Source organism: Amblyraja radiata, chromosome 38 (genome assembly GCF_010909765.2).
Source record: "Amblyraja radiata isolate CabotCenter1 chromosome 38, sAmbRad1.1.pri, whole genome shotgun sequence".
Classification (NCBI taxonomy): Eukaryota; Metazoa; Chordata; class Chondrichthyes; order Rajiformes; family Rajidae; genus Amblyraja; species Amblyraja radiata.
The window spans coordinates 17,926,698-17,998,786 of NC_045993.1; the positions used below are offsets into that span (position 1 = coordinate 17,926,698).

The following is a 72,089-nucleotide window of genomic DNA, read 5'->3' on the forward strand; positions in this document are numbered from 1 at the left end:
CAGAGTTGACGTGGAAGAGCTTTTCCCACTGAGAGTAGGGAAGATTCAAACAAGGGGACATGACGAGAATTAAGGGACTGAAGTTTAGGGGTAACATGAGGGGGAACTTCTTTACTCAGAGAGTGGTAGCTGTGTGGAATGAGCTTCCAGTGAAGGTGGTGGAGGCAGGTTCGTTTTTATCATTTAAAAATAAATTGGATAGTTATATGGATGGGAAAGGAATGGAGGGTTATGGTCTGAGCGCAGGTATATGGGACTAGGGGAGATTATGTGTTCGGCACGGACTAGAAGGGTCGAGATGGCCTGTTTCCGTGCTGTAATTGTTATATGGTTATATGGCTATGGTGCGAGGGGTAATGTTTAAAGGAGACGTGTGGGGCAGGTTTTTTTTACATAGGGTGATGGGTGCCTGGAATGTACTGCCGGGGGTGGTGGTGGAGGCAAATTGTATTGCAATTTTACGATGTGGGAGGAAACCAGAGCACCTGGAGAAAATCCATGTGGTCACAGGGAGAACGTGCAAACTCCACACAGACAGCACCCAAGGTCAGGATCGAACCCGGGCCTCTGGCGCTGTGAGGCAGCGGCACTACCCGCTGCACCAATGTACTGCTTCTATACGTTCTATTGCTGTTTCTGGGAACTTGCTGTGCACACGTGGCTACTTCCTACCGTGGCGCAGCGGTAGAGTTGCTGTCTGTCGACCGGGTTCGATCCTGACGACGGGTGCTGTCTGTACGGAGTTTGTACGTTCTTCCCGTGACCTGCGTGGCTTTTCTCCAGGTGCTCCGGTTTCCTCCCGCACTCCAAAGACGTACAGGATTGTCGGCTCCACAGCCTGCATTAAACTTGTAAATTGTCCCTAGTGTGTGTGGGATGGTGCTCGCGTGTAGGGATCGCTGGTCGGCGCAGACTGCAGGGTCTGTTTCCGCGACGTATCTCTAAACTAAACTAAACATTATAGAGTCAGAGTCAAAGAGCACAACTTGTCCATGCAGGGTAGACAAAAGTGCTGGAGAAACTCAGCGGGTGCAGCAACATCAATGGAGTGAAGGAAATAGGCAATGTTTCAGGCTGAAACCCTTCTTCAGACTCGAAACAAAACTTGAAACAGCCCCAAACGTTGCCTATTTCCTTCGCTCCATAGATGCTGCTGCACCCACTGAGTTTCTCCAGCATTTTTGTGTACCTTCAATTTTCCAGCATCTGCAGTTCCTTCTTAAACAGTCCAATCTAGGGTAGCCCATTCGGCCGAGTCTGACCTATCTCCCATTATATAACAACAGACACAATCCAGGTCTCCTGTGGGGACTGCTGGAGATTTGTGGAGGTGTCAGAGACATGCAAAGCTTGCTGCAACTGTGAACAAACGGCAGGGACGAGTCTTACAAAGGTCGCGGTCCGCATGGACAAGTTCATATTCTAGGAGCATTAGGCCATTCGGCCCATCAAGTCTGCTCCGCCATAGCATCGTGATCTATCTTTCCCTCTCAACCCCATTCTCCTGCCTTCTCCCCATCACCTCTGAAACCCGTACCAAGCAAGAATCTGTCAATCTCCGCCTTAAAAATATCCATTGACTCGGCCTCCACAGCCGTCTGTGGTGAAGAATTCCACAGATTCACCACCAATAGTTTAGTTTAGAGATACAGCGCGCAAACAAGCCCTTTGGCCCACCGAGTCCACGCTGACCAGTGATCACCCCGTACACTAGCACTGTCCGACACACACTAGGGACAAATAACAATTTTTACCACAGCTAATTAACCTACAAACCTGCACGTCTTTAGAGTGTGGGAGGAAACCAGAGCTCCCGGAGAAAACCCACGCAGTCACGGGGAGAACATCCAAACTCCATACAGACATGCACCCGTGGTCAGGATCGAACCCAGGTCTCTGGTGCTGTGAGGCAGCAACTCTACCGCTGCGCCACCGTGCTGTATGAATCTGTGGGGTTTCTCCGGGTGCTCCAGTTTCCTCCCACATCCCACAGGTTGCCGTGGTAACTGCCTCCACCACCACCCCTGGCAGCGTGTTCCAGGCACCCATCGCCCTCTGTGTAACACACCTTGCCCTGCACGCCTCCTTTAAAGCCCCAGCCTGTATGGTGTAAGGGGAGGGGGGCTCAGAGCTGGGGAGGGGGAACCATTCTAACTCTAGCAGGGTGACTCTAACATGTACACATTGTGCTAACGTTACATAACATTTTTTCACACAGAGGGTGGTGAGTGTATGGAACCAGCTGCCAGAGGAGGTAGTTGAGGCTGGGACTATCCCAACGTTTAAGAAACTGTTAGACAGGTACAGGGTTAGGACAGGTTTGGAGGGATATGGACCAAGTGAGGCAGGTGGGACTAGTGTAGCTGGGACATGTTGGCCAGTGTGGGCAAGTTGGGTGTGTGTGTGAGTGTATGTGTGAGTGCGTGTGTGTGTGTGTATGTGTGAGTGCGTGTGAGTGTGAGTGTGTGTGTGTGTGTGTTTGTGTGTGTGTGTGTGTTTGTGTGTGTGTGAGTGTGTGTGAGTGTGTGTGTGTGAGTGTAGTGTGGTGTGTGTGTGTGAGTGTGAGGTGGTGTGTGTGTGTGTGTGTGTGAGTATGTGAGTGAGTGTGGTGTGTGTGTGTGTGTGTGTGTTGTGAGTGTGTGCGTGTGTGTGGTGAGTGTAGTGTGGGTGTGTTTGTGTTTTTGATTGTAGTGTCTGTGTTGTGTGAGTGTGTGTGTGGTGTGTGTGTGTGTGTGGTGTGTGGTGGAGTGGAGTTTGTGTGTGTGTGTGTGTGTGGGAGTGGGAGTGTAGTGTGGTGTGTGTGTGTGTGTGGTGTGTGGTGGAGTGGAGTTTGTGTGTGTGTGTGAGTGGTGTGTGTGCGCGCGTGTGCACGCGCGCTCCCTGCCTTCCAACTTGTGCAGCACCGGGTTCGATCCTGACTACAGGTGCTGTTAAACTCCAGCATTTTATATCCATCTCCGGTTTAAACCAGCATCTGCAGTTCCTTCCCACACACGTAATTTAGTTTAGTTTCGGGATCCAGCACGGAAACAGGCCATTCGGGCCAGATGTGGGTCTCGACCCGAAACGTCACCCATTCCTGCTCTCCAGAGACGCTGCCTGTCCCGCTGAGTTACTCCAGCATGTTGTGTCTATCTGAACCTAAACTGCATGTCATTGCTTTCAGTGTGCAGCGACTCGTTTAATTGCGGTGGCCAGTCCCCTGCCTGTGACAGGGATGTTTGCCGGCTGAGCTTGAGCTCGACGCCCGACCAAGCAAGATGATCGCTTCCCTCTCGCTTGGTTAAGTGGTGCCGGCGACGCGCCCTGTCTCTGTCTCTCTCTGTGTCTCTAACACAGACACACACAGGGCACCAGCGAGGCTGCACAGAGGCCGACACACCGCCGATCTCTCCCCCTCCCTCCCTCCCCAGTCTGTAATTCATCGGGCCAGGGACAGGGACAGGGACAAGCAGGGGGGAGAAGGAGAGGGGAGAGGAGACCAGACGCAAAACAACGACAGCGGGAGATTTCACGTTGCACAGGTCTCTCGGGCAGTGTGGGTTCAATTATTTCTCCCCCCGGGGCCGGGGAGGCTGTGACAGCTGTCTCGTCTGCAGGCGGATCTGTTCTGAAGCACGGTGCTGAATTTAATTTGTTTGAGCAGCACAATGCAGTCCCACGAGAACCAGGGCAGGCGAAACGGTGAGCGATTTCTCTGAGCGTCATTGAGCACATTGTTCTCCGGGGCTTACTCCCCGCTCCCTCTCTCCCTCCTCTCCCCCCCCTCACTCCTCCACACACCCCTTCCCCTCTCTCCCTCCTCCCCCCCCCCCTCACTCCTCCACACACCCCTTCCCCTCTCTCCCTCCCACCACCCCCTCCTCCCCCTCCCCACTTTCTCCTCCCCCTCTCACTCCTCCCACCCCCTCTATCTCCCTCACCCCTTCCCCTCTCTCCCTCCACCCCCTCACCCATCTTCCACCTCTCCTCTCTCCCCTCCCTTCTCCACTCTCCCCTCCCTTCTCCTCCCCTCCTCCCCCCCCCTCTCCCCGCCCCTTTCCCCCCCCACCCCCCTCTCTCCCCCCCTACCCCATATCTCCCTCCCCCCTACCCCATATCTCCCTCCCCCCACGTCCCCTCTCTCCCCCCCCCCCCCATCCCTCCCTCTTCCCTCTCTCCCCCTTCCCCTCTCCCCCTCCTCCCCTCTCCCATATCTCCCCCCTCCCACCCCCTCTTCCCCCTCTCCTCTCTCCCCTCCTCCCTCCCCTCTGGACGCTGGGATAGCCCGAGCAAGAGTCTCGACCCAAACGTCACCTGGCCACTCCCTCCAGAGATGCTGCCTGACCCGCTGAGTTACTCCGGCGCTTTGTGTTCACCGCAAGATTGCAGTGTCTGCAGTTCCTTGTTTCTCCATTTTACCGGGTGTTTCAGCGACCACAGCCATGTTAGCGGCAGCAACGACAGTACAGGCAGACAGCCGTTACAACGCTAAGGGAACCAAGGTCCATGCACATAGATCGGGTAGATGCACAGAGTCTCTTTCCCAGAGTCAGTGAATCGAGGACCAGAAGACCAGGTTTAAGGGGAAGGGGGAATTATTTATTGGCAATCTGAGGGGTAACTTGTTCACACAAAGGGTGGTGGGTGTATGGAACGAGCTGCCAGAGGAGGTAGTTGAGGCAGGGACTATCCTAGCATTTAAGAAACAGTTAGACAGGTACATGGATAGGACAGGTTTGGAGGGATATGGACCAAATGCGGTCAGGTTGGACTAGTGTGGCTGGGGCATGTTGGCTGGTATGGGCATGTTCGGCCGAAGGGCCTGTTTCCACACTGTATCACTCTATATCAAAGTGGCTGATGGAATATTGGTCTTCGGATATAAAGGGGCTGAGGCACAAAGGGGAAAAAACTGTCCTGACACACACCAAAACTGGAGATGGTGTAGATAAAGAAGACTGTGGAAGGATACGGAGGGACATAGATAAGATGAAGATGAAATTTAACGCAGACAATGATGAGGCAATGCGCTTTGAGACGCCTGATGGAGACGGAACTTGTCCAGTAAATTGGAGACACATAGAACTGCAGATGCTGGAATAGTGAGCAAAACACAGACGTGCTGGAGGAACTCGGAGGGTCAGGCAGCATCTGTGGAGGGAAATGAATAGGAGACATTTCGAGTCAATCTCAATGAATCTGTCGAATTCATTGCAACAGAAGGCTGTGGAGGCCAAGTCAGTGAATATTTTTAAGACAGAGATAGATAGATTCTTGATTAATATGGGTGTCAGGGGTTATGGGAAGGCAGGAGAATAGGGTTAAAAGGGTAAGACAGATCAGCCATGATTGAATGGCGGCGTAGACTAGATGGGCCGAATGGCCTAATTCCGCTGCTAGAACCTATGAGCTTATGAAACCCTTCTTCAAAGTTATTACAGGAGGGGTGGAAATTAGAGGTGGGGGTGGGACAAAGCCTGGCGAGTGATAGGTGGATACAGGAGAGGGAGGCTTCATAGGCAGATGGGTGGAGTAAGTGACAAAGGCTAGAGATGGAAAGCAGACAATCCGGTGTCACATAAGAAGGGAATTGTAAAGCCGGAGGGAGGGGAGAGGAAATTGAGGGACTCGGGGATGGTAGACGAGTGGACACAGGAGGGGAGGGGTTATGGGGAGAAGGCAGGAGAATGGGGTTAGGAGGGAGAGATAGATCAGCCGTGTTTGAATGGCGGAGTAGACGATGGGCCGAATGGCATAGTTCTGCTCCGATCACTTATGAACTTATGCGAGGAGCAGGGTGATGGGAAATGGGGAAATAGTGGGAGATATACATGCACACGGGGGTGGGGGTGGGGTGGGCATGGGACCTTGAGATGCATGTCCACAGCTCCATGAGAATGGTGGCACAGGTGGAATGGGCATTTGATGTGCTTGCCTTCATAGACTGAGGCATTAAGAGATGGATCGCCATGTTGCAGTTGTATGAAAACATTGGTTAGACCACACTTGGAATATTGTGTACAGTCTAATTTATACAGTATTGAAACAGGCCCTTCGGCCCACCTTGTCCATGCCCATCTTCGATCGCCCATTCACACTAGTTCCATGCTATCCCACTTTCTCATCCACTCCCTAGACACTAGGGGGCAATTTACAGAGGGCCGATTAACCGACAAACCCGCACGTCTTTGGGATGTGGGAGGAAACCGGCGCACCCGGAGGAAACCCACGCAGTCACAGGGAGAACGTGCAAACTCCACACAGACGGTGCCCAAAGTCAGGATGGAACCTGGGTCTTTGGCGCTGTGAGGCAGCGGCTCTACTACTGTGCCGCCCCAGAAGACATTTTGACAGGCACATGGATAGGAAAGTTTCAGTTCAGGAGGTACACAAAAATGCTGGAGAAACTCAGCGGGTGCAGCAGCATCTATGGAGCGAAGGAAATAGGCAACGTTTCGGGCCGAAACCCTTCTTCAGACTGATGGGGGGTGGGGGGCGGGGAGAAGAAAGTAAAAAGGAGGAGGAGGAGCCCGAGGGCTGAGGGAGAGATAGGAAGGGGAGGAGACAGCAAGGGCTAACAAAATTGGGAGAATACAATGTTCATGCCCCCAGGATGCAGACTCCCCAAGTGGAATATGAGGTGCTGTTCCTCCAATTTATGATGGTGCTCGCTCTGGCCACGGAGGATGCCCAGGACACAAAAAGTTTCAGTTCAGTTGAGTTTATTGTCACGTGTACCAACGTACAGTGAAAAGCTATTGTTGCGCGCTAACCTGTCAGTGGAAAGACAATACATGATTACAGTAAAGAAAGCTAAAGTCACTGCACTATAGGGAGGATGGTGTCCGCATTGAAGGGCTCTGCCCACAGCGGCCAATGTCGATTAGCTTTCCTTTGACTGAATGACTGGATGATTTATACTTTATTATCACATGTGACATGTCACAGTGAAATATTTTGTTTTGCACACCATACACAGGATATGCAGAGTCACCACGTCGAGGGCACCTACAGATGGTCCCAGTGTAGGATGGAACTGCAGGTGCAGGTTTAAACCGAAGATAGACACAAAATGACGGAGTGACTCAGCGGGACAGGCAGCATCTCTGGAGAGAAAGAATGGGTGATGTTTTGGGTCGAGGGGTTGAAAACCTGTTTCATTGAAGAAGGGTCTCGACTTGAAACGTCATCCATTCCTTCTCTGGATGCTGCCTGTCCCACTGAGTTACTCCAGCATTTTGTAACTATCCTCAATGGTCCCTCCTTGTTTTCTCGACCCCCCCCCCCACTCCACGCCAGGTTCCTCTTTGTTCTCGAGTTAAAGTTGTGAAGGTGTGACAATAAATGTCGTGGGATTCAGTCTGCCACCATCTTGTTTCTTTGAAGGTTTGGAAGAGGATAGAAAATTGGTGTCGGGGATGTCGGAGGTGGCGCAGGAGTCGAAGGTCAAGCCGGTGGTGCCCATGAAGCCGTCGGCCATGGGCTCCCAGCTACTGGGCTACGTGGGCATCGACACCATCATCGAGCAGATGCGTCGAAAGACCATGAAGACCGGCTTTGACTTCAACATCATGGTCGTGGGTAAGAGTGCTGGCTCGATTACCGCGGCACGCCGCCCTGTGGCCACCGATGGAACCACGGGCAGCTGAGGGAATGATGGTCAAACCGCAGAAGGTGTGGGGCGAGCAGATAACAGGACCTTCATTTAGGAAGGAGATGAGGAATTTATTTAGTCAGATTTATTTGGTGAATCTGTGGAATTCATTGCGGTAGAGTTGCTGCCTTACACCGATAGAGACCCGGGTTCATTCCTGATTATGGGTGCTCTCTGTACGGAGTTTGCACGCTCTCTCCGTGATCTGCGTTGGTTTTCTCCAAGACCTCGGTTTCTTTCCACGCTCCAAAGACGTACAGGTTTGTAGGCTAATTGGCTTGGTAAAATTGTAAATTGTCCCTAGTGTGTGTAGGGTAGGGTTAGCTGGTCGGCGCGGACTTGGTGGGCCGAATGGCCTGTTTCCGTGCTGTATCTCTAAACATGACTAAACTAGACAGCTGCGGAGGCCATGTGAATGGGTGTTTTGAAGGCAGATATTTATAGATTCTTGATTAGTACGGGTGGCGGTGGTTATGGGCACAAGGCAGGAGAATGGGGTTGGAAGGGAGAGATTGATCAGTCATGATTGAATGGTGGAGTAGACTTGATGGGCCGAATGGCCTAATTCTGCTCATAGAACCTATGAACATGAGATGCCGTGGTCACCTTGGAAAGGAGCTGGAGCTGAACATTTCCAGGACCAAGGGCAGAGCAATGGGAATAACTGGGAAATTCTTTTAAAGGTGCTCGGTGGGTTAAATGCTTCATGTATTGCATTGGCTTATTATTGTCACGTGTACCGAGTTACAGTGAAATGCTTTTGTTTTGCATGCTCTCCAGCCAAATTAGATATTACTATACATGAGTACAATCAAGCTCAAAGCAAGTAGAGTCATGGAGTGATACAATATAGAAACATCCCTTTACCCAACCTGCCCACACCGGCCAACATGGCCCATCTACACTAGCTCCACCTGCCTGCGCTTGGCCCATATCCATCCAGTCTGTCCTATCCATGTACCTGTTTAAACACATAGAAACATAGAAAATAGGTGCAGGAGTAGGCCATTCGGCCCTTCAAGCTAGCACCGCCATTTAATATGATTATGGCTGATCATCCAAAATCAGTACCCCGTTCCTGCTTTCTCCCCATATCCCCAGATCTATGTTTCTATGTCTCTATCCCATTAGCCCTAACAGCTATATCTAACTCTCTCTTGAATACTTCCAGTGAATTGGCCTCCACTGCCTGCTGTGGCAGAGAATTCCACAGAATCACAACTCTCTGGGTACTCTGGAGTTTAGAAGGATGAGTGGGATTCTTATTAAAACATATAAGATTATTAAGGGTTTAGACACGCTAGATGCAGGAAACATGTTCCCGATGTTGGGGGAGTCCAGAACCAGGGGCCACAGTTTAAGAATAAGGGGTGAGCCATTTAGAACGGTGACGAGGAAACACTTTTTCACACAGAGAGTTGTGAGTGTGGAATTCTCTGCCTCAGAGGGCGGTGGAGGCAGGTTCTCTGGATGCTTTCAAGAGAGAGCTAGATAGGGCTCTTAAAGATAGCGGAGTCAGGGGATATGGGGAGAAAGCAGGAACGGGGTACTGATTGGGGATGATCATCCATGATCACATTGAATGGTGGTGCTGGCTCGAAGGGCCGAATGGCCTACTCCTACACCTGTTGTCTATTGTCTATTGGGGGTGGGGCGAGGTGGGAATGACCAGGGTCGACGTCCCGACTATGTTGGCTGCTTTTAGAAGTTTGACATCCGAGTGGAAGGAGGTGTTGCCGAGTGTGTGGATCGCTCATCTAGATCCAGGGATGAACTGTGCCTGCTCTGGGGGGGGGGGGGGGGGGGGGGGGGATGGGGGGTAATTTCAGGTTGGTTGGCCTTATTCTGACCTTGCAGGAGATCATCAAAGTGGAGAACCGTCAGGATAATCTAGTGAGGGCTGTAAGTGAGAGGGGCACCTCGTGAGTGGTCCTTCGAGGAGACCTTCATTGGCAGAGTCACGGTGCTGGAGGAGTTCTGATGAGCTTTATCAAGTTCCTTGGCGTCACCTAGGGCGGCAGGGTGGCGCAGCGGTAGAGTTGCGGCCTCACAATGTCGGAGACCCGGTTCCATCCTGACTACGGGTGCTGTCTGTGTGGAGTTTGTACGTTCTTTCCGTGCCAGCGCGGGTTTTCTCCGGCTGCTTGGGATTACTCCCACACTTCAAAGACGTACAGGTTTGTATGTTAATTGGCTTCTGAAAATAGTAAATGTTCCCTGGTGTGGGATAGTGTGGGTGTGCGGGGTGATCGCTGTCACGGAATAACTGCTGGGTATGAGGCAGCTGGGAACCGTAGGTCAAAGACTGTCTGTGCAACCACTTCCTGAAGCAGCCAGCTCCGTAATTGTGTCGGGGAAAGTGGGGGATGGAGTGGATGGGGAAGGAGGACCCACACACATGTGAGGGCAATCTGTGCCCTTGCACACGGCCACAAGGACTGCAGTGTGCCACCCTCGACTATGGCAGTGGGCATGCTGGGGGCTCCATTAGTTGCCCATTCTCCAAACCTGACACAGCCGTCTGAAGAAGGGTCTCGACCCGAAACGTCACCTATTCCTCCTATCCAGAGATGCTAATAATGATCACAACTCCATAAATCTTAAAGACAGACACAAAAAGGTGGAGTAACTCAGCGGGACCGGTAGCATCTCTGTAGAGAAGGAGCGGGTGACGTTTAAGGTCGAGACCCTTCTTCAGACTGAGATCAGGGGAAAGAGAAACGAGAGATGTAAACAGAGATATAAAGAGATATAGAACAAAGAAATGAAAGATATGCAAAAAAAGTAACTATGATCAAGGAGCCTTAAGATTGTTTTGAACTGGGAGAAAGCTGGACCTTGCAGGAAAGTGCTAGATTGGAATGTCAAACTACAATCTTACAAACTAAGTCAAACCTGGCCAGTGAAATTCCTCGCATGTTGCAAAACATACTTGGCGAATAAAATCTGATTCTGATTCTGATTCTGAAACAGAGTAGGTTAATATGATGAGCGTTTGACAGCACTGGGCCTTTATTAGCTGTAGTTTAGAAGAATGAGGGGGGACCTCATTGAAACATACAGAATAGGGAAAAGCTTGGATAGAGTGGATGTGGAGAGGATGTTTCCACTCGTGGGAGAGTCTATGACCAGAGGCCACAGCCTCAGAACTAAAGGATGTTCCTTTAGGAAGGAGGAGAGGAGGAATTTCTTTTGTCAGAGGGTGGTGAATCTGTGGAATTCTTAGCCACAGAAGGCTGTGGAGGCCAAGTCAGTGGATATATTTAAGGCAGAGGTAGATAGATTCTTGATTAGTACATGTGTCAGTGGTTATGGGGAGAAGGCAGGGGAATGGGGTTAAGTAAGTAAGTAAGTACATTTATTGGCCAAGAATTCACATACAAGGAATTTGCCTTGGTGCTCCGCCCACAAGTAACAACATGACATACAGTGACAGTTACAAATCTCAGAAAACACTAAACATTAATAATAATAAAACATTAATGATGAAATACCATTGATCAAGCATCTGAACCAACAAAATACCAGATCAAAGGGATCTGATTAGGAGGGAGAGATAGATCAGCCAGGATTGAATGGTGGAGTCGACTTGATGGGCCGAATGGCCTAATTCTACTCCATTCATTTATGATCTTATGACAATGTTATTAGGCAGGAGCTCGGGAGGGTAGATTGGGAACAAATGTTTTTTGGGTAAGTCCACATCTAAACCGTGGGAGTTGTTTGAAGGCCATTTGATCGATGTTCAGATCCAGCATGTCCCAGTAAGGAGGAGGGAGAAGGATGGCAAAGTAAGGGAACCTTGATACCAAAGAGATTGTAAGTTTGATCAAACAGAAAAGGGAAGTGCGCACAAGGTTTAAGAGGATAGAAACATAGAAACATAGACAATAGGTGCAGGATTAGGCCATTCGGCCCTTCGTGCCTGCACCGCCATTCAATATGATCATGGCTGATCATCCAACTCAGTATCCCGTACCTGCCTTCTCTCCATACCCTCTGATCCCCTTAGCCACAAGGGCCACATCTAACTCCCTCTTAAATATAGCCAATGAACTGGCCTCAACTACCCTCTGTGGCAGAGAGTTCCAGAGATTCACCACTCTCTGTGTGAAAAAAGTTTTTCTCATCTCGGTTTTAAAGGATTTCCCCCTTATCCTTAAGCTGTGACCCCTTGCCCTGGACTTCCCCAACATCGGGAACAATCTTCCTGCATCTAGCCTGTCCTACCCCTAAAGGATTTTGTAAGTTTCTATAAGATCCCCTCTCAATCTCCTAAATTCTAGAGAGTATAAACCAAGTCTATCCAGTCTTTCTTCATAAGACAGTCCTGACATCCCAGTAATCAGTCTGGTGAACCTTCTCTGCACTCCCTCTATGCCAATAATGTCCTTTCTCAGATTTGGAGACCAAAACTGTACGCAATACTCCAGGTGTGATCTCACCAAGACCCTGTACAACTGCAGTAGAACCTCCCTGCTCTTATACTCAAATCCTTTTGCTATGAAAGCTAACATACCATTCGCTTTCTTCACTGCCTGCTGCACCTGCATGCCTACTTTCAATGACTGGTGTACCATGACACCCAGGTCTCGCTGCACCTCCCCTTTTCCTAATCGGCCACCATTTAGATAATAGTCTGCTTTCCTGTTTTTGCCACCAAAATGGATAACCTCATATTTATCCACATTATACTGCATCTGCCAAACATTTGCCCACTCACCCAGCCTATCCAAGTCACCTTGCAGTCTCCTAGCATCCTCCTCACAGCTAACACTGCCCCCCAGCTTAGTGTCATCCACAAACTTGGAGATATTGCCTTCAATTCCCTCATCCAGATCATTAATATATATTGTAAATAGCTGGGGTCCCAGCACTGAGCCTTGCGGTACCCCACTAGTCACTGCCCGCCATTGTGAAAAGGACCCGTTTACTCCTACTCTTTGCTTCCTGTTTGCCAGCCAGTTCTCTATCCACATCAATACTGAGCCCCCAATGCCATGTGCTTTAAGTTTGTATACTAATCTCTTATGTGGGACCTTGTCGAAAGCCTTCTGGAAGTCTAGATACACCACATCCACTGGTTCTCCCCTATCCACGCTACTAGTTACATCCTCGAAAAATTCTATAAGATTCGTCAGACATGATTTACCTTTCATAAATCCATGCTGACTTTGTCCAATGATTTCACCACTTTCCAAATGTGCTGCTATCCCATCTTTAATAACTGACTCTAGCAGTTTCCCCATTACCGATGTTAGACTAACTGGTCTGTAATTCCCCGTTTTCTCTCTCCCCCCCTTCTTAAAAAGTGGGGTTACGTTTGCTACCCGCCAATCCTCAGGAACTACTCCAGAATCTAAAGAGTTTTGAAAGATTATTACTAATGCATCCACTATTTCTGGAGCTACTTCACAGCTTAAGGATAAGGGGGAAATCCTTTAAAACCGAGATGAGAAGAACTTTTTTCACACAGAGAGTGGTGAATCTCTGGAACTCTCTGCCACAGAGGGTAGTCGAGGCCAGTTCATTGGCTATATTTAAGAGTTAGATGTGACCCTTGTGGCTAAGGGGATCAGAGGGTATGGAGAGAAGGCAGGTACGGGATACTGAGTTGGATGATCAGCCATGATCATATTGAATGGCGGTGCAGGCTCGAAGGGCCGAATGGCCTACTCCTGCACCTAATTTCTATGTTTCTATGTTTACTTCCTTAAGTACTCTGGGATGCAGCCTATCTGGCCCTGGAGATTTATCGGCCTTTAATCCATTCAATTTACCCAACACCACTTCCCGACTAACCTGGATTTCACTCAATTCCTCCAACTCCTTTGACCCGCGGTCCCCTGCTATTTCCGGCAGATTATTTATGTCTTCCTTAGTGAAGACGGAACCAAAGTAGTTATTCAATTGTTCCTTTCTTTAAGAAGTGGAGAGAATCCAAGGAATTAAAGGCCGGTGAGTCTCACATCAGTGGTCAGGAAGCTATCGGAGATGATTCCTATAGGATAGGATTTGCTCCCATTTGGAAAAGAATGGGTTAATTAGGGAGAATTAGCATTGCTTTGTGTACAGAAGGTTGTGTCTTCAGGGCCTGTCCCACTTGGGCGTCATTTGCGCGTAATTTACGTGACATCATTTACGCGTCACGACGCACAACGCGCGCATCGTGCCGCGCATGTGATGCGCATTACGCGTGCATGGTGCGTGATGATGTAGGCAGTGACACGCGGTCGCGCGCGGCGCCCCAGGATTTTGTGATGTACAAAATCTTTGCGCGCCATCTGCGTGATGCGCAAATGACGCCAAAGTGGGACAGGCCCTTTACTGCCTTGATCGAGACAAAGGTGATCGATGAGTGTGGGGTGGAGGATGGATACATGGATTTTAGAAAGGCATTTGATAAAGTTCCCCAAGGTAGGCTGATCCAGAAGATTAGGATGCATGGGATTAGCAGTGACTTGGTCGTATATATTCAGAACTGGCTGACTGATAGAAGACGGGGGGGGGGGGGGGGGGGGGTGTGGTGGAAGTACAATATTCAGGGTGGAGATCTGTGACCAGTGGAGTTTTGTAGAGATCTGTGCTGGGACTGCTGCTGTTTGTGATACAGTATATCTAAATAACTTGGACATAAACATGTGCAGGAAGGAACAGCAGATGCTGGTTTTGCCGAAGTTCGACACAAAATACTGGAGTAACTCAGACAGCATCTCTGAAGAAGACTGAAGAAGGGTCTCGACCCGAAAACGTCACCCATTCCTTCTCTCCAGAGATGCTGCCTGTCCCATTGAGTTACTCCAGCATTTTGTGTCTATGGACGTAAGCATGGGTGGGTTGGTTAGTACGTTTGCAGTTTGCTGGTGTCACAAATTGTGAGGTCGTTTCTCGAGGTATACAGCAGGATATACACCAGCTACAGAAATAGGTGAGGAAATGGCAGATGCTGTTTAAGTTGAGCAAGTGTGAAGTCTTTCACTTTGGGAGGTCAAATATAAGGGGAAAATATACAATTAATGGCATGACCCTTAAAACCATTGATGCACAGAGGGATCTTGGGGCTCAAGTCCATAACTCCCCGAAAGTGGGAACACAAGCAGATAGAGTGGTAAAGAAGATGTATAAGGTCCCACATAGGAGATTAGTGGGCAAAATTAGGGCACATGATATTGGGAGTAGAATGCTGACAGACAGAAGTGGTTGGCAGACAGGAAACCAAGAGTAGGGATTAGCGGGTCCCTTTCAGAATGGCAGGCAGTGACTAGTGGGGTACCGCAAGGCTCGGTGTTGGGACCGCAGCTATTTACAATATACATCAATGATTTAGATGAAGGGATTCAAAGTAACATTAGCAAATTTGCAGATGACACAAAGCTGGGTGGCAGTGTGAACTGTGAGGAGGATGCTATGAGAATGCAGGGTGACCTGGACAGGTTGGATGACTGGGCAGATGCATGGCAGATGCAGTTTAATATGGATAAATGTGAGGTTATCCACTTTGGTAGCAAAAACAGGAAGGCAGATTATTATCTAAATGGTGTCAAGTTCGGAAAAGAGGAAGCACAACGGGATCTGGGGGTCCATGTTCATCAGACAATGAAAGTAAGCATGCAGGTACAATAGGCAGTGAAGAAAGCGAATGGCATGTTGGCCATAACAAGAGGAGTTGAGTATAGAAGCAAAGAGGTCATTCTGCAGTTGTATAGGGCCCTAGTGAGACCACACCTGGAGTATTGTATGCAGTTTTGGTTTGAGGTAGGACATTATTGCTATTGAGGGAGTGCAGCGTAGGTTTACAAGGTTAATTCCCGGGATGGCTAGACTGTCATATGCTGAGAGAATGGAGCGGCTGGGCTTGTATACTCTGGAGTTTAGAAGGATGAGAGGGAATCTTATTGAAACATATGATTATTAAGGGTTTGGATACGCTAGAGGCAGGAAACATATTCCCGATGTTGGGGGAGTCCAGAACCAGGAGCCACTGTTTAAGAATAAGGGGTAAGCCATTTAGAACGGAGATGAGGAGACACTTTTTCACACAGAGATTTGTGAGTCTGTGGATTTCTCTGCCTCAGAGGGCGGTGGAGGCCGGTTCTCTGGATACCTTCAAGAGAGAGCTAGATAGGGCTCTTAAAGATAGCGGAGTCAAGCGATATGGGGAGAAGGCAGGAACGGGGTACTGATTGGGGATGATCAGCCATGATCACATTGAATGGCGGTGCTGGCTCAAAGGGCCAGAATGGCCTACTCCTGCACCTATTGTCTATTGTCTATGTATGGTATGAGCAATGTGCCTGTCCCACAGGCGATTTTTCAGGTAACTGCCGGCGACTGTCAAGTTGCCCGCAATCACCTGAAAAACCGGCAACTGGAACGGCGAATGTCAGAGTGGAACACACACACACACACATCGCTTCCTTCACCAGTCCATTATGCAGGCAGGGGACAGGGCAAGCGGGGGGAGCGCTGTCTGAGTGAAATTCACACGGTGCAAAGTCAATGTGGCACAGACACACACCGCGATGAACAGGAAGGTTGGCGCTGTAATTAAGATGGCTAAAGCACAGTGTACGGTAAGTCCTTTAATGGAGGGAGGGAGAGAGGGGAGAGGGGGGAGAAGGAGTGGAGACAACTTTTAAGAAGTCAGAGATATACGGCTGTGAAGCTCGGCGGACATTAACATTACCGTTCAGTTATCCTTGGTTCTGAAAACTACTGCTTACGTTTTTTTTCCCAATGAGCCAATGAAATTCACCGGTCAGCACTGGCTACAACCCACGAGAACCTTTGACCTCCTGGCAACCCACTAGGACGTCCTGGCGACCCACCTACAGCACGAGAATTCTCGTTCCTCCATGGCGGCTTCAGTTTGGTCAGCGCCAATTTTTCAACATGATGAAAAATTAGCGGTGCCCGTAATGAGGCCACGACTAGTTCCCGGAATGCGGGTACTCCTCACGACCATGAAGGCGACTCCCCGGCAACCACCCGCAAACATATGGCCTAAGGTTGCCTAAGTGGGACAGGCCCGTAACAAGCTACTGCTGATGCTGGTTTACACCGAAGATAGACACAAAATTCTGGATGCAACCTGACCTGCCGAGTTACTCCGGCATTTTGTGTCTGTCCAAGACATCTGGTATGCTTGCTTTCATAGGTCAGGCATTGCGTATAAGAGTCAGGAAGTGATGATGCAGCTCTATATGACTCTGGTCAGGCTGCATGCAGAGTAATGTGTGTAGTCCTGGTCGCACCATTACAGGAAGGATGTGGAGGCTTTGGAAAGTTTGTGTGGAGGTGGTTCACCAAAATGATGCCCTGATTAGCGGGTAATAACGTCAGGGAGCTTGGGTGGACAAACTTGGATTGTTTTCTCTGGAACTCTGGAGGTTGCAGGGAGACCTGGTAGAAGCATGTAAAATGGATGAGAAGCATAGATAGGGTAGACAGTCACAATCTTTTGTGAACGATGGATAAACCAATACGAGAAGTAGAGCTTTAAGATGAGAGGGGTAAAGTTTAAAGGAGATGTGCGGGGCAAGTTTTTTACACAGGGTGGTGGGTGCCTGGAACACATCTCTGGGGGTGGTGGTTGAAGCAGATACGATAGTGGTGTTTAACATCTTTTGGATAGTCACGGATATGCAGGGAATGGAGGGATCTGGGTTATGTGCAAATCAATGTGTTGGCCTTGGCATCATGTTCAGCACAGACATTGTGGGCTGAAGGGCCAGTCCTTGTGCTGTACTGTTCCTTGTTCTATTAACCGACTAACCCACTTGTCTTTGGGATGTGGAAGGAAACCGGAGCACCCGGAGGAAACCCACGCGGTACCATAGAGAACGGTTTATGGAACCCCAAATAGTCAACGGGGCCACAGGCTTAGAATAAAGGGGGGGCCATTTAAGACTGAGGTGAGAAAAAACGTTTTCACCCAGAGAGTTGTGAATTTGTGGAATTCCCTGCCACAGAGGGCAGTGGAGGCCAAATCACTGGATGTATTTAAGAGAGAGTTAGATAGGGGCTAGTGGAATCAAAGGATATGGGGAGAAGGTAGGCACGGGTTATTGATTGGGGATAATCAGCCATGATCACAATGAATGGCGGTGCTGGCTCGAAGGGCCTATTTTCTATGTTTCTAATTAGAAGAACAAATATGCCAGGAGATTGCAGACAGCTGCAGGTCAAATAAGGTTGTTGTAGTAGAGGGAGTAGAAAGTGTTTGCATTCCCATGACTTTGAAAATCATAGTGTGAAAGGTTTAGATGGGGTGTAATTTCTCAAAGATGTTCAGGAAAGCTTTCAACAGCAATATGTAGAGGGCCCCATGCGTGAGAGGGCAACACTTGATCTGATCTTGGGAAATTGGGAAGGGCAAAAGAATGAAGTGTTTGTGGAGGGGCCTTTTGGAACCAGTGAGTACTGTACGATTACGTTTAAGATAGTTATGGATAGGGAGGGGCTACATGTTAAAATGCTCAATTGGGGGAAGAAAAATGCAGAGAGATGTGAGGTGTTGCATTTTGGGAAATCTAACATGGGCAGGACCTACATTGGCTCTGGGGAGCGTTGTAGAGCAGAGGGATCCAGGAGTGAAGGTGCATGGTTCCTTGAAGATGGAGTCACAGGTAGATAGGGTGGTCAAAAAGGCATTTGGCACATTAGCCTTCGTCAGTGCATTGAGTATAGAAGTTGGGAGGAAATGTTGCAGTTGTATAAGATGTTGGTGAGGCCACATTTAGAGTATTGTGTTCAGTTCTGGGCACCATGTTATTGGAAAGATGTGGTCAAGCTGGAAAGGGTACAGATTACAATTACAAGGGCTAGAGGGTCTGAGCTATAGGGAGAGGTTCAGCAGCCTTGGACTCTATTCCTTGGAGCGCAGGAGGATGAGGGGTGATCTTATTGAGATGTATAAAATCATGAGAGGAATAGATCCAGTAGATGCACAGAGTCTCTTGCCCAGAGTAGGAGAATCGAGGATCAGAGGACATGGGTTTAAGATGAAGGGGATAAAGATTTAATAGGAATCTGAGGGGTAAATTTTTCACACAAAGACTGGTGGGTGTATGGAACTAGCTGCCAGGGGAACTATCCCAACATTTAAGAAACTGTTAGACAGGTACATGGACAGGACAGGTTTGGATGGATATGGACCAAACGCAGGCAGGTGGGACCAGTGTAGCTGCGACATGTTGGCCGGTCTTGGCAAGTTGGGCCTGTTTCCACACAGTATCCCTCTATGACTCTATGAATCTATAACTAATGTGCTGTAATGCTGAGAACGATAATCTGCCATTCTATATCTCCCCCTTCGCTCTATCTATTGTACTTGAGTTTTATTTGTGGATTTGTGTATAGTATTATCTGATCTGTGTGGAGATCATGAAAACAAAGTGTTTCACCGCAACCACAGTCCACATGACAATAATAATCCTGAAGCATCTGTGGAGGGAATAGACAGGCGACGTTTCCAGTCAGAGTGTAGACACCATTTCATCTGCCCCACCAGTCACTGACAGCCTGCCTGGCTAGCATCAGTTTAGTTCAGTTTATTGCCATGTGTACCAAGGTACAGTGAAAAGCTTTTGTTGCGTGCTAACCAGTGAAGGGCCTGTCCCACTTAGGCGTCATTTGCACAACATCATTTACACTTCACAATGCACGACGTGCACGTCATGACGCCCACGTGATGCGCGCATGGCGTGCATTATGTGCGTGTGGTGAGGCGTGGTGGCATAGGCCAGGATTTTGGGATTCACAAAATCTTCGCGCGCCACATGCGTGACACGCAAATGACGCCCAAGTGAGACAGGCCCTTCAGTGGAAAGTCAATACATGATTGCAATTTAGCCATTTATAGTGTACAGATACATGATAAAAGGAATAACGTTTAATGCAAGGTAAAGCCAGTAAATTCCGATCAATGATAGTCCGAGGGTCTCCATTGAGGAAGATGGTAGGTCAGAGACCACTCTCTATTTGTGGTAGGATGATTCAGTTGCCTGATAACAGCTGGGAAGAAACAGTCCCTGAATCTGGAGGTATGCATTTCCACACTGTACCTTTTGCCCGATGGGAGAGGGAAGAAGAGGGAGTGGCAAGGGTGCGACTCGCCCTTGATTGTGCTGCTGGCCTTGCCGAGGCAGCGTGAGGTATAAATGGAGTCAATGGAAGGGAGGTTGGTTTGTGTGATGGTCTGGGCTGCGTCCACAATTCGCTGCAATTCCTTGCGGTCTTGGATAGAGCTGTTCTCAAACCAAGCTGGGATGCGTCGCGATAATATGCTTTCAGGGGTGCATCTGTAGAAGTTAGTGAGAGTTGTTGGGGACATGGCTAAACTTCCTAAAACCTGTAAGGAAGTAGAGGCGTTAATATGCTTTCTTGGTCATGCGGTGCTGGCTCGAAGGGCCGAATGGCCTCCTCCTGCACCTATTTTCTATGCTTCTATGCTTCAATATGGGTGGTCCAGGAGAAGTTGTTGGTGATATTTACTACTGGGTAACATTTGCTGAACGTTCAGTGGCTGGACACTGCAGACACACAAGGCGGTCACTGTCATAAAGCTGTAAATGTTCAGAGAAACATAGAAACATAGATAATAGGTGCAGGAGGAGGCCATTTGGCCCTTCGAGCCAGCACCGCCATTCATTGCGATCATGGCTGATCGTCCCCAATCAATCAATAATCCTTGCATGCCTTCAGAGGGATATGGGCCAAACGCAGGCAGGTGGAACTAGTGTGGATGGGGCATGCAGGCATGTTGGGCCGAAGGGCCTGTTTCCACGCTGTGTCATTCTGACTATGACTCTCTAAGACACAAAATGCTGGAGTAACTCAACTGGTCAGGCAGCATCTTTGGAGAATATGGATGCGACGCTTCAGGTCGGGACCCTACTTCAGGCTGATTTTTGTGGATGGGGAGGGAAAGAAAGATGGAAGAGAGGAGTGGCGGGATAGAGCCTGGCAGGTATTAGGTTGGTGCAGGTGAGGAGGGTTTACGATAGGCAGGTGTTTGGACAAAGGCCAGCGATTAAATGACGGAAGGTGTGAGACAAATGTAAATTGTGAAGCTAGAGGAAGGAATGTTGAGGGAAGGGAAGAAATGGGCGTGAGTCCAGGTGGGGAACAGGGGCGGGTAGGGGTGTGATAGTGGGGGGGGGGGGGGGGGAGAGAAGGAGATTCTGTAGTAGTTATCTAAATTTGGCAAACTGGGGCAGCGATAGAGTTGCTGCCTTACAGCACTTGCAGCGCCGGAGACCCGGGTTCCATCCCGACTATGGGTGCTGTCTGTACGGAGTTTGTACGTTCTCTCCGTGACCACGTGGGTTTTCTCCGAGATGTTCGGTTTCCTCCCACACTCCAAAAACGTACAGGTTTGTAGTTTAATTGGCTTGGTGTATGTGTAAATTGTTCCTCGTGTGTGTGGGATAGTGTTAATGTGTGGGGATCACTGGTCGGCGCGGACTCAGTGGGCCGATGGACCAGTTTCCGCACTGTGTCTCTAAACTAAACTAAATGTTCATATGGTTGGCTTAGTGCCTATGTGCAATTTTGTCCATCTGCACATCACGCTGCCTCGGCAAGGCCAGCAGCATAATCAAGGACGAGTCGCACCCTCTTCTCCCCTCTCCCATCAGGCAAGAGGTACAAAAGTGTGAAAACGCCCACCTCCAGATTCAGGGACATTTTCTTCCCAGCTGTTATCAGGCAACTGAAGCATCCTACCACCAACTCGAGAGTGGTCCTGACCTACTATCTACCTCATCGAAGAGCCTCAGACTATCTACAATCGGCCTTTATTTTGTACTAAATGTTATTCCCTTTATCCTGTATCTGTACACTGTAGCTTGTTTGTAATTGTGTATAGCCTTTCCGCTGACTGGTTAGCACGAAACAAAAAAGGTTTTCACTGGAACTCAGTGCACGTAACAATAAACGAAACTAAACTAAGTACATTCCACAGCCTCCCATCCACAATCAGTATCTGGGCACAATCAGTATTTAATTTCATTCTCTCTTTTCCTTTTTTATAAACAGCACTCATTCCCTCTCCTCTCTTGTTCTAGGGCAGAGTGGTTTGGGAAAGTCCACCCTGGTCAACACTCTCTTCAAGTCTCAAGTCAGTCGGAAATCCTGCGGGAGGAATCGTGAAGAGAAAGTCCCAAAAACTGTGGAGATCAGAACAGTCGGACACGGTGAGTGTATTTGTAACCTGGAGCCTCTGCTCCCCCGCTCCCAGGCTTCAGAGACAACACTCAACTGAAGCTCCTCCTGGAGTTCCACTTTGTATCACTCGTTATCATCTACCCCACGGCCAACAATGGACCATTGTGGGCTCCATCTTTCCTCGTTCATCGTAGTTTTTTGCATATCTTTCATTCATTTGGACAATAGATACCAGGTGCAGGAGTAGGCCATTCACCCCTCGAGCCAGCACCGCCATTCAAGATGATCATGGCTGATCATCCACAATCAGTACCCCGTTCCTGCCTTCTCCCCATATCCCTTAACTCCGCTATCTTTAAGAGCACTATCTAGCTCTCTCTTGAAAGCATCCAGAGAATGGCCTCCACCGCCTTCTGAGGCAGAGATTTCCACAGACTCACCACTCTCTGGGTGAAAAAGTGTTTCCTCATATCCATTCTAAATGGCCTACCCCTTATTCTTAAACTGTGGCCCCTGGTTCTGGACTTCCTCAACATCGGGAACATGTTTCCTGCCTTTAGCGTGTCTAATCCCATAATAATCTTATATGTTTCAATAAGGCAAGGCAAGGCAAGGCAAGGCAAGGCAACTTTATTTATATAGCACATTTCATACACGAGGCAGACTCAAAGTGCTTCACATAAAAACATGTCATACAATAAATGAAATATTAAAATGAAATAAAATAGAAGAACTAAAAGAAAAGAAAAGCAAAATTAAAAATGCATTATAAAAAGTGCAAAAGTTAAAAGTGCAATGTAGTTAAGATTTAGCTGAAAGCTAAAGTAAACATAAAAGTTTTCAGTCTTGTTTTAAAAGTGGTCAAAGTTGAGGCAAGTCTTAAATCTTCAGGAAGTTTATTCCAGCTATTTGATGCATAGTAACTAAATCCTGCTTTCCCATGTTTTGTATTTACTCTGGGAATCACTAGCAGATTGGTTTCAGAAGATCTTAGCGGTCTAGAAGGCTTATATAGTGGAAGCATGTCAGTGATATACTTTGGCCCTAAACCATGTAGTGATTTATAGGTGAGCAGCAGGATTTTAAAATAAATTCTCTGACATACAGGGAGCCAATGTAAGGATTTAAGAATTGGTGTAATGTGCTCAAATTTTTTGGTCTTTGTTAGAACTCTAGCAACAGCGTTCTGAACAAGCTGTAGCTGCCTGACAGTTTTTTTTGGAAGACCTGCAAGGAGACCGTTACAATAATCTAGCCTCTCATTTCCTCTCATCCTAAACTCCAGAGTATACAAGCCCAGCCGCTCCATTCTTCCGACATATGACAGTCCCGCCATCCCGGGAATTAACCTCGTGAACCCACGCTGCACTCCCTCAATAGCAAGAATGTCCTTCCTAAAATTTGGAGACCAAAACTGCACACAATACTCTAGGTGTGGTCTCACTAGGGCCCTGTACAACTGCAGAAGGACCTCTTTGCTCCTATACTCAACTCCTCTTGTTATGAAGGCCAACATCCCATTCGTTTTCTTCACTGCCAGCTGTACCTGCACGCTTACTTTCAGTGACTGATGAACAAGGACCCCCAGATCTTGTTGTACTTCCCCTTTTCCCAACTTGACACCATTTAGATAATAATCTGCCTTCCTGTTCTTGCCACCAAAGTGGATAACCTCACATTTATCCACATTAAACTGCATCTGCCATGCATCTGCCCACTCACCCAACCTGTCCACCCTGCATCCTCTTAGCATCCTCCTCACAGTTCACACTGCCACCCGGCTTTGTGTCATCTGCAAATTTGCTAAAGTTACTCTTAATCCCTTCATCTAAATCATTAATGTATATTGTAAATAGCTGTGGTCCCAGCACCGAGCCTTGAGGTGCCCCACTAGTCACTGCCTGCCATTCTGAAAGGGACCCGTTAATTCCTACTCTTTGTTTCCTGTCTGCCAACCAATTTTCTATCCATGTCAGCACTCTACACCCAATACCATGTGCCCTAATTTGGACCTTATCAAATTAGTTAAGCATGACTTCCCCTTTGTAAATCCATGCTGACTCGGACCGATCCTGTTACTGATATCCATTTGTCCTGAGTACCGTCAAAATCTCTTGTTTCCCTTTCCCTTGACCCTCAGTCTGAAGAAGGGTCTCGACCCGAAACGTCACCTATTTCTTTCCTCCGGATGTGCTACCTGACCCGTTGAGTCACTCCAGCTTTTTGTGTCTATCTTCGAAGCTCCAATACATTGGCCTGACACAGGGCAGCACGGTGGCGCAGCGGTAGAGTTGCTGCCTTACAGCGCCAGATACCCGGGATCGATCCTGACCTTGTGCTGTCTGTGTGGAGTTTGCACGTTCTCCCTGTGACTACGTGGATTTTCTCCGGGTGCTCCGGTTTCCTCCCACACTCTAAAGATATGCAGATATTGAAGGGCCTGTTTGCACGCTGTATCTCTAAAATCTAAAGACAATGAATGCTAAAACGAAACAGCGTGCAGTAAAATAGTAAGATTAAACGAGAACTTACCAGTTTGAAGTTTGATCTGTATTTTATGAGGAGTTACGATGAGGGATTACGTGAAGAACCCGCTCAGTGCGCAGGCGCGGCATACTTCCAAGCAGCGGTGTGGAATCACAGATAGACACAGTTATTTGAAGTAAACATAGTAAAGATAAGGAGACATCAATTTATTAGTTTGATCCATATAATGAGGGTGGGAGCGGAGGGCACGTAATCCCTCATCGTAACTCCTCATAAAATACAGATCAAACTTCAAACTGGTAAGTTCTCGTTTAATCTTACTATTTTACTTCGGAGTCACGTGAGTGACTACGTGAAGATTTCAAAGCTCTGTGATTTCAAACCGTGTAACAGTTTCATTTCACTCACTGCCGAAGTTCTTGAGGGAGGAAGTGTTATCGTAATCAACCAATGAGTCTATTTGTAGAAAAACACAATGGTATTTTTTAAAACAATAACACCAAAGAATTAAGTTGCTCCCCTGGGCTTAAATTAAATATTTGCAGTTCGTAAATCTTTACTGCAAATAAACCAGGTTTTGCCAACGGCTTATTATAACATTTCTGAACGGTCTTCCCCCCCCCACCATCCTGCTGTAGCCAGGATGTGGTCTATAGGCATGTCCATTCTTTAGCCGTCGACATGGATGCTGTCCTGGTGGAATAAAATGTGTACATGTTAGTGTTTATCCCAGCAGTTTCTAGCACCTGCTTGAGCCATCTCGCAATGGTTTGGCTCGTCACCCGACCATAAGGTTTTTGTGACTGACCCACAAGGCTTTTCATCTCCCTCGAATATTTTGGTTGTGTCTATGTAGGGTAGTAGGTGGGTCATGGCACATAACCGTGGTTCTGGTGGGTAAGCCACGACTGGATTAGGTGTTCCTGGTCTGCTCTGTTTGATCAGTCGCTGGATAACGACAGATCTGGTCTGGAGCTGTGATCATGTTGTCCAGTCGCAATAGGTGTAGTGACTGGACCCTCTGAGCGGATACAAGTGCCATCAACATGAGCGTCTTTAGTGTAGCTTGCTCGAGGCCGGGGGATCTGGCTGGTGGCCATTCCCTGAGATATGTCAGGACCACACTGATATCCCAAATATGGGTATACCTGGGCTTAGGGCTTGATATTGTAAATGCCCTTCATCAGTTTTACCACCAGTGGATGGGATCCCATCGCCTGTTGTCCTGGCGCTGGTTTGAGATAAGCAGAAAGAGCACTCTGCGCTGTGTTGATGGCACTGTAGCTGATCCCTACATCGTGGTGTAGATTGGCCAGGAACTCCAGTATGTTGGTGGCTGTAGCTGTTGCGTATGTTGTCCCTGTTTCCTGGCAGTACTTCTCCCTTTTTTGATGCTGGTTAAGTACTGCCTCTTGGTGGATGTTCGAAGGGATGCCGACATGGTGATGGTTTGTTTGGACAATCCCAGTTCCAGGTAAGGTCTGTTCAAACTTGCAACCCAGGCGTTTAATTTTCTCATGGCATGGGTGTTTAGCTTACCTGGTAGGTAAGTAGCTGATAGCCAAATATGTCTTTCGACATACCATTGCCAAATCATGTTGACCAATTTGTCGCATGATAATGATTTTATGCCACCCATATGGTTAATATAAGCCATCACCGTAGTATTTATAAATTTGTAACCGAACATGCAAGTGCTGCATATTAGATACATATGCTTTTAAACCATAAAAGGCGCCCAACATCTCTAGATAGTTAATGCCCAGTGTAAGTAGTAATGATGACTCTAGGTTAGTCCATCTACCACCTGTGCTGGATATGGAGTTAGTCGCTCCCCAGCCTTGAGCACTGGCATCTGTTTGAGTAACTAAAGTAGGGTTAGTGATAAAGATAGGGCTGAAACTATGCCAAACGTTTTCTGCCCACCACTGTAGCTGATATTGTCAGTGGGTAAGTTCATGACACGATCATAGTGACCTGTATGTCGTTTTATTGCCTGTACCTTTGCTCTCTGTAAATTTTTTGATAGTGCAAAGGTCCGAATTGTGTAGCCGGAAATGCTGCTACCATTTCCCCAATTACTCTTGCTACTTGTCGAATAGTTGGTCGCTCGTTGACCAATAAATTGTTGCATGATTGTGCTAATTCAACCATTTTTGCCTTTGGCAAGGTAACAGTCATCTGGACTGAGTTAATTGTGAAGCCCAGGTAGTCCATGATAGTGGATGGCTTCAACTTAGATTTATCTGGATGTAGGACGAACCCCAGAGTTTCGAGGAGTTGTTTTGTAGCTGATACTGCTGCCACAGCCAATTCCATCATTTTCCCTACTATGAGAATATCATCCAGATATGCCATGACAATATGTTTTTGTTTTCTTAGTATTGCCATGGCTGGGTTCAATATGCTTTGTACCATCTAGATAAATTTTAGGTATCTGCGATGATCCTTGTATATGGGTACTAGATAGTAAGCATCTTTAAGATAAATGCTTGCCATGAAGTGTCCTTTGGAATTCAGTTGTTTGGCAGTAACATATGTCTCCATTTTGAAAAGTATATACTTAACAAATTTGTTTAGTGATGTTAAGTCAATGATGATGCGACAGCCACCATCTTTTTTGGTTTTAGTGAATATATTCGATACAAATTCCAAAGGTTCATGTTTGGTCTTTTCGATGACCCCATTTGTGATAAGTCTCACCAGTTCAGCTTGTCCCTCACGTTTCTCTTTGACGGAGGGAGAAATACCCTTTTTCAAATTCCAAGGGTTCATGTTTTGCTTTTTCAATGATACCCTTTGTAACTAGTCTCATCGGTTCAACTTGTCCTTCTCGTCTCTCTTTTACTGAGAGGGAGAATACCCTTTGGGGTAAATGCTGAACTGGTGGCAAGTTACCTGATATAAACTGTATTTTGTATCCACTAATGCCATTGAGTATATACTGATCACTCGTGATAGACTCCCATGCTGCTTTAAACTGGTGCAATCTACCTCCTGTTAGTATTAAGCCTCCACCTCCCAAAAGTTGATAGGAACCAGACCCACCTACCTCCATGGTTACGGGTATTTCCTCTGATTCCCTTTGGTCGGACGAGGCTTGCGAGGTGTCTGATGTGGCGTGTTTGTTGGGGGTTGGCACATTTTCCATGGGGTCCGCTCTGGGCCCTGGTCTAAAAAAGACTTACGGTGAAAGTAAGCGGACCCCGAGCTTTCACCAGTGTTGAATGGCGGATGTTTACTGGTGGATGCGGCGGGGTGCTGCCACTTGGTGGTGTGTGTTTTCAGTTTGCTCGTTTTATACCCTGCCTTCATGAGGCCTTGAGTTCTTGAGGCCTCGGTCATGTCCTTCATGCGTTTAGGTAGGTCTTTCCCGAAGAGCAGCCTGTCTGGCTCATCGGCTGGTGTTTTACACAGCCCGGCAAATCGAGGATTGATGGCAGGTTTGATGATTTCTTTCTGCAGATTATTAATTTCAAACTGCGTGTTACACAACAACGCGAGTGTATCCTGTTGATTGGTGGTCATCTCGGTGTTGTTTATAGAACGAGCAAACGAAGTGATGCCTGCTGTCAATAGTCGGAGTATCCGCTGCAGCTTTAGCTCGTGGTGCCGGATGGTTGCCCCAATGTGTCCCCAGATTTGGCTGTTCACCGCTGGTACTTTTAGAGATTCACAGTTCTCCGGCGCCGTATAGGTATCTAAAGCTTCATTAATCACCTGCTCCTGCAGAGCTCTGTTGGAAAGGTGATTGATACTTGCCGCTAGTTTGGCCTCTAGCGGTTCCCCTGCATGGGGTTTTGACACGTAGCGGCCCACTGCACCAAGCAGCTGTTCCTGCTCCTGCACCCCCTGCATACTCCCGAAATCTTCAGCCATACCCCCTTGTTCTGGACCAGCCCAGTCCTGGTCCCCAAAGCTATCCTCTGGAAAGGAGGATGCAATGGACAGTGCAGGAGGCACTGTAGAGGGAGTGCCTGACCTCCCTCTGCAAGAGCTCCCCTCCCGGGGTGCACCTTGCTGGAGCACCTGCTCCAAGAGCCGCTCCATGCGGCTCAGGCGGCTGTCCCTCCCCCTCCTGGGTGGAGAGACGTCCCCGTCCGACGAGTCGGATGCCACCGGCCGGTTGCTCTTCCGTTTGGCTTTGCCTCCAGCCCGCTGTTCAGGCGTTAGCGGAGCTGGACTCGGCTCGGTGTCGGGGATAGCGGAACGCCCGGATAGCGCTCCTACCGCCTGTTGCTGCCCCCCCTTCTCCTCTTGCGGAGTTGGACGGGGGGCAGATTTCTTCGAGAGTCTTGTCTTGAGTGTGGACATTCTGCAAGAGAAGACAGCCGGCTCTTCTTCGGTAAGGAAAGCCGACTTCTGTTCACTTACCTGACGGACCGTCTTTGAAATTGCAGCGGGAGCTGTTTGACTTCCGCTGCTGCCGCTGTTGCACTGCTGGCGTAATGCCGCGCCTGCGCACTGAGCGGGTTCTTCACGTAGTCACTCACGTGACTCCGAAGTAAAATCCTTATTGTGTATAGCACTGAGATATAATGTCCCTGGTGTAGATATTTCTAACCATGTATTGATTCTAAACTGAACTCTCAGTTCAGAGGCAATTAAGTCTGCACAACTGTGGCGCAACGGGTAGAGTTGCCACCTCATAGCGCCAGAGACATGAATTCGGACCTGACCTCAAGTGCTGTCCGTGTGGAGTTTGCACGTTTTCCCTGTGGGTTTCCTCCAGGTGCTCTGGTTTCCTCCCACATCCCAAATACGTGCAGGTTGGTAGGTTCATCGGCCGTCTGTAAATTGTCCCTCGTGTGTAGGGAGTGGATATGAAAGTGGGATAACATGGAACTAGTGTGAACGGGTGATCGATTGTCTGCGTGGATTCGGTGCGCCGATGGGCCTGTTTTCATGCTGTGTCTTTCAACCAATCAAACCAATGCTGGCTGTGACAATGGCCTCTGCATCTTGTGAACAAAAAACCTTGAAAATATGTCCTTCAAAACTTACCGCACATTTTGAAAACTCTCTCCTGAAGCAATGATCTGGGTCATGTTATCTCCGTGTCTCATTCCATCCATCCTTGTCAGCCAGGTTCTGCTCTTTTGCCAAATAGTTTAGTTTAGTTTTGTTTAGAGATACAGCGTGGAAACAGGCCCTTCAGCCCACCAAGCCCACGCCGACCAGCGACCCCCGCCCACTAATGCACCTGTCCCACTTAGGTGACTTTTTGGGCGACTGCAGGAAACTATGCAGTCACCACATGTTCGCGGGTGGTTGCCGGGGAGTCGCCTTCATGATCGTGAGGAGTTCCCGCATTCTGGGAACTAGTCTCGGTGTCATTACGGTCGCCGCAAATTCTTCAACATGTTGAAAGATTAGCGGCGCCCAGAATGAAGTCGCCATGGGGAGTAACGAGAATTCTCATGCCGTAGGTGGGTCGCCAGGAGGTCCTAGAGGGTTGCCAGGAAGTCGAAGGTTCTCGTAGGTTGTAGCCGGTGCTGACCGGTGAATTTCATTGGCTCATTGGGGAAAACAAAACATAAGCAGTAGTTTTCAGAACCAAGGATGTCCGACCGGTAATGTTAATGTCCGCCGAGCTTCACAGCCGTGTATCTAGGAGTTGTCTCCACTCCTTCTTCCCCCCTTCTCCCCCTTTTACCCCCTTCTCCCCCCCCCTCTTTTAAAAGATTTACTTGACCCTTCCTGTACACTATGCTTTCACCGTCTTAATTACAACGTCAATCTTCCTGTTCATCGCGGTGTGTGTCTGTATCACATTGGCTTTGCACCGTGTGAATTTCACTCAGACAGCGCTCCCCCCCCGCTTGCCCTGTCCCCCGCCTGCATAACGGGTTGGTGAAGGAAGCTGTGTGTGTGTGTGTGTGTGTGTGTGTGTGTGTGTGTGTGTGTGTGTGTGTGTGTGTGTGTGTGTGTGTGTGTGTGTGTGTGTGTGTGTGTGTGTGTGTGTGTGTGTGTGTGTGTGTGTGTGTGTGTGTGTGTGTGTGTCTGTGTTCCACACTGACAGTGGCTGGCAGTCTCCTGAAAAATCGCCTAATTGGGACAGCCTCATAACACTATCCTACACGCACTAGGGACAATTTACAATTTTACCAAAGCCAATTCACCTACAAACCTGTACGTCTTTGGAGTGTGGAAGAAAGCCCACGCAGGTCACAGGGAGATCGTACAAACTCCGTACAGAAAGCACCCGTAGTCAGGATTGAACCCGGAGTCTAGGACGCTGTAAGGCAGCAAGTCTGCCGCTGCGCCATCGTGCCGACCCCTAATCCAGGTTTACTGGCCCACCCGTTAACAGGAAAAACATAGAAACATAGAAAGTAGGTGCGAGAGTAGACCACCAGGTCCGTCGAGCCCGCACCGCCATTCGCTCATGGCTGAACACTAAACAGACACACTTACCCACAAACAGTAGACACAAGACACAGAACACAAGACACTACCCTCCCCTTTATACCGCTATCACCCCTCTCCACCCCAAGAACCTCGTGATCTCCTGGGGGAGGCAAAAAAACGGATAAAAGCCTTCAGTCTACATCATAGTGCAAACAAATTAAACGACCTGCCATTGCCGTCTCTAGTTGCCATTTGCTCCAGATTCCAACGTCTTCAGTCACTTGTGCCTCCGTCTCGTTGTGTTGCTTAGTATTAATAATACATTGTTTTTTTCTCCTTCTAAAATAGATAACCTCACAATGTCCTGCATTACATTCCCTCTGCTGACTAGTCATAGTTATACAGCCTGGAAACAGGGCCTGCACTCGGCAATGACCTATTAACCTACAAACCTGTACATCTTTGACATGTGGGAAGAAACCAAATGTCTCGGAGAAAACCCACGCAGGTCACGGAGAGAACATACAAACTCCGTACAGACAGCACCCGTAGTCAGGATCGAACCCGGGTCTCTGGCGCTGTGAGACAGTAGCTCTACCACTACGCCATTGTGGAGGCCAAGTCATTGGGTATTTTTAAAGTAGAGATTGACAGATTCTTGATTAGTACGGGTGTCAGGGGTTATGGGGAGAAGGCAGAAGAATGAGGTTGAGGGGGAAAGATAGATCAGCCATGATTGAATGGTGGAGGTGACTCGATGGACCGAATGGCCTAACTCTGCTCCTGTGACATGAACCTGTGTGACCTCACCAACGACTCACACAGCTGTAACATGACGCCCCAACTCCTGTACTCGATGCCCTGACGGATGAAGGTCCTCACCACCCTGTACACCTGTGTCGCTGCCCTCATGGAACGATGTCCCTGCACCATCTCTCTGTTCAAGTGAACTCACCCTGGGCTAGTTACGTTGAGCAGAGTTGGGACTCCAGAGTCAGAACACAAAGTGCTGGAGTAACTCAGCGGCTCATGCAGCATCTCTGGAGAACATGGATAGGTGGCGTTTAGTTTAGTTTAGCGATACAGTGCGGAACCAAGCCCTTCGGACCACCGTGTCGGCTCCGACCAGCGATCCCCGCACAATAACACTATCCTACACACACTAGGGACAGTTTACACATACACCAAGCCAATTAACCTACAAACCTGTACGTCTTAGGAGTGTGGGAGGAAACTGGAGATCTCGCAGAAAACCCACGCAGGTCACGGGGAGAACGTACAAACTCCATACAGACAGCACTCATAGTCAGGATCGAACCCGGGTCTCAGCCACTGCAAGTGCTGTAAGGCAGCAACTCTACTGCTGCGCCACCATGGCATTTTAGGTCAGGGCCCTTCTTCGCACTCGACTATCTCCACTCTCCAGAGATGGTGCCTGACCTGCCGAGTTACTCCAGCACTTTGTGTTCTATGCAAGATTCCAGCTTCTGCAGCTCCTGGTGTGTCTGGAATCTCAGGCCAGTCATCGGATAACAGATTGATGTCAGCTTCATAAGCCCGTGTCAGCGACCTGCCTCGAAAAATGGCAACCCGCCACTCCTAGAAAATTAAAATGTAATTTTAAAGAACCTTCAAAATCAGTGTGTTTGTTGTAATGGACACATTGGTCTGTCTTAGAGTCACAGAGTCATGAATGTCACATAGTGTGGAAACAGGCCCTTTGGCCCAACTTGCCCACACTGGCCAACATGTCCCAGCTACACTAGTCCCACCTGCCTGTGTTTGGTCCATATCCCTCCAAACCTGTCCCATCCATGTACCTGTCTAACTGTCTCTTAAACGTTACGATAGCCCCAGCCTCAACTACCTCCTTTGGCAGCTCGTTCCATACACACACCACCCTTTGTGTGAAAAAAATCACCCCTCAAATTCCTATTAAATCTTTTCCCCTTCACCTTAAACCTTTGTCCTCTGGTCCTCGATTCACCTACTCTGGGCAAGAGATTCTCTGCATCTATTTCACTTATGATATTATACACCTCTATAATACCACCCTACATTCTCCGGCACTCCAAGGAATACAGTTGCAACCTGCTCAACCTCTCCCTATAGCTCAGTTCCTCTAGTCCTGGCAACATCCTCGTAAATCTTCTCTGCACCCTTTCCAGCTTGACAACATCTTTCCTGTAACATGGTGCCCAGAACTGATCACAATATTCTAAATGTGGCCTCACCAACGTCTTATACAACTGCAACATGACCACCTAACCTCCATACTCAATCCCCTGACTCTCAGTCTGAAGAAGGGTCACGACCCGACCTGTCACCCATTCCTTCTCTCCAGAGATGCTGCCTGTCCTGATGAGTTACTCCAGCATTTTGTGTCTATGCTCAGTATCCTGACTGATGAAGGCCAATGTGACAAAGGCCTTTTTTAACCACCCTATCTACTTATGGCACTTTCAGCGAACTATGTACCTGCACTCCTAGATCCCTCTGCTCTACAACACTCCCCAGAGCCGTATCGCTCACTGTGTAGGTCCTGGCCATGTTAGACTTCCCAAAACGCAACACCTCACATTTCTTTGCATGTGTCTTCCTCACAGTCATCGAGGAGAAGGGGGTGAAGATGAAGCTGACGGTGATTGACACGCCAGGCTTTGGAGATCAGATCAACAACAACAACTGGTAGGTGGGAGGAACCTTCTAACCCGGCTCTACACTCGAGGGGGGGGGGGCACCCTCTCAAAGTGCGGGGCGGCACCAGGACAGAATGCCCTCGGTCGTATGTGAAGGGCGATTGGTGATTGCTGAGCTTGGGCGAGCCGGCGATTGTCAGAGACCGAGGGGATGCTGGGAGTGTGCAGGGAAATGGAGCTCAGTCGACTGGTCCGCTGAGGGCTTACCGAGTAGTACAGCAGATGGGAAGGGCAGAATGGCCTCCTCCTGCCCTCCCTTCCTATGTTTCCAGCAAGTGATGGGTCGATACAGGTGAGGAGGGTTGGTTGGCAGATGGGTGGACAGAGGTGAGAGATGAACCGGAGACAAAAGGGTGAGAAAGAGGGGAGAAGGCAGTATAAAAGGAGTCGCACACATTGGATGCATTGTGTGTGCGCGCATGCGTGCACATGCATGGATGTGTGTGTGCGAGCGCTTGTGTATATATGTATGTGTGTGTGTATGTATATATGCCTCTGTGTGTGTGTGTGTGTGTGTGTGTGTGTGCACATGTGTATATGTATGTGCGCGTGTGCATAAGTGCGAGTGCGCGCGTGTGTAAGTGCAAGTGTGCGTGTGTATGCGTGCGCACGTGCGTGTTCATATTGTGTGTGTGTGCGTGTGCATGCGAGTGTGTGTCCCGCCAGCCACTGCTCGTCCAGCAGCAGCTCTTGGCACATCATCAGTGAGTCTCCGTTCTGTGCTGTGCAGGAGGTGCAGAAGGACTTGGATAGTTTAGGAGAGTGGGCAGAGAAGTGGCAGATGGAATATAGTGTAGCAAAGTGCGGAGTCATGCATTTTGGTAATAAGAATTAAGGCGTAGGTTATTTTCTAAATAGAGAGAGAATCCAGAAATCGGAGATGCAAAGGGACCAAAAAAGTTAATTTGCAAATCGAATCGGTAGTAAGGAAGGCAAATCCAATGCTGGCATTTATAGCAAGAGGATTGGAATATAAAAACAGAGATGTCATGTTGAGGCTCTATAAGGCGCTGGTCAGGCCGCATTTGGAATATTGTGAGCAAATCTGGGTCCCATATCTGAGGAAGGATGTACTGGCTCTGGAGAGGAGGTTTACAGGAACGATTCCAAGAATAAGTGGGTTAACATATGATGAGCGTTTGACGGCACTGAGCCTGTACTCACTGGAGTTTAGAAGGTTGAGGGGGGACTTCATTGAAACTTACAGAATAATGAAAGGCAGAGATAGAGTGGATGTGGAAAGGATGTTTCCACTGGTGGGAGAGTCTAGGATCAGAGGTCATACTCAGAATTAAATTATGTTCTTTTAGGAAGGAGATGAGGAGGAATTTCTTTAGTCAGAGGGTGATGAATCTGTGGAATTCTTTACCACAGAAGGCCATGGAGGCCAAGTTAATGGATATATTTAAGGCAGAGATAGATAGGTTCTTGATTGTACAGATGTAAGAGGTTATGGGGAGAAGGCAGGAGAATGGGGTTAGGAGAGGGGGATAGATAAGCCATGATTGAATGGTGGAATAGACGTGATGGGCCGAATGGCCTAATTCTGCTCCTATAACTTGTGAACTTGTGCTGTCACTGATGGGGGTCTGTGGGTCAGAGTGGTGGAGCTGGGCCCTGCAGTTTGGAGGTTGTCTCAGTCCTTGCCTTACCTTTGCTGTGTTGCAGTTGGGAGCCCATCGAGAAGTACACCAGCGAGCAGTACGAGAAGTTCCTGAAGGAAGAAGCCAACATCTCGCGGAAGAAGCGTATTCCCGACACCCGTGTTCACTGCTGCCTGTACTTCATCTCCCCCACCGGTCACTCGTACGTAGAACCATCGCACACGGCCCCTCTCACTGACCACCACGCCACCATTTATTATCCTCGCATGTACCGATGTACAATGACAAGCTTTGTCTGCCTGCTATCCAATCTGATACGATACACACAAAATGTTGGAGTAACTCAGTGGGACAGGCAGCATCTCTGGAGAGAAGGAATAGGTGATGTTTCGGGTCAAATGGCTTAATTCTGTTCCTACGACTAATGAACTTATGGGTCTGAAGAAGGATCTCGACCCAAAATGTTACCCATCTTCTCTCCAGTGATGCTGCCTGTCCCGCTGAGTTACATAGAAACATAGAAAATAGGTTACTCCAGCATTTTGTGTCTATCTTCAGTTTAAACCAGCATCTGCAGTTCCTTCCTACACTGATGAAACACACGATACATGAACACAATCAGGCCAAACTCAAGTACTGCGGTTAGAGCCAAGGAGGAGATACACAGTGCAGAATATAGTCTCGGCATTGTAGCGCATCAGTTCCAAAGTACAGAAACAGGCTCTTCGGTCCACCGGGTCCGCACCGACCAGTGATCAGCCCAAACAATAGCACTATCCTGCACACAATTTGCAATTTTGTTTACTGTAGCCAAGTCACCTACAAACCTGCACGTCTGTGGAGTGTGGGAGGAAACTGGAGCACACGGTGTCACGGGGAGAACGTACAAACTCCGTACAGACCGCACCCGTGGTCAGGATGGAACCCGGGTCTCTGGCGCTGTGAGACAGCAACTCTACCGCTGCACCACCGTGCTGTACTGGTTTATGTTTAATGGGGGTGTTGTCTAAGAGAGGAGATGGAAGCCATTGGCAGTGACAGAGGCATTTGTGCTTGCAGGCTGCGGCCCCTGGACGTGGAGTTCATGAAGCGCCTGGGGAAGATCATGAACATCATTCCCGTCATCGCCAAAGCTGACACCATGACGCTGGAGGAAAGGCACGACTTTAAACTGAGGGTGAGTTGGCCCCAACCTCTGGCGTGAGGTTGTCCACAGACAGGCTGGCCTTGGCCAAGCAGAGATACATAGACAATAGGTGCAGGTGAAGGCTATTTAATGTGATCATGGCTGATCATCCACGATCAGAACCCCGTTCCTGCCTTCTCCCCATATCCCTTGATTCTGCTATCTTTAAGAGCTCTATCTAACTGTTTTGAATGCATCCAGTGAATCAGCCTCCACTGCCTCCTGTGGCAGTGAATTCCACAAATTCACAACTCTCTGTGTGAAAACATTTTTCCTCATGTCAGTTCTAAATGGCCTACCCCTTATTCTTAAACTGTGGCCCCTGGTTCTGGACTCTCCCAACATCGGGAACATGTTTCCTGCATCTAGTCTGTCCAATCCCGTAATAATTTTATATGTTTCTAAAATCCCTTTCATCCTTCTAAATTTCAGTGAATACAAGTCCAGTCGCTCCATTCTTTCATCATCCCGGGAATTAACCTCGTGAACCTGCGCTGCTCTCCCTCAATAGCAAGAATGTCCTTCCTCAAATTAGGTGTCTTAGTGTCTCTTAAAGGAACTTAGATGTCTCCCGTGGGGGAGGATGGACACAAAACGCTGGAGTAACTCAGCAAGTCACTGCGCCCTTTTGTGGTGACTCTTTGTATACCTTGTGTATGGAAAACAAAGATCTCACTGTGACATGTCACATGTATAATAAATGTATCATTCATTCATTCACTCACACATATTCATTCACTCACTCATTCATTCACTCACTCACTCACCTCCACCCCGCACTGCACTGACGCACGCAGGCAGGCACTCACGCACGCCACGCACGCACGACGCAAGCACGCACGCACGCACGCAACGCACGCACGCACGCACCGCAGCGCAAGCATACGCAACGCACGCACGCACGACAACATGCAGCAGGCAGGCACCACGCAGGCATTAATTCATTCACTCATTCATTAATTCACTCATTCATTCACTCACACACCATTCACTCACTCACTCACTCACTCACTCACTCACTCACTCACTCACTCACTCACTCATTCACCCACTCATTCACTCATTCATTCATTAATTCACTCACTCATTCACTCACTCACTCACTCACTCACTCACTCACTCACTCACTCACTCACTCACTCACTCACTCACTCACTCACTCACTCATTCACCCACTCATTCACTCATTCATTCATTAATTCACTCACTCATTCACTCATTCATTCATTAATTACCCCACTCATTCATTCACTCACTCACTCCATTTGTTCATTTACTCACTCATTCATTCATTCATTAATTCAGGTTAGTCAGCATCTCTGGAGAAAAGGAATGGGTGATGTTTCGGGTTGGAACCCTTCATCAGACTGTCTGAAGAAGGGTCTCAACCTGAAACATCACCTATTCCTTTTCTCCAGATGCTGCCTAAGTCTGCTGTGTTACTCCAGCATTTTGTGTCTGGCTTTGGTGTAACCCAACATCTGCAGTTCCTTCCTACACATACTGCGGAAGAAGGGAACAGCTTCTTCCCTACAGCCATTTTTTTGTAATGTATATGTATGCGTGTGTGTGTGTGATGACACACATTGAACTTTTTTTTCTCTTGTTTATCATATTGTTTACAGTGTACTATGTTTACATATTCTGTTGTGCTGCTGCAAGTAGGAATTGCATTGATCTCTCTGGGACACATGACAATAAAACACTCTTGACTGTCAGTGAGGTACTGATAAGGATCAGTGCAAGCTGCAGCGCAGGATCTGACCGTTCACTCAGACACTACACCCGCTCCCCCATCTGTACAAGTCGCACGTTCCTCTTACACAAGCTGCTAGACTGGAGCTTGTAGCACTGAAGCTGTCTGGCCCGAAGCATACAGACTCTGTTCCTAATAGAGGTTGTCTTCCACTAACTGATTTAATCAGGACCCAACCTGACCTGTCAGACTTCAAGCCCTCGTTCTTACTCTGAATCTTTGACTCTTTTATTTAGATGAACGGTGGTTTGGTTGTTTGGATTCAGAACTGGCTTATGGGCCTGTCCCACTTAGGCGTTTTTTCACGCGACTGCCGGCAACTGTCACGCACACACACACACACACACACACACACACACACACACACACACACACACACACACACACACACACACACACACACACACACACCATTCACCAGCCCGTTATGCAGGCGGGGGACAGGGCAAGCGGGGGGAGCGCTGTCTGAGTGAAATTCACACGGTGCAAAGCCAATGTGAGACAGACACATCGCGATGAACAGGAAGGGTGGCGTTGTTATTAAGACAGTGAAAGCATAGTGTACGGGAAGGGTCACGTACGTCCTTTAAGAGAGGGGGGAGAAGGAGTGAAGACCACTTTTAAGAAGCGAGAAATACACGGCTGTGAAGCTCGGCGGACATTAGCATTACCGGTCGGTTATCTTTGGTTCTGAAAACTACTGCTTACGTTCTTTTTCCCAATGAGCCAATGAAATTCACCAGTCAGTATCGGCCACAACCTACGAGAACCTCTGACAACCTTCGATCTCCTGGCGACCCATCTACGGCACGAGAATTCTCGCTATTCTCCATGGCGGTTTCATCCTGGGCGTCGCATATTTTTCAACGTTGAAAAATTCACGGCAACCATAATGAGGCCGCGACTCGTTCCCTGAATGCAGGAACTCCTCACGACCATGAATGCGACTCCCCGTCAACCACCCGCGAACATGTGGTGACCATGTGGCGACCGCATAGTCTCCTGCAGTCGCCTAAAAAGTCGCCTAGGTGGGACAGGCTCATTAATACATCTTCGAAGTAGGGTTGTGGTGGTGACCAGTGGAGTTCTGCAAGCATCTGCTGGGACCTCTGCCTGTGATATATATATATATATATATATATATATATATATATGTGTGTGAGATCTCTCTCTCTCTCTCTCTCACACACATATGTATGACGGATGTAAATGTAAAGGTAGACACAGAATGCTGGAGTAACTCAGCGGGTCAGACAGCATCTCTGGAGAGAAGGAATGGGTGATGCTTTGGCTCGAGACCATCAGACTGAAGAAGCCTGTTTTCATGCTGCAAATCTAAACTAAAATAAACCAAACTAAAACTCAGTGGGTCAGGCAGCATCTGTGGAAGGAATGTGCAGGTGAAATTTCGATTCGGAGAGTGGAACGAGATGGAAACATAGAAAATATGTGCAGGACTAGGCCATTCGGCCCTTCGAGCCAACACTGTCATTCAGTATGATTATAGCTGATCATCTAAAATCAGTACCCTGTTCCTGCTTTCTCCCCATATCCATTGATTCCATTAGCCCCGAGCTATATGTAACTCCCTGAGATTGGGGTTGAAAGGGAATTATGGGACTTGGGAAGGGGTGATGAGCCTTTACTTGGACAGAGGGGAAAATAGTGAGTAGGATGGTGGTAAATGTCAGAAAGATGTAAACGCACTGGGGAGCAAGGACATGGCGGATGAACTATTGCAGGTACTATTGCAATGTTTAAGAAACATTAGGACATGTACATGGATAGGACAGGTTTAGAGGGATATGGGCCAAATGCAGGCAAGTGGGACTAGTGTAGATGGGACACAGGTTGGTCAGTGTGGGCAAGTTGGGCCAAAGAGCCTATTTACATGCTCTGTGACTCAATAACTAAATATGTTCTTCACTGTGGGTAACACCAGCAATGTGCCTGAAATTCAAGAGAGTTATTGGACAGACGTGAGTGTCGTCGCTATTACTAAGGAGAAGGTGCTTGGGAAGTTGAAAGGGCTGAAGGTAGATAAGTCACCTGGACCAGATGGACTATTCCCCAAGGTTGGGAAAGAGGTGGCTGTAGAGATAGTGGAGGCGTTGGTAGTGATCTTTGAAGAATCACTAGCAGCTCCACGGCTACTCCTCTGTGCTGCCCCTGTTTTTCTTCATCTTCAAGATAATAATATTTTCAGATCATTACAGTGTCTCTTATTTTAGTGCACCAGTGTAAAACTCCTGACAATGCTATTTTAATCCCATCCCATTAACATGCTAAATACTGTGTTCAATAGCTGTGGAAATATTTCCATCTATGGACATTTTGTTCCCTTACAGGATACTGGGCTCATGTGATATACCTATTTCACATAAGCCCAATCCTACTGAAATAGGATCAGAAAATTAAAAAAAAATATGCAGATCTGAAATTTAAAAAACAGAAACTACTGGAAATACTCCGCAGGTCAGGCTGCATCTGCGGAGAGAGAAACAGAATTAACATTGCAGGTCGGTGTGACTGTCTGGCCTGCTGAGTGATTCCAGCGTTTTCTGCCTTTATTGCAAAAATAAGTCTAGTTGGCTTAAAATCTTTCATTAGGTATGTAGGTGACACGGTAGTAGAGTTCCTGCATTACAGCGCTTGCAGCACCAGAGACCCGGGTTCGATCCTGATGACGGGTGCTGTCTGTATGGAGTTTGTACATTCTCCCTGTGACCGTGTGGGTTTTCTCAGAGTTCTTTGGTTTCTGCTCACACTCCAAAGACGTACAGGTTTGTAGGTTAATTGGCTTGGAGGAAATGTTACAATTGTCCCTAGTGTGTGTAGCATGGTGTTAATGTGCGGGGAACGCTGGTCGGGGTTGTGTGAGTAGTCCTTGATTATGTTGAATTGTAATTGTAATTAAATTATGTATGTAAAAACATACAAGGAATTTGATTTGCCATCCAGTCATACCAAAGAAGCAGCAAGATACACAACTACATAAAAATTAACATTATCATCCACCATATTCCCCACTGTGGTGGAAGTATTATCTTCCTCCTTTTCTCCTGCGGTTGGGGCAGTCGAAACATCCGCAGTCGGGGCGATCGTAGTTCCCGAGTCGGGACGATCGAAGCTCCCGGGATCGGGGCGGTTGAAGCTCCTGCGGTTGGAGCTCCCAAAATCAATCCCTGACACAGGGACCGCGACCTCCACGATGTTAACTCCGCAGGCTCCCGCGGTTGGAGCTCCTGAAACCGAGCCCTGACACAGGGACCGCCAGCTCCACGATGTTAGGTCACAGTGCGGAAGGAGATATGATAGGGAAAAAGTCGCATCTCCGTCGAGGAATTAGATTTAAAACCGTTTCCACCACCCCCCCCATAGAATACAAAAGTAAAGCACACGGAACTGCAGATGTTGGGGTTTACAAGGGAAGATACAAAGTGCTGGAGTAACTCAGCGTGTCAGGCAGCGTCTTTGGTAAAAAGTGTAAATTGTCCCTAGTGTGTAGGATAGTGCTGGTGTATAAGGATTGCTGGTCGGTGTGGACTCGGTGGATTGAAGGGCCTGTTTCCGTGCTGTATCTCTATAATAAACTAAACTAAGCTTTTGCAAAACCAACTTGTGATGCTTTCTGTGGAAAGTGGTCTGTGGAGAAAGGTACATGGATAGGACAGGTTTAGAGGATATGGGCCAAACACAGGCAGGTGGGATTTGTGTATATGGGGAATGTTGGGCAGCGTGGACAAGTTAGGCCGAAGGATCTGTTTCCACGCTGTATGACTCTATGGTCAGAAGCGGCACGGTGGCGCAGCGGTAGAGTTGCCGCCTCACAGCGCCAGAGACCCGGTTTCGATCCTGACTACGGGTGCTGTCTGTGCGCAGTTTGTACGTTCTCCCCGTGACCTGTGTGGATTTCTCCGGGTGCTCCGGTTTCCCCCCCACACTCCAAAGATGTACAGGTTTGTAGGTTGATTGGCTTAGGTGTAAATGTAAAAATTGCCCCTGGTGTGTGAGGGATAGTGTTAATGTGTGGGGATCGCTGGTTGGTGCAGGCTCAGTGGGCTGGAGGGTCTGTTTCCGTGCTGTATCTGTAAACTAAAACTACAAAAGAAGCATTGGTACCTTGCCAAAGTCACATTGTCTTCTGGGGAAGTAGAGGCGTTGATGTGCTTTCTTGATCATAGTGGGATCAATTCCAATAAAACAGGTTATTTTCAGAGCCACTATCAGTAACCAATGAGATGATTCATGGTTCAGCGTGTTCATTCAGAGGGATATTTATAGATGTAGCAAGCTTATTGAAAATAAAGTGACTTTTTTTTTTAAGGGGGAGCAATATTTACTTGCTTATATGAACATACTGTATCCTTCTTGCAATGTTTTTTTAGTTTAGTTTAGAGATACAGCGCGGAAACAGGCCCTTCGGCCCACCGGGTCCACACCGACCGCATATTAACACCATCCGACACCCAATAGGAACAATTTACATTTACCAAGCCAATTAACCTACAAACCTGTACGTCTTGGGAGTGTGGGAGGAAACTGAAGATCACGGAGAAAACACACACAGGTCACGGAGAGAACGTACAAACTCCGTACAGACAGCACCCGTAGTCGGGATCGAACCTGGGTCTCCGGTGCTGCAAGCGCTGTGTAATGCCCCTGTCCCACTTAAGAAACCTGAACGGAGACTTTGCGCCCCACCCAAGGTTTCCGTGCGGTTCCCGGAGGTTTTTGTCAGTCTCCCTACCTGCTTCCACTACCTGCAACCTCCAGCAACCACCTGCAACCTCCGGGAACCGCACGGAAACCTTGGGTGGGGCGCAAAGTCTCCAGAGGTTTCCGTTCAGGTTTCCTAAGTGGGACAGGGGCATAAGTGGGACAGGGGCATAAGGCAGCAACTCTACCGCTGCGCCACCGTGCCGCCAATGATTCATTGATTGAAAGATACAACATGGAAACAGGCCCTTCGGCCCATCAAGTTAATGCCAACCATCGATCACGCAGTTCGATGTTATCCCACTTTCTCATCCACTCCCTACACACTGGGGGCAATTTACAGAGGGCCGATTAACCTACGTCTTTGGAGTGTGGAAGGAAACCGGAGCATCCGGTGGAAACCCATGTGGTCATAGGAAGAACGTACAAACTCCGTACAGACAGCACCCGTAGTCAGGATGGAACCCGTGTCTGTGGCGCTGAGAGGTAGCAACTCTACCGCTGTGCCACCTTGATGACGTTTGCAAACTGCTGGGCATTTCTGATCTATGCAGCACATTCTGTAACAATGATTGTGTAATAATAGCTCCTTGTTACAAAAAACCCAGTGAGCGATCATCGCAATTCTCTTTGCACTCGTAACACCAGGTCCGGAAAGAGATGGAGTCGAACAATATCGAGTACTACCCACAGCGGGAATTTGATGAGGACATGGAGGATAAGACGGAGAACGACAAGATCAGGGTGAGTGGGAATCCAACAGTACGTACCAATCAGGTAAACATTCGACCCTTCTTCCCCAGATGTTCACAGGTAGCAACTGCATTGTTGGAAGCATGTGTCATGTTGCAAGGAACTTCATATACTGAGGAGGTTTAGTTTCAGAGATACTGCAGGGGAAAAGGCCCTTCGGCCCATCGAGTCCATGCCAACCATCGATTGCCCGTTCACATTGTTTCTATGCTATCCCACTTTCTCATCCGCTCCCTACACACCTGGGGCATTTTACAGAGGGCCATTTAACCAACAAACCCGCACGTCTTTGGGACGTGGTCACAGGGAGGCAGCATAGTGATGCAGCGATAGGGTTGCTGCCTCACAGAGCCAGCGACCCGGGTTCAATCCTGACCACGGGTGCTGTCTGTGTGGAGTTTGCATGTTCTCCCTGTGACCCCATGGTTTTTCATTAGGTGCTCTGGTTTCTTCCAACATTCCAAAGATGTATAGGCCTGCAGGTTAATTGGCCTGTAAAATAGTAAGATTAAACGAGAACTTACCAGTTTGAAGTTTGATCTGTATTTTATGAGGAGTTACGATGAGGGTATTACGTGAAGAACCCGCTCAGTGCGCAGGCGCGGCATACTTCCAAGCAGCGGTGTGGAATCACAGATAGACACAGTTATTTTGAAGTAAACATAGTAAAGATAAGGAGACATCAATTTATTAGTTTGATCCATATAATGAGGGTGGGAGCGGAGGGCACGTAATACCCTCATCGTAACTCCTCATAAAATACAGATCAAACTTCAAACTGGTAAGTTCTCGTTTAATCTTACTATTTTACTTCGGAGTCACGTGAGTGACTACGTGAAGATTTCAAAGCTCTGTGATTTCAAACCGTGTAACAGTTTCATTTCACTCACTGCCGAAGTTCTTGAGGGAGGAAGTGTTATCGTAATCAACCAATGAGTCTATTTGTAGAAAAACACAATGGTATTTTTTAAACAATAACAACAAAGAATTAAGTTGCTCTCCTGGGCTTAAATTAAATATTTGCAGTTCGTAAATCTTTACTGCAAATAAACCAGGTTTTGCCAACGGCTTATTATAAAATTTCTGAACGGTCTTTTCCCTTCCCACCATCCTGCTGTAGCCAGGATGTGGTCTATAGGCATGTCCATTCTTTAGCCGTCGACATGGATGCTGCCCTGGTGGAATAAAATTTGTACATGTTAGTGTTTATCCCAGCAGTTTCTAGCACCTGCTTGAGCCATCTCGCAATGGTTTGGCTCGTACCCCACCATAAGGTTTTTGTGACTGACCCACAAGGCTTTTCATCTCCCTCGAATATTCTGGTTGTGTCTATGTAGGATAGTAGGTGGGTCATGGCACATAACCGTGGTTCTGGTGGGTAAGCCACGACTGGATTAGGTGTTCCTGGTCTGCTCTGTTTGACCAGTCGCTGGATAACGACAGATCTGGCTAAAAGAAGATATGAGGTTGCTTTGGCAAGTAAGGTAAAAGTAAATCCGAAGGGTTTCTACCGCTATATTAATAGCAAAAGGGTAACGAGGGATAAAATTGGTCCATTAGAGAGTCAGAGTGGCCAACTATCTGCAGAGCCAAAAGAGATGGGGGAGATATTGAACAGTTTCTTTTCTTCGGTATTCACCAAGGAGAAGGATATTGAATTATGTGAGGTAAGGGAAACAAGTAGAGTAGCTATGGAAACTATGAGGATCAAAGAAGAGGAAGTACTGACACTTTTGAGAAATATAAAAGTGGATAAGTCTCCAGGTCCGGACAGGATATTCCCCTAGGACATTGAGGGAAGTTAGTGTAGAAATAGCAGGGGCTATGGCAGAAATATTTCAAATGTCATTAGAAACGGGAATAGTGCCGGAGGATTGGCGTACTGCGCATGTTGTTCCATTGTTTAAAAAGGGGTCTAAGAGTAAACCTAGCAATTATAGACCTGTTAGTTTGACGTCAGTGGTGGGCAAATTAATGGAAAGAATACTTAGAGATAATATATATAAGCATCTGGATAAACAGGGTCTGATTAGGAACAGTCAACATGGATTTGTGCCTGGAAGGTCATGTTTGACTAATCTTCTTGAATTTTTTGAGATGTTACTCGGGAAATTGATGAGGGTAAAGCAGTGGATGTTGTGTATATGGACTTCAGTAAGGCCTTTGACAAGGTTCCTCATGGAAGGTTGGTTAAGAAGGTTCAATGGTTGGGTATTAATGGTGGAGTAGCAAGATGGATTCAACAGTGGCTGAATGGGAGATGCCAGAGAGTAATGGTGGATGGTTGTTTGTCAGGTTGGAGGCCAGTGACGAGTGGGGTGCCACAGGGATCTGTGTTGGGTCCACTGTTGTTTGTCATGTACATCAATGATCTGGACGATGGTGTGGTAAATTGGATTAGTAAGTATGCAGATGATACTAAGATAGGTGGGGTTGCGGGTAATGAAGTAGAGTTTCAAAGTCTACAGAGAGATTTATGCCAGTTGGAAGAGTGGGCTGAAAGATGGCAGATGGAGTTTAATGCTGATAAGTGTGAGGTGCTACATCTTGGCAGGACAAATCAAAATAGGACGTACATGGTAAATGGTAGGGAATTGAAGAATGTAGGTGAACAGAGGGATCTGGGAATAACTGTGCACAGTTCCCAGAAAGTGGAATCTCATGTAGATAGGGTGGTAAAGAAAGCTTTTGGTGTGCTGGCCTTTATAAATCAGAGCATTGAGTATAGAAGTTGGGATGTAATGTTAAAATTGTACAAGGCATTGGTGAGGCCAATTCTGGAGTATGGTGTACAATTTTGGTCGCCTAATTATAGGAAGGATGTCAACAAAATAGAGAGAGCACAGAGGAGATTTACTAGAATGTTGCCTGGGTTTCAGCAACTAAGTTACAGAGAAAGGTTGAACAAGTTAGGGCTTTATTCTTTGGAGCGCAGAAGGTTAAGGGGGGACTTGATAGAGGTTTTTAAAATGATGAGAGGGATAGACAGAGTTGACGTGGAAAAGCTTTTCCCACTGAGAGTAGGGAAGATTCAAACAAGGGGACATGACTTGAGAATGAAGGGACTGAAGTTTAGGGGTAACATGAGGGGGAACTTCTTTACTCAGAGAGTGGTAGCTGTGTGGAATGAGCTTCCAGTGAAGGTGGTGGAGGCAGGTTCGTTTTTATCATTTAAAAATAAATTGGATAGTTATATGGATGGGAAAGGAATGGAGGGTTATGGTCTGAGCGCAGGTATATGGGACTAGGGGAGATTATGTGTTCGGCACGGACTAGAAGGGTCGAGATGGCCTGTTTCCGTGCTGTAATTGTTATATGGTTATTATATGGTTATATGGTCTGGAGCTGTGATCATGTTGTCCAGTCGCAATAGGTGTAGTGACTGGACCCTCTGAGCGGATACAAGTGCCATCAACATGAGCGTCTTTAGTGTAGCTTGCTCGAGGCCGGGGGATCTGGCTGGTGGCCATTCCCTGAGATATGTCAGGACCACACTGATATCCCAAATATGGGTATACCTGGGCTTAGGGCTTGATATTGTAAATGCCCTTCATCAGTTTTACCACCAGTGGATGGGATCCCATCGCCTGTTGTCCTGGCGCTGGTTTGAGAAAAGCAGAAAAAGCACTCTGCGCTGTGTTGATGGCACTGTAGCTGATCCCTACATCGTGGTGTAGATTGGCCAGGAACTCCAGTATGTTGGTGGCTGTAGCTGTTGCGTATGTTGTCCCTGTTTCCTGGCAGTACTTCTCCCTTTTTTGATGCTGGTTAAGTACTGCCTCTTGGTGGATGTTCGAAGGGGTGCCGACATGGTGGTGATGGTTTGTTTGGACAATCCCAGTTCCAGGTAAGGTCTGTTCAAACTTGCAACCCAGACGTTTAATTTTCTCATGGCATGGGTGTTTAGCTTACCTGGTAGGTAAGTAGCTGATAGCCAAATATGTCTTTCGACACACCATTGCCAAATCATGTTGACCAATTTGTCGCATGATAATGATTTTATGCCACCCATATGGTTAATATAAGCCATCACCGTAGTATTTATCAATTTGTAACCGAACATGCAAGTGCTGCATATTAGATACATATGCTTTTAAACCATAAAAGGCGCCCAACATCTCTAGATAGTTAATGCCCAGTGTAAGTAGTAATGATGACTCTAGGTTAGTCCATCTACCACTTGTGCTGGATATGGAGTTAGTCGCTCCCCAGCCTTGAGCACTGGCATCTGTTTGAATAACTAAAGTAGGGTTAGTGATAAAGATAGGGCTGAAACTATGCCAAACGTTTTCTGCCCACCACTGTAGCTCTGATATTGCTTCAGTGGGTAAGTTCATGACACGATCATAGTGACCTGTATGTCGTTTTATTGCCTGTACCTTTGCTCTCTGTAAATTTTTTGATAGTGCAAAGGTCCAAATTGTGTATGCCGGAAATGCTGCTACCATTTCCCCAATTACTCTTGCTACTTGTCGAATAGTTGGTCGCTCGTTGACCATTAAATTGTTGCATGATTGTGCTAATTCAACCATTTTTGCCTTTGGCAAGGTAACAGTCATATGGACTGAGTTAATTGTGAAGCCCAGGTAGTCCATGATAGTGGATGGCTTCAACTTAGATTTATCTGGATGTAGGACGAACCCCAGAGTTTCGAGGAGCTGTTTTGTAGCTGATACTGCTGCCACAGCCATATTCCATCGTTTTCCCTACTATCAGAATATCCTCCAGATATGCCATGACAATATGTTTTTGTTTTCTTAGTATTGCCATGGCTGGGTTCAATATTTTGGTGAATAATCTTGGGCTGAAGTTAGCCCATAGGGCAATGCTTTGTACCATCCAGATAAATTTTAGGTATCTGCGATGATCCTTGTATATGGGTACTAGATAGTAAGCATCTTTAAGATAAATGCTTGCCATGAAGTGTCCTTTGGAATTCAGTTGTTTGGCAGTAACATATGTCTCCATTTTGAAATGTATATACTTAACAAATTTGTTTAGTGATGTTAAGTCAATGATGATGCGACAGCCACCATCTTTTTTGGTTTTAGTGAATATATTCGATACAAATTCCAAAGGTTCATGTTTGGTCTTTTCGATGACCCCCTTTGTGATAAGTCTCACCAGTTCAGCTTGTCCCTCACGTTTCTCTTTGACGGAGGGAGAAATACCCTTTGGGGCCATTGTTGAACTGGCGGCGTTTTTTCTGACATGAATTGTATTTTATATCCACTAATGCTGTTGAGTATATACTTGTCACTCGTGACCATACCCCATGCTTCTTTAAACAAGTGTAATCTCCCCCCTGTTAATAAAGCACCCTTATTCTCTATATGCTGGTAGGGACCAGACCCACCTACCTCCATGGTTATTGGCGATTCTGTTTCTTCATTTTCCTGAAGATTTTGTTCTGACGTGCTGGCGATGTTGGGGGGAGGCGCATTTTCCAGAGGGTCCGCTGCGGGCCCTGATCTAAAAAGATCTTTGGGGATAATGTGCGGACCCCAAGCGTTCACCAGTCCCATATTGCGGACGTCGACTGGTGGATGCCGTGGGGTGCTGCCGCTTGGGTATCGGAGGTCTTGGTTTGCTCGTTCCGGGGCCTGCCCTCATTAGGCCGAAGGTTTTTGATGGGTCTCCATGGAACGAGCAAAGGCTGTGATGGCCGACGTCAGGAGCCTTAGGATCCGCTGTAGCTTGAGTTCTTGGGATCGGATGTGTGACCCCACATGCCCCCAGATTTTTTTATTTTATTTTTTTAAATTTTTATTTTTTTTAAATTTTATTAGAAGTTAATACAATACAAAACAATACAGTGGCACCTAATTTTAGGTGCCAACTATGTCATACCGTAATCCATTCCATGTACAACCTCTGGTTTTATGTTATGAGAAGTGCCCCCAGATTTCTTTGAGGGCCTCACAGTTTTCTGGTGCTGTGTGTTGTTTCAGCACCTCAGCGAGCACCTTTTCCAGTAATGGTTGATGCTGGCCGCCATTCTTGGTTCCAGCGGTGCTCCAGCCCGTGGGGTTGCTACAAGCGGTCCATCACACCCAACAGCTCTTCATGTTCCTGCACCCCTGGCATACTCCCGAATTCGTCCGCCTGCCCCTGTTCCAGACCAGCCCAGCCCTGGTCACCAATGCTAGCCTCCAGTAATGAGGGAGCAGAGGGCAGTGCATGAAACACTGTGGAGGGGGTGCCTGACCTCCCTCCGCGAGAGCGCTCTTTCTGCGCATCTCGCTGGAGCTGCTCCAATAGCTGTTGGATGCAGCTCAGGCGGCTGTCTCTCCTCCATTTAGGTGGAGACATGTCCCCGTCCGACGAATCGGACGCCACCGGCCGGATGCCTGTTCGGATGGCTAGACATCCAGCCCGCAGTTCAGGCACTAGCGGGACTGGGCTCGGCGCGGTGATGGGGATAGCGGAGCGCCCGGTAATTGTTCCTACCGCCTTCTTCTGGAGCTTTTGTGCCTTGTAGTAGCGAGAGCGCCCCTCAAGCAGCGCGTCTCGCAGGCACCTGCTCCGTGAGCCGCTCCAGCGGCTCAGGCGGCTCTCTCTCCCCCCATGTGGGTGGAGAGACGTCCCGTCCGAAATCGGGAACACCTGCCGGATGCCTCTTCGGGTGGCTATGCATCCAGCCCGCTGCTCAGGTACTAGCGGGCTGGGCTCGGCACGGTGTCGGGGAATTAGAGGAACACCGGGTAACGCTCCTACCGCCTGTTGCTGCCCCCCTCCCCGACGGGAAAACGTTCCTCCTTGAACGGGGGACAGTTTTGTTCCAGAGCCTTTTTCTCTGCCTGTAAAAAACACAAGCAGAAAAAGGCTCACCTGTAAAAGAAAACCCGACCTCAGGGTACTCACCTGACGGTCCGTTTCATTCTGTAGCGGGAGAGCCTAACTCCCGTTGCAGCCGCTGTTGCACTGCTGGCGTAATGCCGCACCTGCGCATTGAGCGGGTTCTTCACGTAGTCACTCACGTGACTCCGAAGTAAAATTATCCCTGGTGTCTAAGATAGAACGAGTGTATGGAAGATGGACACAAAATCACAGTCACAGTTTAAGGATAAGGGGGAAATCATTTAGGACTGAGATGAGAAAAACATTTTCCACACAGTGAGTGGTGAACCTGTGGAATTCTCTGCCACAGAAGGTAGTTGAGGCCAGTTCATTGGCTATATTTAAGAGGGAGTTAGATGTAGTGGCTAAAGGGATCAGGGGGTATGGAGAGAAGGCAGGTACAGGATACGGAGCTGGATGATCAGCCATGATCATATTGAATGGTGGTGCAGGCTCGAAGGGCCGAATGGCCTACTCCTGCACCTATTTTCTATGTTTCTAAAATGCTGGAGTAACTCAGCGGGACAGGCAGCATCTCTGGAGAGAAAGAATGGGTGACGTTTCGGGTCGAGACGCATGTCAGGGGAGTGTGCGGCACATCGATAAGGGAGTGTATAGATAAGGAAGTGTAAGGTGTGGAAACAGGACAAAGGGAATAGAGATCAAGGAAAATCATTGTTAGTTGGGAGAAGGTAACAACAAAGCAGAAATAAAATGTAGTCGGAGACAGTAAGACTGGTCGGAGACTGGGAAGGGGGAGGGATGGAGAGAGAGGGAAAGCAAGGGCTACTTAAAGTTAGAGAAGTCAATGTTCATGCCGCTGGGGTGTAAGCTACCCAAGCGAAATATGAGGTGTGTATGGATGTTGGTCGACATGAACTCAGTGGGCTGAATGGCCTATTTCCATGCTGTATCTCTAAACTAAACCTGCATAGTCCAAGCCCAAGATCAGGATCGAGCGTGGGTCTCTACTCGCTGTGTCTCCGCGCCGCCCCTCCTGGTGAAAGTCCCCGCGTGAAGCATGAGCCGGGCAGACAGCAACACTGCCTGACATGGATCGTGCCCATCCTCTTCACTGCCGTGTGCCGGGGCAGCAGGGCGAAGGCCGCGGACGCCAACAGCATCAACAAGCTCATCAGGAAGGCTGACTCCGTCCTGGGGGCAGAGTTGGATTCACATGAGATGGTCTTGGAGGGGAGGATGCTCCTCAAACTGCGGAGCATCCTGGACAATACAGCTCACCCCCTCCGTGACACACTGGTCAACCTGAGGAGCACCTTCAGCAACAGACTGGTTCCACCAAGATGCAGCACAGAATGCCACAGGAGATCCTTCTTCCCTGTGGCTATCAAACTGTACAACTCCTCCCCCTTCTGTCGTGGGGGAGACTGAGACTGACTCCCCCCCCCCCCAATTTTTGCACATCCACAATCCTGGACTTTCCACTCGTCACTTTAACCATGTGTTTCTTGGATCTTGTTGTGTTTTATGACAGTTGGCAGACTAATTTCCCTCCTGGGATAAATAGAGTTGTGTGGTGTATTAATGTTGTTATTCTCCGCCCTGCAGGAAACCATGCCCTTTGCCATCATCGGCAGTGACACGGAATATCAAATAAACGGGAAAAGAGTCCTGGGGAGGAAAACCCCCTGGGGGATCATTGAAGGTGAGTGGTGTGGAGCGATGGGCTTCCAGCGTCTTTGGAACGTATCGTGTCACTGATAGAATAGTTTTGTTTAGAGATACAGCACGGGAACAAGTCTTTCAGCCCACCGAGTCCACACCGACCAGCGATCCCCACATACTAACATACAGGTTCATTGGTTTGGTATCAATGTGAATTGTCCCTAGTGTGTGTAGAACAGTGTTAATGTGCGGGGATCGCTGGTCAGTGTGGACTCGGTGGGCCGAAGGGCCTGTTTCCGTGGCGTATCTCTAAACTACATTAAACTAAACAAAGGTAGACAAAAATGCTGGAGAAACTCAGCGGGTAAGGCAGCATCTATGGAGCGAAGGAATAGGCAATGTTTCGGGCCGGTTTCAGCCCGAAACGTTGCCTATTTCCTTCTCTCCATAGATGCTGCCTCACCCGCTGAGTTTCTCCAGCATTTTTGTCGGAAGAATGGTTTCGGCCCGAAACGTTGCTTATATCCTTCGCTCCATAGATGCTGCCTCACCTGTTGAGTTTCTCCAGCATTTTTGTCTACCTTCGATTTTCCAGCATCTGCAGTTCCTTCTTAAACTAAACCAAACTTAGTTCTACACACACTAGGAACAATTTACAATTTTATCGAAGCCAATTAACCTACAAACCTTTACGTCTTTGGAGTGTGGGAAGAACCAGAACACCCGGATAAAACCCACGCGGTCCCGGGGTTCTTCTTGGTTCTTCTTGGTTTCTTGGTCCTCCAAAATATTCCAAATGGAATTTAAACTGGAGGTGGTACCCCATCTCCCCCCTCCCCCACACCTCTCCCCCTCCCCTCTCTCCTCCCCTCCCCCTCCCCCACCCCTCTCTCCTCCCCCTCTCCATCTCCCTCTCCTCATCCCTCTCCCTCTCCTCCCCTCCTCCCACCCCCATCCCTCTCTCCCCCACCCCCTTCCCTCTCTACCCCACCCCCTTCCCTCTCTCCCTCCGCCCCTTCCCCCTACCCCTCTGTCCCTCTGTCACCACTCCCCCTACCCCTCCCTCCCCACTCTTCCACTTCTCTCCCCCCCCTCCCCTCCCACTCTCCCTCCCCACTCTCTCCCCTCTCTCCCCCCACCCCTCTCCCCCTCCCTCCACACTCTTCCCCCACCCTCCCCTACCCCATCTTCCTCCTCCCCATCCCTCCCCCACACCTCTCTCCCCCATCCCTCTCTCCTCCCGTACCCCACCCCTCTCTCCTCCCCCTCTCCATCTCCCTCTCCTCACCCCTCTCCCTCTCCCTGCCTGCAGTCATACACAATAATAAATAACAAAACATACAATAAACACAAATTAACATCCACCACAGTGAGTTCACCAAGCACCTCCTCACTGTGATGGAGGCAAAAGTCTTAGTCTTGGGGTGAATGTACAAACTCCGTACAGACAACACCTGTAGTCAGGATGGAACCCGGGTCTCTGGCGCTGTGAAGCAGCAACTCTACCGCTGCACCACTGTGCGGCCCTCGCTGTTGTGGTCAACAACCTCTCTCTGCTGCCGGCAGGTTTGCTTCCTTGTTCAGTCAAGGCCACAGCGTCTCATTTCCCTTCTGTCAGGTTTCCTCTCATCCTCTGGCAATCCAGGGAAAACAACCCTTGTCTCTCCAGCCTCTCCCTCTGGCTAATATCCCTTAATCCAGGCATCATTCTGTTAAACAGGGAGAGGGAAAGATAGATCAGCCATGATTGAATGGTGGAGTAGACTCGATGGGCCGAATGGCTTAATTCTGCTCCTACGACTAATGAACTTAAGGGTCTGAAGAAGGATCTCGACCCGAAACGTCACCCATTCCTTCTCCAGAGATGCTGCCTGTCCCGCTGAGTGACTCCAGCATTTTGTGTCTATCTTTGGTGTAAACCAGCATCTGCAGTTCCTGGACGGCATGGATTGGCAACATTTTGGGATCTTCAATGACCCAAAACATCATCTGTCAACGCCCTCCACAGATTCTGCCTGACCCACTGAGGTCTTCCAACACTTTGTGCTTTATTTAAGCTACACTATATCACCTGCCTTACCATCCTTGTCTTAACAATGAATATAAGTATATATGAAGTAAGTATATATAAATATGTAATTATATATTGTCTATATAAACACCCCGCATGTATTCACCTCATCATGGAACACGCCCCCCACACACTACACACTGTGTGTACATGCCCCTCACATGCTACACACTGTGTGTACATGCCCCTCACATGCTACACATGCATGGACACACACCTCACACGGTACACATCATGTGGACACATGTATCACACAGTACACATGCATGGATACGCCCCTCACACGCTACACACACACACATGGACACACCATCCCGTTACATTGCGATCTCTCCGAAGATGCTGCCTCATCCTCACCTGCTTTTGCCCTTTCCCTCCAGTTGAGAACGTCACTCACTGCGAGTTTCCTCTTCTCCGGGACCTCATCGTCAGGTAACTGCAAACATGCATCTCTGTCTCTCTCTATCTCTCTGTCTCCATCTGTCTCTCTCCCTCTCTCTCTTTCTTATGTCTCTCACTTTGTCTGTCTGTCTGTCTAGCTCTCTGTCTCTGTTTCTGGCTCTCTGTCTGGCTCTATCTCTCTGTCTCTCTATCTTTCTCACTCTGTCTGTCTGTCTGTCTCTCTCTTTCTCTCTCTTTCTGTTTCTCTCTCTCTCTGTCTCTCTCTCTGTCTGTCTCTCTGTCTGTCTCTCTCTGTCTGTCACTCTCTGTCTCTCTCTGTCACTCTGTCTGTCTCTCTGTCTCTCTCTGTCTGTCTGTCTCTCTCTCTGTCTCTCTCCCAGGCATTCTCTGTCTCTCTCTCTGTCTGTCTCTCTCTCTGTCTCTGTCTCTGTCTGCCACTCTCTGTCTCTCTCTGGATTGTTTTCTCTGGAATGCCAGAGACTGAGGGGAAACTGAGGCGTCGATAGGGTAGACAGTCAGAACCTTTTTCCCAGGGTGGAAATGTCAAAGACTAGAGGACATATCGAGAGGGGCAAAGTTTAAAGGAGATGTGCGGGCAAGATATTTACAGAGGGGGGGTGGGTGCCTGGAACATGCTGCCAGAGGTGGTGGTGGAGGCAGATACGATAGTGGCGTTTAAGAGGCTTTTAGACAGTCACATGGAAATACAGGGAATGGAGGGGTCTGGATCGTGAGCAGGCAGAGATTAGTTGAACTTGGCTTCATGTTCGGCACGGACATTGAGGAAGGATGTGCTGGCTCTGGAGAGGGTCCAGAGGAGGTTTACAAGAATGATCCCAGGAATGAGTGGGTTAACATATGATGAGCGTTTGACGTCACTGGGCCGATATTCACTGGAGTTTAGAAGAACGAAGGGGCACATCATTGAAATGTACAGAATAGAGCTTGGATAGAGTGGATGTGGAGAGCATGTTTCCACTAGTGGGAGAGTCTTGGACTAGAGGCCACAGCCTCAGAATTAAAGGACGTTCATTTAGGAAGGAGATGAGGAGGAATTTCTTTAGTCAGAGGGTGGTGAATCTGTGGAATTCTTTGCCACAGAAGGCTGTGGAGGCAAAGTCAGTGGATATATTTAAGGCAGAGGTAGATAGATTCTTGATTAGTACGTGTGCCAGAGATTATGGGGAGAAGGCAGGAGAATGGGGTTAGGAGGGAGAGGTTAATCAGCCACGATTGAATGGAGTAGACCTGATGGGCCGAAGGGCCTAATTCTACTCCTCATGATCTTGTGGGCTGAAGGGCCCATCCCTGTGCTGTTCAGCTGTGTATGATGCTGTCTCTCTGTCTCTCTTTCTCTCCTGCATCCCTCTGCGCTGCCCACATCTCCAGGACCCACCTCCAGGATCTCAAGGAGGTGACCCACAACATTTTCTACGAGACGTACCGGGCGAAACGTCTGAATGAGAACGGGAACCTCGGCACCGGCGCGGAGGAGGTCCACGAGAGCAACCTCTGAAGCTGCCCCGACCCAGCCAAGCCTCCGCCCCACACCCCCTGTGTCTGAGCTCACTTTTGTAACAGGTCTATTGTAGAGGTACAGCCGAAACACAAAACTACCGTTTACCAGAGTGGGGAGGGGTCTGCTCTCTGCTCTGTACTTTAAGAGTGAATGTGATTCCTATTGAATTGTTGATTTAATGTTAATCTTCCCAATACCCGTCAACCTCAAGGCCTGATGATACCACTCCCCCTGGACTTTCCCATGTTTAGTTTTAGTTTAGTTTAGAGATACAGCGCGGAAACAGGCCCTTCGGCCCACCGAGTCCGCACCGACCAGCGATCCTCGCACACTAACACTATCCTACACACACTAGGGTCAAATTTTTACATTTACACCTAATCCAATCAACCTACAAACCTGCACGTCTTTGGAGTGTGGGAGGAAACTGAAGATCTCAGAGAAAACCCACACAGGTCACGGGGACAACGTACAAACAGGCAGCACCCGTAGTCGGGATTAGACACAGCGTGTAGATTATTGAACCATGTTCACGGTAGATCTCAAACTACTTCTCACACTGCTATTCACACACGTGTATCACAACACGCATGTTGAATGACGTGGAGCTATGAATTGTAGTTGTTTCTGGACCGCGGGCGGAGAGCGGACCTGTGGCTGCAAAAGCTGCTGGGGTACAGGCAGGGCAGCACGGGTTTTGACGAGACATCAGTCGTTGGGCTGGGGAACCCAGTATGGGATCCCACTTATGACACCATGTAATAAGTCGAGTCGTACACACGTCAAGATACAACATATTTATTAAAGTCTACTTACAGCATCGGTCTGGAGGACGTTACAGTAACTAGCAGCTACTCAGACTGAATTACGTAAGCAAGCTCTTGGTAATATAAATCGCATATTAGGTGGAGCTACTACTAACAAGCATTACGATTGGTTAGCAAGAAATAACCGAACCAAAGCTCCCAAGCCCAGCTTCCAGCGAGTACCCTGAGACCACTTGAGACCAAAGATCCTATAGCGAGCAAGATAGACCACTCGACGAAAAAGACGTAGTACGGTCATGGGCAGATTCATGGGTAATTTTCGGCCCCATTTCAGTAACCGGCTTCCGTCTCCGCACCAAAGATCCCATAGCGGAGCAATGATAACTAGTGCGGTGACGGAAGCCGGTTATGGAAACATCCTCGTAAAAATAAAAGTTATTTGGGAAAAACCTTCTCCTCATTTTCAGAATTATAATTTATTAACACAAACTGTTCCCCAGCAACGTTGAGTCGGGTCGGGTTATGGAAATGGATTTAAAAAAAGGCCCACTTGCCGCTCCGTTGCGTACTACACGTCAGCCCATTGCATTTAGCAGGAGTGATCTATCTTGCTTCGCTATAGGATTTTTGCTTGAGACCAGGTCTATTGTAAAACCTGCTGTCTGGATCACACTGATGTGCAAACTGCTGGGGTTCAATTACAAGGAAAGAATCCCCCTGGGTTTCAAATCCATTGGGCTTTTTCCTGAAATTATTAGTCAAATTCACGTTTTAAAAACCACATTTATTCCATGAAATGCTCAGGATTACTATTCCATTTCTTCAGGTTTAGTAAAGCATAAACAAGCATGAAAGTAGTCAGCAACCTGGGCTTTTGAAAAATATATGTCAAACTCTCCGATCCAAATTAGTTTAGTTTTGAGATAGAGCACAGAAACAAGCCCTTCAGCCCACCGAGTTCGCGCTGACCAGCGATCCACGCACACTAACACTATCCTACACACACACACACACACTAGGGACAAATTTTACATTCACACCAGGCCGATTGGCCTACAAAACCTGTATGTCTTTGAAGTATGGGAGGAAACCGAAGATCTCGGAGAAAACCCACGTGGTCACGGGAAGACCTTACAAACTCCGTACAGATAAGCACCCGTAGTCAGGATCGAACCCGGGTCTTTGGCACAGTGAGGCAGCAACTCTACCGCTGCGCCACCATGCCGCCTAATACACGTCATGCTGGTGTACACAATCCACGCCACAACATATATTTAGCTCCTCCTAAAATGGCCCAATTATGTAGAGTGTCACCCGTTGTAACAGTGAGGTGTGATTCTTGGTGGGTGGGCTTGTGCGGGGGGGGGGGGGGGGGGTGTCTGAACAGTGTTGCTACTCACTAACCAGTGGAGGAATGAAGCAGGGGGGACTATTCGACCTGCACCAATGTAACTCAGTTGGTAGGTAGACACAAAATGCTAGAGTAACTCTAAAGGAACAGGTCACTCTCCCCTGACTCTCAGACTGAAGAAGTATCTTGACCTCTTTATTTCCTCGACCTTACAGTGGGTTCTGTTTCAACTGTACTCATCTGCAGGTAATCTCACCCATCCTCCACCCCAACTCCTGTCCATCCAACACACTCCATCTCTGGCTGTTGTCTGCCATCTGTCTCTCCACCCCCGCTCACCCCCCCTCTGATGTATCTCCCAATTACTTGCCAGGCATTGGCCTGCCCCTCTCCTCTACCCGTTTTCTTTCCTTCCCCCTCCACCACAATCAGTCTAAATAAGGGTCCCGACCCGAATGTCACCTCTCCATGTTCTCCAGAGATGCTGCCTGATCTGCTGAATTGAATTGATTGATGCAGCATAAAAACAGGCCCTTCGGCCGACCGAATCCATGCTGACCATCGATCACCCATTCACACTGGTTCTATGTTATCCCACTTTCTCATCCACTCCGTACACACCAGGGGCAATTTACAGAGGGCCAATTAACCTACAAACCCGCACGTCTTTGGGATGTGGGAGGAAACCAGAGCACCCCGAGGAAACCCACGCGGCCACAGGGAAAATGTGCAAACTCCACACAGACAGCACCCGAGATCAGGATGGAACCCAGGTCGTTGGTGCTGTGAGGCAGCAACTTTCCATCCTGATCTCTCTTCTCGTGTACGTTCAAGTAATGGGAATTTCTGGCCCACTTCCACTAATATTCGGCAGTTTGGTGACATTGGGTAGGTATCAGAGGTTGTACCAGTCTGAAGAAGGGCCTCCACACGAAATGTCACCCATCCCTTCTCTCCAGAGATGCTGCCTGTCCTGCCATGTTACTCCAGCTTTTTGTGTCTATCTTCAGTTTACACCAGCATCTACACTTTGGAAAACACATATACATTCCAGAGACCGATGTTGGCAGGGTAGTTGGTAACTGTAGATTGCCCCGTGTTTGTGAGTGGTATCATCTGAGAAGATTGATGGGAATGTGGGTGGAATTTGATGGAATTAATGCAGGATTAGTGTAGACGGGTGCTTGACGGTCAGTGTGGACGTGGTGGTTCCTGGGGTTTGTTGCTGTGCTGTATGACTATAAACAGAGCATGCGTGGTCCGACCACACACACTCACCTGGTCTTTGTTCCAGAGTAAAGCTGAGCACCAGAGGTGATAGAAATCATCTGAATCTCCCTCGGCTGAAACTCTGGGCTGTTATCAGTAGACTGAATATTCTGTACTGAGCAAATCTTCATTGTTAGACAGCCTGGACATCTGAGAGGAGGAGCCTGGGCAGTTTAAAAGGTTGCGTGCAGGCAAGGCCTTGTTGATTTTCAGGCCCGACAGACAGCCTTAGCGACAGGGAAAGGGAGTCAGGCTCTCGCGGAGCAGCCATGTTGAGAGGGGCGATGATGGAGCAGCCATGTTGAGATGGACCATGTTGGAGCAGCCATGATGGAGCAGCCATGTTGAGAGGGGCGATGATGGAGCAGCCATGTTGAGAAGGGCAATGATGGAGAAGCCATGTTGAGAGGGGCAATGATGGAGCAGCCATGTTGAGAAGGGCAATGATGGAGCAGCCATGTTGAGAAGGGAAGCCCTGTGGTGGATGTGATGCTGAAGGTCAAACTGAGGAGAGCACGGAATCATAGTAACGACAAGCAAAGGCATTGAAGGTGTATTTCTTCATTGTTCCAGCAGATTTATTTTCAGTGTGTATTAAGAAGACAGCTGCGGCAGTCAGTGGAGAGGTTGATGCTCTTGCCAGATGTGGGAGGTCAGGAACAGATGTGTGGACAGATGTGTAGACAGATGTAAAAGCAACAGGGTTGTCGTAGTAGGTGACTAACTTCCCCAGAATGGGCTCGGACTTAGTGCAAGAGGCTTCGAGGGAGCAGAATGTGTGAGATGTATCCAAGCAAGTTTGATCAAACTGTTTGTGGAGAGTGTAAATCAAGGAGGGACCTTGCTGGGTCTTGTGTTGGCAATTGAGCTGGACCAGTGACTGGTGTTTCAGTAGGAGAGCATTTTGGCAACAGTGGTCACAACAACCTTGAAGCTGACTATGAATAGGATGGATCTGGACATTGGGAAAAGGCCCTACCTTGGAGCCAGGCAGATGACAGCATTATTAGGCAGTAGCTGGAGAGACAATAGAGGGCACAGTTGATACTGGGTAAGGCTACATCTGACATGTGGGAGTTATTTAAAGAACAGCTGATCAGAGTTCAGGACCGGGGTGTTCCAGTCAGGAGGAGGGAGAAGGAAGGGAACCTTGGATGATCAAAGAGGTAGTAAATATGGTCAAAAAGGAAATGGATGTAAGGTTTCGGACGATGATGTCAGCAGGGCTTTTGAGGAATAAAAAGACAAAGGAACATAGGAGCAGCAGAAGGAGCCATTAAATGTCACTGGCGAGTGGAATTCAAGAGAATCCAAAGGCTTTTTATACTTACATTTTATACTGCATGGTGGCGCAGTGGTAGAGTTGCTGCCTTACAGCGCCAGAGTCAGGTTCGATCCTGACTACGGGTGCTGTCTGTACGGAGTTTGTACTTTCTCCCTGTGACCTGCGTGGGTTTTCTTAGAGATCTTCACTTTCCTCCCACACTCCAAAGATTTGTAGGTTAATTGGCTTGGTATAAATGTATAAATGTAAAATTGCCTCTAGTTGGGGTTAGTGTGCGGGGATCGCTGGTCGGTTGAGACTCGGTGGGCCAAAGGGCCTGTTTCCGCGCTGTATCTCTAAAACTGAAACTAAAAAACTAAAACCAAGTGGGTAACTGCAAAGGTAGGACGGATTGCTCAAGGGTAAAGGAGGGATGTTTGAAGGAAGAATATGATATGAAGTAAGAATTATGAGAATTATGTATTATAAGAATATGAAGTAAAAATTTCAAGTAAGAATTAGTGTAAGAAATCATGAGAGGAATAGATCGGGTAGATGCACAGAGTCTCTTGCCCAGAGTAGGGGACCCGAGGACCAGAGGATAAAGGTTCAAGATGAGGGGGAAAAGATTTAATAGGAATCCGAGGGGTAACTTTTTCACACAACTTCTGGGGCATGGAACAAGCTGCCAGAGGAGGTAGTTGAGGCTGGGACTATCCCATCATTTAGAAATAGTTAGACAGGTACATGGATAGGACAGGTTTAGAGGGATATGGACCAAGAGCAAGCAGGTGGGACTAGTATAGCTGGAACATGGTGGCCGGTGTGGGCAAGTTGGGCCGAAGGGCCTGTTTCCACACTGTATCACTCTATGTCGGCAAGATGTAGCTGTGACTCTATGTCAGCAAGATGTAGCTGTATTCTCCAAGGAGGAGGATATGGAACACAATGAGATTAGTACGGGTGTCAGACGTTATGGGGAGAAGGCAGGAGAATGGGGTTAGGAGGGAGAGATAGATCAGCCATGGCGGAGTAGACGTACTCCTGTTCCTTGTGAGATCAGTGTGGAGTACACTAATATGCTGGGGCATTTTGAGATCAAGAAGGAGGTGGTGTTGGGTGGCACAGCAATAAGATGGCTGTCTTCAGGGACTGATTGATTCTATCCCAGGTTATTGAGAGATGCAATAGCAGAGATTGCAGGGGGTTTTGATGACAATTTTTGCACAGGAGAGGCCCCTGTCACAGGAGAGTCACTTTTATTCCTTTGTTTTAGAAGGCAAGCAGAGGGAATCCAGGGAAGTATTGGCCTGTGGGCCTCAAGTCAGTGGTAGGGAAAGTATTTGAGAGGATTAAAATAATTCCTATGTTGTATGGCTCTATATTCTATGTTACCGTGTGTTAGTGTTTGTGGTAAATAATTGATTCATTGTTTAGAATGATTAGATTTGTTACATTGCACTTTATTTTCAAATGATTTGATGAGCGAGAAAAACTAAGGTACGATTTTATTTTAGATGTTGTGCCTATGGGTTGTAAATATTATATAATATTGAATGACGGCACGTAATTTAGTTTAGAGATTTACTGGCCGAACCGTTTGGTTTTAGTGCCACTTTACTCCATCTTGCTCTATCAACACCTGGATCATGTGGATGTGGAGAGGATGTTTCCACTCATGGGAGAGTCTAGGTCCAGAGGGCACAGTCTCAGAATATACGGACATACCTTCAGAAAGGAGGAGGAATTTCTTTAGTCAGAGGGTGGTGAATCTGTGGAATTCATTGCCACAGATGGCTGTGGAGGCCAAGTCAGTGGATATTTTTAAGGTGGAGATGTTCTCCATCGATGCTGCCAGACTCACTGAGATACTCCCGCTCTCTCTGCCCTGTGTTTAACATTGTGTCGGGATTAAATGGTTGAACAACGCTGAGAGATATGGAAGTGTGGCTGAGGGATACAGTAGTGAACAGCATGATCTTGATGTGGGAAGAATGACAGGGAGGTGGAAGGGATTGATGATGGAGATAAGATGAAGATAGACACAAAATGCTGGAGTAACTCAGCGGGACAGACAGCATCTCTGGAGAGAAGGAGTGGGTGACGTTTCGGGTCGTGTAAGTGATATGGTGCAGGGTGTTGTATGGCAGCATAACAAGGGGTATGTGAATGGGGAACTGTGATTACAAGGCAGGGTGCAGTATTGTGCTTTGTAATACAAGACGGGTAGGTGAGACGACAACAACTGGGATTAGTTTATTATTGTCACAGTTACGGAGACACAGTGTAGAACATTGCTTTGGTCTGGAGAGAGTGGATGTGTCCACTGGTGCGAGCGTCTAGGACCAGAGGCCACAGCCTCAGAATAAAAGGGTGCACCTTTAGAAAGGAAATGAGGAGGAATTTCTTTAGACAGAGGGTGGTGAATCTGTGGAAACCATTGCCACAGACGGCTGTGGAGGTTAAGTCATTGGATATTTTTAAGGCACAGATCGACAGATTCTTGATTAATATGGGCGGGGAGAATGGGGTTGAGAGGCAGAGATAGATCAGCTGTGATTAAATGGCGGAGTACACTCGATGGTCCGAATGGCCTACATCTCCTCCTATGACTTAATGACTTTGCGTGCTATCCAGGCAGATTGTACTTTAGAAGAGTAAAATCATACCACACACAAGGCAACAGGTTGTGCAAAAAGAGAAAAAAAGCAGAGTGCAACACTATATTGTGACAGCGACAGAGAAAGTGCATATTAAAAAAAAGTGCAAGAGTCACAAGGAGGTAGATTGAGAGATTGGGAATGCATTCTTAGTAAATGAGAGTTCCGTTCACTCGTCTGTTAACAACGGGGAAGAAGCTCTTCTTTAATCAGGTGGTATGTTCTTTTAATCTTTTGAAGCTTTAGGGGGGGGGGGGGGAGAGAGGGAACTGTGATTAAAAAAGCAGCCTGGCCCCACACTACTGAAACTCAACCTCCATAACTGCACAGTCCCAGCTCCACAGCATTTAGTGCAAAACCTGTACACAGATTATACAAAGCTACAGAAGGAGTATAGATTCAGAAAAATGTAAGAAAGAAAGTGAGAAAGATGGTGTGAATTTGAAAGTGTAGTCTGGGTGTGATTAAGTAGTGGAGTTAGGACTGAGTGGTAGGAAGGTGAAGCTTCAAGCCTGTGAGATGGAGAGAGGGGTGATATGGAGAGAGGGATATGGAGAGGGGTGATATGGAGAGAGGGATATGGAGAGAGGGGTGATATGGAGAGAGGGATGATATGGAGAGAGGGATGATATGGAGAGACGGTTGATATGGGGAGAGGGATGATATGGAGAGAGACGGGTGGTATGGAGAGAGGGATGATATGGAGAGACGGTTGATATGGTGAGAGGGATATGGAGAAAGATGGATGATATGGAGAGAGATTGGGTGATATGGAGAGTGGGTGATATGGAAAGTGATATGGTGACGGGTGATATGGAGAGAGACGGATGATATGGAGAGAGATGGGGATATGAAGAGAGGGTTGATATGGTGGGAGATTGGGTGATATGGAGAGAGACGGTGATATGGTCGGACCATGATATTGAGAGGAGGATGAGAGCTTTGACAAGATTGATGTTGGTGGAGCACTAAATGAAATGGAGTTAGGCTGCGCCATAATGGAGATCAAGCCTCATAGGTCTGGGTATATGTCTGAGAGCCCAAACGTTGAGGTTACAGCAGGCAAGGCTAAAGCAGCATGTTGGTACACAATGTCCATGGTGCAGCAGAACAATTTGACCCACATTATTCCACTGAGTGTTTTTGTCACGAGGTTCGTCCTTAAGCTACTTTGATATCTGTGGTGTTTGAATTGATATTTCACGGGTTAAATGTTCCCAAGTTGATTGCCGATGTTTGTGCATTGTACCTCGTTTGCCTGAGTTCAGCTGTCATGAATCTTCTCCTTCGGACACCAACACTGGGGTCTGCTAACGGACACCAACACGCCGAAAGTTCAATCACAAAAGCAATCACACAAGGTTCCGTATGCCCAAGGGGCAGAGCAGCGGAACGTCTTCACACCCGACCGTGTTCTAGAGGCCAACAAAATGAGCTCTCCCTTGGTTCTGGTGAGATGCCAAGTACAGTTTCTAGTTGTACAACCAATCACTCACCTGGGGTGGGTCTGATCAAGGCAGGGATCTCAAGTTGTCGAAAACATTTCATGTGTATTTTCACCAATGTAGGCGGTAATGAGTTAGTAATAGATTATTCTTCCCACGTTCAATTTGTTTTAACTAAGAGTGTAAAGAGCCTGTCCCACTTGGCCATTTTTTCGGCGACTGCAGACATCATTGACTGACGTATCAGGTCATCGAAAAATATGCGGCATGATGATGTATGACGCGGCGTGATGATGTATGACGTGGCATGATGATGTATGACGCGGCGTGATGATGTATGACGCGGCGTGATGATGTATGGCGCAGCGTGATGTTGTATGACGCGGCATGATGACGTATGATGCGGCGTGATGTATGACGCGGCGTGATGTATGACGCGGCGTGATGATGTATGACGCGGTGTGATGATGTATGACGCGGCGTGATGATGTATGACGCGGCGTGATGACGTATGAAGCTTGGAGTTTTTTCAAGTGTCGCAACATTTCTTTTGTCGCCGCTGGATTTTGAAATGTTCAAAATCTTTTGGCGACACTGATATGACGGCGGCAGTCACCGAAAAAATTGGCAAGTGGGACAGGCCCTTTAGATATGCCAACCCCACTTCTCAACAACCTGACTGTGACGGGTTGCGAGAGATGGCTAGTTTCATTCACAGAATGTGGACTAAAGACGCGACCAGGGTTAAGATGCTGCCTGTCCCGCTGAGTTACTCCAGCATTTTGTGTCTATCTTCGATTTAAACCACATCTGCAGTTCCTTCCCACACATTTAAGATTATCTGAAGTTGGAGCTGGAATAGACCGCACTGCCTAAGCAACCCCGTGTAGTCAGTCAATTAGATTTTGGCCAAAGCCAGTATTCTGGTCTGCTTTCTCTCCGATCGTGATGTCCCTAGATTTTGTCCACTGTCCAGAAATGTATCAGAGTGGATGCTAACCTTTCAGGACAACCAGGTAATGTCCAAATCCTCATGGGAAGAGAAAATCTGAACCTCTTGATTCGATGACCTCTCAATCCGACGTTGGGTCAGAAAAAATATTAGCTAAATATCACTATAATGTCCTCCCATAAATCAGAATAAATTTGGCTTTGGCCTGAAAAGTCCTTCCCCTTCTCATCAGCCAGGTTAGCTTGTAAATGCTTGTGTCTTGAAGGATGAGTCAGTCTAGGGGTGATTTACAGCCAAGCCACAGCCAATTGCATTTTCTCAACAGGAGGAAATTCACAATTAACTTCAGAAAAGTGAACTCAGAATTTGTTTAATTAATTTCAAGATCACCGCGAGGCCAACGTTTTACGGCCTTGCCCTGACTCATCCCAATACCGAGTGGCATTTCTGAGTCCTGTTACGGAGAGATCGTCTGAAGGTGGGTCTCGACCCGAAACGTCACCTATTCCTATTCTCCAGAGATGCTGCCTGACCTACTGAGTTACTCCAGCGTTTTGTGTCTATTGTCAACCCACTGAAGGCTGACGTAGACCAGACCACGACAGGATGGCACAGTGGTGCAGCGGTAGAGTTGCTGCCTTACAGCACTTGCAGCGCCAGAGACCCGGGTTCAATCCTGACTACGGGTGCTGTCTGTACATAGTTTGTACGTTCTCCCCGTGACCTGCATGGGTTTTCTCCGAGATCTTCAGTTTCCACCCAAAAGACTTGGAGATTTGTGTGTTAATTCGCTTGGTGTATGTGTAAATTGTCCCTAGTGTGGGTAGGATTTCCCAGATTTCCCGAAGAAACCCACGCAGGTAAAGGGAAGAACATACAAACTCCTTACTGAGGGCACCCATAGTCAGGATCGAACCCAGGTCTCTGGCACTGTAAGGCTCTTCTCTCCAGAGACGCTGCCTGACCTGCTGAGTTACTCCAGCATTTTGGGTCGATCTGAAGCATTATGATAGATGTGTCCCACAATGGGGTTGAATGAGAGGTGATTTGGATTCCTGCACTAACTAGATTTCAAGTTCAAGTTCACATTTATTGTCACATGCACCAATTGGTACAGTGAAATTTGAGTTACCATACAGCCATACGGATAAAAGAACACAATAGAGTTTAACAGAAACCCACCCGGTTCATTGGACAAAAGATGAACGAAAGGGATGACTTGGGACAGGAATTGTAGGAGGGAGTTTTGTTCTGCACACGTACCCTGTCTCTGGCTTCACTCTGATAGGAGAGGCACAGACATAAAATAGATCAGTGGTGGGTCTATCAAACAAGTTGGTTTATTGAAGGTATCAATGTACACCATGAAGTACTCTAGGAGAACACAAAGTGTTTCCAGTTATGCATTGATAAGGCCTTCCATAACCAACTTGTTCAATAGACTTACCACTGATCTATGTACAAGTTCTTTAATTTTGTGTCTGTGCCTATCTGAGTGAAGCCTGATATGATTCGATACAACTTTATTTATCCCGGAGGGGAATTGGTCAGCCACCAGTCAAAAGATACAGTTACGAGGCTTTGAAAGTGTCCTGCATTATACTAATAATGAAGTTTAAATGAGCGGTTATTGCACAGCACGTATGTAATATTGCACAAACATGAAATTAAATTATCGAGTGGAAAAATCCAGGATGAGAGATGTGCAAAGGTGGGGGAGAGGGGGGAGGGGAGTCAGTCAGTCTACCCCACGACAGAAGGGGGAGGAGTTGTACAGTTTGATAGCCAGGGAAGAAGGATCTCCTGTGGCGTTCTGTGCTGCATCTTCATGGAACCAGTCTGTTGCTGAAGGTGCTCCTCAGGTTGACCAGTGTGTCATGGAGGGGGTGAGCTGCATTGTCCTGGATGCTCCGCAGTTTGAGGAGCATCCTCCCCTCCAAGGACAACCTCCCATCAATCCAACTCCACTCAGAGTGCAGGGATAGCATAAAATTCCCTCCAACACGAATAAATCACGTTTGCATCTAATATTGGACGTGTCCACGACAGAAGCTGACTTGTGTATGGAAATCTCCAACCCCGATACCCAGACTGAAATCACATCCCTTGCTACCTTGTGCCCTTACTTGTGGACCATCATTGATGTGTTCTTTAGATATCAAAATATCAAGTTGCCAAATTTGTGTTCTGAGGATTCCTGTACAACACGTAGCATATTCAGTGAGAATTGTTGTACAGTTGTTGTATCCTTTATTTGTAAAACAAAATGATGCATTTATCATGGATGTATTTTCAGTGTGGACACATGTGATTCCTGTACTGTGGTAGAGTGCATTGTCCAGATATTGTTTTAAGATCTATGACTTTCTGCAATAAAATAACACAAATAAACGGCCACAAAATCACGTACAGAATGTGCAATATTTTATGGTTTATGTTAAGGGAGTAAATTAAATAATTAGCAATCCAAAAGCAATTTGGATCCCCTACACCCCGTAGAAATGTTGATTTCTCTAACTTCAGGTAACCCTTGCATCCCTTCTCTCTCCATCCCTTCCCCACCCAAGTCATACCAGCTTCAGTCATCTTGTGGAGTCATATGGTGTGCAGCTTGTTTCCACCTAGCCCACAGCTAACAATGGCTTGTATCCTTTATCATTGTTACTTTTTTGCATATCTTTCATTCATTTGTTCTACAGTATATATGTCACCGTCTATATCTCTCGTTTCACTTTCCCCCGACTCTCAGTCTGAAGAAGGGTCTCGACCCAAAATATCACCTATTCCTTTTCTCCAGAGATGCTGTCTGACCTGTTGAGTTACTCCAGCTTTTAGTGTCAATCTTTGCGATTGATATCCTTGCCAATCTTCCAGCATCTACAGCAGACCGATTGGTGAATTAGTTCCCTGTGTAAAAATCTTGTCTGGGGATTTTCAGCAGTTTATACAGACAAGGCAAGACAAGAGACATTTATTGTCACATGCACCAATTGGTACAGTGAAATCTGGGGTCACCATACAGCCATACGAATAAAAAAGAATACAGAACACGATAATCTTTAACATAGACATCCCCACACAGCGGAATCAAAGTTTCCCACTGTGAGGGAAGGCCCAAAGTTCAGTCATCCTCCTCTTTGATGTTCTTTGTTGTTCCCCCGTGGAGCCTCCCGAAGCCCCCCGCAGTCGCCGGTATGGGCAGCCCCATGTTCAGTCCCTCTCGCCGGGATGATGAAACTCCGACATCGGAACGGAAGACTTGGACTTCCGACAGCATGGAAACATGGCCACCGGGTCCACGCCGACCATCGATCACACTAATTCTATCTTCTCCCACCTTCTCATCCACTCCCTACACATTAGGGGCAATTTGCAGAGGTCCAACAAACGTACAAACCCGCACGTCTTTGGAAATGTGGAAGGAAACCGGAAGAAAACCATGCGGTCACAGGGAGAACCTGCAAACTCCACACAGACACAGGGGCGCCGCCTGCAGCCGACCTTGAAGCCACTGGTAATGGCACTGACGGCTGCAGGAGCCGCTCCCAGGACACAAAGATGGTCGGGGGATGCCGGTTTGCGGGAAACAGTACATCGACCGGACTTTGGACTTTTCCACAATGATGCCAAAAATGGCGGCACCCGCATGTGTAATATATGCAAAAAGGCGTTTCACTCTGCAGTTGTATGTGTGACACATAGAGCAGTATTGACACAACGTTTGAGTCAACCTGAGTCTCTGGCGCTGTGAGGCAGCAGCTCTACCAAATGTGCCACTCTAATGGCAAAGGGAAACAGAATTCTTTATTCTGCCAACAAGTGCCTTTACTTGAGGTTGGGAGATCGCAGTAGGTAACTTCTAACACTCGGGAATCTTTCCCTTCCTCTCTCCCTTTCCGTGACACATGTTGAACCCTGTTTATGCTCACCACCATCTACAAGCTCAAGCCATTTACAATGTCTCATTGGACACTGCGGTCAGTCTGAAGAAGGGTCTCGACCCGAAACGTCACGGGAGTGGGGGATATCCTTATCTATACACTTATAGATTTTCTTGTCTATACACTTCCTTATCTATGTACCTCCCACTCCCATGATATCTGTCTGAAGAAGTGTCTAAACCAGAAACGTCACCCATTCCTTCTCTCCAGAGATGCTGCCTGTCCCGCTGAGTTACTCCAGCATTTTATGTCCATCTCCGGTGACTGAACAGGTCACCCTTTCCCTGATCGCAGTGACTGCTGTGTTATAGCTGAGGGTTCGACATTAGTAAGCTACCCAGGGAGAGTAGAGGCCTTGTTTGTGCAGTCTGCATGTGGCCTCACACTGTGTAGAGTCATAGAGTGATACAGTGTGGAAACAGACACTTCGGCCCAACTTGCCCACACCAACCAACATGTCCCAGCTACACTAGTCCCACTTACCTGCGCTCGCTCCATATCCCTCCAAACCTGCCCTATCCATGTACCTGTCTATGGAGCGAAGGAAATAGGCAACATTTCGGGCCTTCTTCAGACCGTTACCTATTTCCTTCGCTGCTGCACCCGCTGAGTTTCTCCAGCATTTTTGTGTACCTGGGATTTTCCAGCATATGCAGTTCCTTCTTAAACAACATGTACCTGACTAACTGTTTCTTGAACGTTGGGATAGTCCCAGCCTCAGCTACCTCCTCCGGCAGCTCGTTCCATACACCCACCACCCTTTGTGTGAAAAAATTACCCCTCAGATTCCTATTAAATATTTTCCCCTTCATCTTAAACGTATGTCCTCTAGTCCTCGATTCCCCTACTCTGGGCAAGAGTACATGTATAATAGTACAGCTGCTCAGACCAGTAACTGGTAGGGACAATAGTCCATGCCAATACACCACAGCCTGTGGTGGAGGCAGATAGGGCCATGGTGTATAAGAGATTTTTAGATAGTCACATGGATATGTAGGGAGTGGAGGGATCAAGGGTTACAGGGAGAAGGCAGGAGAATGGCGTTGTGAGGGAAAAAATAGATCAGCCATGATGGAGTGGTGGAGTAGATTTGATTGGCCAAATGGCCTAATTCTGCTCCTAGGTCTAATGGTCTTATGGTCATATTCCACAAATATTCTAGTATTTATCCACACAGATAACAGTTGGTCTCTGCATGGACATTGTGGGCCGAAGGGCCTGTTCCTATATTGTACTGTTATAGAACATTATCTGTTCCATGATATTTGCTGTGCTGTTCTCTGCTTAATGTCTGCTAATCGCAAGAGAGATAACTGGGATGTGTGAAATGCAAGAATATTTTGTGTATTGTGACCGTTAGACATTGGTGTAGAATTAGGCCATTCGGCCTATCAAACTTTCTCCCTCCATCACATTCTCCTGTGTTCTCCCCGTAACCTTTGATGGCCAAACAAATCTACAGCCTATCAATCTCTGCTTTAAAAACAGCCAATAACATGGCCTCCACAGCCACCTGTGGCAATTAATTCTACAGATTCACCATCCTCTGGCTAAAGAAATTCCTCCTCATCCAGTCGGGAATGTACCCGTCTTGTATTACAAAGCACAATACTGCACCCTGCCTTGTAATCAGTTCCCCATTCACATACCCCTTGTTATGCTGCCATGCAACACCCTCCACCATATCACTTACACGACCCGAAACGTCACCCATTCCTTCTCTCCAGAGATGCTGTCTGTCCCGCTGAGTTACTCCAGCATTTTGTGTCTATCTTCGCCTACTCTTATCTCCATCATCAATCCCTTCCACCTCCCTGTCATTCTTCCTACTTCAAGATCATGCTGTTCAAGATCATGTTTGTTTTGTGTTTTTTGTGTTGTTTATTTTAGTTTTGGTTAGTCTAGTTTTGGTTTTTAGTTTCTGTTTTGGGGGGGGGGGGGGGGGTTGAAAGGGGGCTTGCTGTCTCTCCCTGCGGGGGAATGCGACTTTTTGTCGTATTCCCCTTCTCTGCCTCCGTCTGCGCTGAGGCCTAATGGCGGAGCTGGCGACCTCGAGGCTCAGGAGGCAGAGCCCGCCAGGACTCGCCCTGAGCTCGCTCTCGTGAGGGCGGCCCGGCTCGGGGCTGGAACAGGGCTTCCGTGAGGGACTGTGACGCTCCCGTGAGGACGGCCGGCCCGAGGAAGGAACGGTGCTCCCGTCGGAGTGGCCGAGCTCGGGGAGGTACGGCGCTCCTAGCCCGAGGGAGGAGCGGCGCCCGGTCGGGGCGGCCCAGCCCGAGGGAGGAGCGGCGCTCGGTCGGGGCGGCCTGGCGCGAGGGGGGAGCGGCGCCCAGTCGGGGCGGCCTGGCGCGAGGCTGAGACGGTGGCAGTACTCACGTGAGGGCGATCCGGCTCGGGGCTGGAACGGTGCTCCGGTGGCTTAGACGGTGTTCTGGCGGTGGTGGCCTGAGTCCGGGGTTCGGCCGCGGGCCAGCGGCTGCGTCAGCAGGACTGGTGGGCGGCAGCTTCGACCACCCCGGGCCGCGGTGTTTGAGCCGCGGGACAGGTTTTAACATCGCCCGGGGGGGTATCGCCTCAGCGCAGAGGGGGAAGAGGAGGGAAGAGACTGGAGACCTAAGACTT

At 48.0% G+C, this 72,089-nt stretch overlaps 1 protein-coding gene across 1 annotated transcript; it reads left to right on the forward strand.

Moving 5' to 3' along the window:
* The first annotated feature begins 3,500 nt into the window (after positions 1-3,500).
* On the forward strand, positions 3,501-56,165 carry LOC116966741 (neuronal-specific septin-3-like). Its single transcript, XM_033013038.1, has 10 exons — positions 3,501-3,684; positions 7,369-7,563; positions 21,706-21,834; positions 33,250-33,331; positions 35,011-35,148; positions 36,006-36,123; positions 43,256-43,351; positions 51,770-51,866; positions 54,278-54,329; positions 55,689-56,165. Exons 1-10 carry the CDS (start codon positions 3,651-3,653, stop codon positions 55,813-55,815), a joined length of 1,068 nt encoding a protein of 355 aa, XP_032868929.1. The 5' UTR covers positions 3,501-3,650; the 3' UTR covers positions 55,816-56,165.
* Positions 56,166-72,089: the final 15,924 nt, after the last annotated feature.

Bases quoted from the DNA above. Each gene is read 5' to 3' on its own strand.
- LOC116966741 (XM_033013038.1), top strand. From the start codon at position 3,651: ATGCAGTCCCACGAGAACCAGGGCAGGCGAAACG. The intron at 3,685-7,368 runs GTGAGCGATTTC...GTTTCTTTGAAG, and splicing joins GAACCAGGGCAGGCGAAACG to GTTTGGAAGAGGATAGAAAA. The intron at 54,330-55,688 runs GTAACTGCAAAC...CCACATCTCCAG, and splicing joins CTCCGGGACCTCATCGTCAG to GACCCACCTCCAGGATCTCA.